At 33.0% G+C, this 56,206-nt stretch overlaps 1 protein-coding gene across 1 annotated transcript; it reads right to left on the bottom strand.

The window, feature by feature from the left end:
* Window positions 1-25,810: 25,810 nt before the first annotated feature.
* Window positions 25,811-54,349, bottom strand: LOC127735281 (serine palmitoyltransferase 1-like). The gene is made up of 15 exons (XM_052245408.1): window positions 54,225-54,349; window positions 52,648-52,752; window positions 52,137-52,240; window positions 50,527-50,620; window positions 50,143-50,215; window positions 49,590-49,722; window positions 46,315-46,444; window positions 43,644-43,733; window positions 43,122-43,229; window positions 33,603-33,698; window positions 31,187-31,283; window positions 30,836-30,890; window positions 26,973-27,090; window positions 26,464-26,537; window positions 25,811-25,906 (listed from the first exon to the last, which is right to left on the bottom strand). Exons 1-15 carry the CDS (start codon window positions 54,306-54,308, stop codon window positions 25,816-25,818), a joined length of 1,452 nt encoding a protein of 483 aa, XP_052101368.1. The 5' UTR covers window positions 54,309-54,349; the 3' UTR covers window positions 25,811-25,815.
* Window positions 54,350-56,206: the final 1,857 nt, after the last annotated feature.

Raw genomic sequence — 56,206 nt, 5'->3', positions numbered from 1 at the left:
TATGCAGATCATTCAAAAAGAAGGAAGAAGTTTGCCTGCATATTGTTTGAAAATCATTAGAGAAACAGATTCCACCACCAAAACTCGTGTAATACGATATTTATCCACTCTCGACAGTTAAATTTTAAATATTTAAAACGCTTGGCGAGCCTCGCGTTTTAAATTTGAAAATTTAACTGTCTCGAGTGGATAAATATCGTATCACACTCGATGCAGTGGTAGAATCTATATATATATATATATATATATATATATATAATTATCATGATAACACGCTTCTAATGCATATTTCTGGGTATAAAATGGAAGATTAAGTTTTTTTCCCCTACGATATAGGGTAAAATATTTGAGGTATGTCCAGTGCACGATGTAGTGACGATATCGCCGATATTGTCAACTTCGTTCATGATTTATACCTGCTCGCAACATTGTCTTACTTGTTGTCTACATCGTTGATATCGCCGACATCGTTCTTCTTGCTGTCTACATCATCCCCTTTCCTGTCTACATCGTTGACATTGTCGACATCGTGATGTTGACAACATCGTGACGACATCGTCTACATCGTCCCCCTTTCCTGTCTACATCGTTGACATCGCCGACATCGTGATGTTGACAACATCGTGACGACATCGTCTACATCGTTTTTCTTGCTGTCTACATCGTTGACATCGCCGATATCGCGATGTTAACAACATCATGACGACATCGTCTACATCGTCCCCCTTTCCTGTCTACATCGTAGACATCGCCTACATCGTTTTTTTAAATAAAGAAGTGTTTAGTTTATCAATTCCATTTTCAAATAATGTTTTTATATTACGCCTGTGTCGATGTTCTTAATAGTAGAACTTATTTTGACAGTTTTTTAATGTTTGCAAATCTCTATCCTCCTTCTCGTCCTCCTCCTCAACATCTTTGCGATGTTGACATTATAGATTACGTTGTAATACAGTGTTTTGACATTGTCTTTTTCGCGATGTCGGCAATGCCAACCATGCAGAGACAAGATGATGAAAGGATATCGACAAAGTAGTACAACACAATGTCGACATCGTTGTATTCAAAATTAACAATGTAAACACGAGTTATGTGTTAGCGATATCGGCAATGTCAACGATGTAGACAAGAGTATGAAACGATATCGACAACGTTGTACAACATCGTGTCGACATTGTCTACTTTGCGATATCGTCAAAGTCAACGATGTAGACAAGAGTATGAAACGATATCGACAACGTTGTACAATATCGTGTCGACATTGTCTACTTCGCGATATCGGCAATGTCAACGATGTAGATTAGAGTATGAAACGATATCGACAACGTTGAACAATATTGTGTCGACATTGCCTACTTTGCGATGTCGACAATATCGGTACTACTTTGTATACTAGACATGAATGCCCGTATTTGCTTAAAGGCGGTTATGATGAGCCTTAACCGTCGATTCTTTGTCTCGGCGACCGTATTGGATAATTTCCATTCTGAGGAAAAGGAGTCGCGATATTATTCTAGTTACATATTTTCGGAATCGGACCAGTCGTTTCTAATTGATCATCAGGAAGAACACATGACAAAATATTTGGCCCCATAACACCCACTTTTCTTTTCATAGAAGACTTCAGTAGCTCATAAAAGGTTATTAACAAAATTTAAGCAGATTCTAGATTTCTTTTCTTACGATTTGAGACCCAAATAATGTCAATGCTAAATATAAGGTAAATTAGGGATTTTGATGTGCATTTTTTTTCCAGTCTGCAGAAGATAGCAAAATAAACAAACACTTGAGTTTCATATGATATGGTCCACTCAGTTACACAGTTTACATCAACTTTTGTTTGCAGATATCTTTTGTCCATTTAAATCAATACATCTCACAACATTTATTATATGAGAGGAGTTTAGTTTATTTTGGCACCTTCTGCAGAAATGAACAAAATATGAATAGCAAAATCCAGTTAAATTTTTAATATTCTGAAACTTAAAATGCATTTAAATTTTATATATCTAGGTCCAGCCATGCTCTAAAACTTTTCCAGGTTCACAGGTTTGTCTATACCCAGAGTGAAATTTGTGCCCGTATTTGCTTAAATGCGGTTATGATGAGCCTTAACCGTCGATTCTTTGTCTCGGCGACCGTATTGGATAATTTCCATTCTGAGGAAAAGGAGTCGCGATATTATTCTAGTTACATATTTTCGGAATCGGACCAGTCGTTTCTAATTGATCATTTGGCAAAAAGGATCAGGAAGAACACATGACAATATAAAGAGGAAATTAAGGGTCACAAATCGAATGGGAAGACAGTAATAACCATATCTAAAAGAAAAGACGACATGCAAAAGTGAAACATCAAGCCCCAAATCTTAACTTAAGCAACATGACAACCTCTTTTAAAATCGAAACGAACTCAGTGCTCTCGAAGGAAATTCCTTCAATAAACGTGACACAAGTCTCGGCATATCATAAGGAGTTGGGATGATTGCTCACTGTTATCCTCGCTTTGAAAATTACAATTTTTTTCGTTTACTTTATATATATGCATATCGCTTTATTCATAGACAGAAACAGGATTCCAAGCAAAAGAAAAACAAACTGAAAATATAAAGTAAAATATATATATCCTCTCACAAAAGGTAACTATATAAAAGTAATAAGCACCATGGAAACCAAATATCCCACTAAAAAATAAGTGTAAAAAGACAATACAATACAAACTAACATTTTACTATGGAAATTTACCCAAGTGAACTTTCTGTCGGTACATTGCTTTTGTGCCAATTGGTACTTCATTTGCGCTAAAAAGATCTTTCATTTGCGCCACAAACCGTATTCCATTTGCGCCAAAAATACAGGTAATAGTAAATAGTACGGCAGGAATCCTTTTGCGCCAATTACTGTTTTTCGGGGGTATCATTTCCGCCAAATTTTGTATTCAAATGTATCAATTGCGCCAATATTCGGAACTCATTTGCGCCAATTTACCTGTACACATATCTATCATACATATTAATGATTAATATATATTTATTCTTATTTTTGGCTTATAATGTATCATTCATGAAATAATTGTTACACTAATGTCTTTACTGAAGGAATGTATTCAAACCAACAGATGGACACTTATTATTAAAAGTGTTCAGTGAAGAATATATATAAAATCAGTTTGAGATTACCAATAATGGAGCAGAAGCATTCCAAAAGAATTACAATTAACTGTTTTATGCATCCCATCCTTCAACACATGTGTTTTTTTTTTTTACAAAATAGTGAAGCTACAAGCTACTACATAATAAAATACAGTACCCGTGCAGCAGCAGTTAAAAGAGATTGTTTCTGTAAAGGAAATATTTGCCGTTCAAAAGTATCAAAATATGCAGGAGAACTCAGCCGCATAGACGTTGTGTGAGCAATGAGTTACAAATTCCAGTCTTTAGTGTATATATATGTTGTCCGACTGTAAAGTATTCTATTAAATGACTTAAAAAGAAGGAAGAAGGAAGTCATTTTCCTATTAATTGTCGCAATCGTATATTTTATTTTTGGCGCAAAGAATACTATGCAATTTTAAAACAAGTGGCGCAAACGTAGCATTAGAGAAAAAAGTTGTGGCGCAAAAGGATGCATTTTTGGCGCAAACGGATTTCTCCCAATAGTACGGTAAATGATATGGATCTATATTAAAAAAATACTTTTGATAATAATTTAGTTCTGTATTGAGTGCTACAATTCAGTTTTGTATTGAGTGCTACAATTCAGTTTTGTATTGAGTGATACAATTCAGTTCTGTATTGACTGAACTCATTTTAGTTCTGTATTGACTGACTTCAATTTAGTTCTGTATTGAGTGGCTACAATATAGTTCTGTATTGAGTGGCTACAATTTAGTTCTGTATTGACTGAATTCATTTTAGTTCTGTATTGAGTGACTACAATTTAGTTCTGTATTGAGTGACTACAATTTAGTTCTGTATTGACTGACTACAATTTAGTTCTGTATTGACTGACTACAATTAAGTTCTGTATTGACTGACTACAATTTAGTTCTGTATTGAGTGACTACAATTTAGTTCTGTATTGACTGACTACAATTTAGTTCTGTGTTGACTGACTACAATTTAGTTCTGTATTGACTGACTACAATTTAGTACTGTATTGAGTGCTACAATTTAGTTCTGTATTGACTGACTACAATTTAGTTCTGTATTGACTGACTACAATTTAGTTCTGTATTGACTGACTACAATTTAGTTCTGTATTGACTGACTACAATTTAGTTCTGTATTGAGTGACTACAATTTAGTTCTGTATTGACTGACTTCAATTTAGTTCTGCATTGATTGACTTCAATTTAGTTCTGTATTAAATGATACAATTTAGTTCTGTATTGAGTGGCTACAATTTAGTTCTGTACTGACAGACTACAATTTATTTCTGTATTGACTAACTTCAATTTAGTTCTGTATTAAATGATACAATATAGTTCTGTATTGACGGACTACACCGAATTTAGTATTGAGTGACTACAACAGTGCAGTAAGTTATTTACGGTTTAGTACTGTAGTTATTATCGACACTTCCGGAATGTACCAATTTACACAATTTTCCACTGAATAAAGTGACTGAAATGGATTTTATTTTGCACTGTTATTCCAGTTTTCTGAGTGACAACAGTTGAACTGTATAGACCAACTATAGCAGTCTATGGAAGATCGCCAGTCGTTGGTATTTCGTGCTAAGACAAATGTTTTCTGACAGTCATTTAGTTCTCTGACCAAAGTCAACGACTGGTCATTTAGTACTATGATAAGTGAGTTCGGATATTCATCTGGTTCAGTAGAGCAAATAATCGACCATTAAAAAGTTGCATGTCAATTTTATGTATAAAACCTCCTGAAAGATTTAATGTAGAGACGATTTACAAATTCAATATCGAAACTTTCACAGGTGAGACTAAATATTCAATTTACGATTAGTCAAATATCTGTCTTTACAAATAGGAGAAGTGTCACTTGTTGGATTGTAATACAAAATAGGATAATATATCGTGCATCTTGGCGTGTAAAATTCATTCAGAAAATTGTTTCATTATCTGCAAGATACCAAATACTAGAAGGAAAAGTCAGAGAAACTATGACAACACTAAAACTTCATTGTACATCGCCGAGTCGTAAAATTCTCACTTACAATATTATGAACTTCACACGTGCAGTATTTAGAGGGAAAATGAGGTTATAATTGATATTAAAGTCAACCTCATTATTCACTCCGTAACTTATAGAATATCAACTTATCCCGCTTTTGTTATCCATATTTGACAAATAAGTGATCTGAATTTTGAGTCGAAAAAGATGAAAGTGAATACAACGTGGGCTTCTGACAAGATAAATGACTGATTGACTAAATGGAAGAATAATCTTTATAGACGCACATAGCTGCATTTAAAATGTTTAAACCAGCCCTTAATCTTTTTAACTTGTATTATAAAATACCTGTTGAAAAGTAGAGAATGTAAAAGTGCACTCTATATTCCGTAAGCGTACCAGGTGCACTGTCTATATAAAATAGAAAATCTGATATTGAAGAAGGGATATGAAATATTAAAGTAGATATTAATATAGAATGTTAGAAGATCAGGTAAAAATTTGGTGAATTGTGAATGAATTTAAATGTATTACAAAATAACAAAATGATTTATGCATTTCCTGGTTTAGTTTATAAAGTGATTTAAACGCACAATTTCGCACATGATCTACAAAACTGATTCAAATATATTTTGTTCTGGCACCTGTCTGTGAGAACAAAATTTGTTTTAAAAAGACAAGTGGATCCCAGGAGTTTGAAATCACTCGCCGTAATAGCGCAACATTTAGAAAATAAAAAAGTCCATTTCCCACAGTTTGTACAGTAAGCTCTACTTTTTAGCCAAAAAAGATTACAACGAAGAAAAAAAAAAGCAAAAAAATAAAACAAATTTAATAAAAATAATCAAATCTCTGCGATTTTATTGCAAATCTCGGACACCAATGCATCTTGTTTGAAATTTACATGAATATATATGAAAAAAAAGTCCGACAACAGTATCAATATAAATAAAACAAATTTTCAGAATATTATATTATTTCCGTATCTGCGCAGTATCGCCTATTCTAGACTTATGACAATGCCATGGCAAAACAAGAGTGCTGAAATGTCTCGCCTGCTTTACTACCATTGATTTTATGTTAATAGCCCTAAATATAAAGTTTTACTACAAGTATCACATTAACTTATCATGATCCAAGAAAATGAGGTTAGGTCAGATAAACCATGCCAGAAATGCATGTATACCTTACAATCATTCCATACATTGAATATAGTTGACCTATTGCTTATAGTATACAAGAAACAGACCAAACCATGAAAACTTTATATTGACCAATGAACCATGAATATGAGGTCAAGGTTCGATGGAACTGTTTACAAAACTTTACATTTTTGAAATACTAAGGCTTTTCTACCTCAGGAATAGATTACTTTAGCTGTATTTGGCAAAACTTTTAGGAATTTTTGGTCCTCAATGCTCTTCAACTTCGTACTCTATTTGGCTTTTTTAACTTTTTTTTATTCTAGCGTCACTGACGAGTCTTTTGTAGACGAAACGCGCGTCTGGCGCAAATACAAAATTTCAATCCTGGTATATATGATGAGTTTATTATGAACCCTGCCAGACAGATATGTACACTTTACAATCATTCTATGGATCAAATATAGTTGACGTATCAAATATAGTATCTAAAAACAAACTTAACCACGAAAACTTATCATTGACCAAGGAACCATGAAAATGAGGTCAAGGTCAGATGATACCTTGCCAGACAGACATATAAACATTACAATCATTCCATAAACCAAACATAGTTGACCTATTTCTTATAGTTTAAGAAAAACAGGCCAAAACACAAAAACTTAACATTGGTTAATGAACCGTTAAAATGAGGTCAAGGTCAGACTAACATGTACATCATAAAATATTTCCATACATCAAATGTAGTTGACCTATTGCATACAATATTAGAAAAATAGACCAAAACACAAAAACTAAACTATGAAAATGAGATCCAGGTCAGATAACACCTGCCTGTTGGACATGTACACCTTACAGTCATTCCATACACCAAAAATAGAAGACATATTGCTTATAGTATCCGAGATATAGACTTGACCACGAAAACTTAACTTTGTTCACTGATCCATGAAATGAGGTCGAGGTCAAATGAAAACTGCCTGACAGGCATGAGGACTGTGCAAGGTATGCACATTCCAAATATACCTATTACTAATAAGAGAGAAATTAACATTACAAAAAAATTTTACTTTTTTTTTAAGTAGTCACTGAATCATGAAAATAAGATCAAGGACGAAGGACATATGACAGACTGAAACTTCATAACATAAGGCATCTATATACAAATATAAAGCATCCAGGTCTTCTACCTTCTGAAATATTAAGCTTTTAAGTAGTTAGTGAACAGAATTAAAAATAAATGTGGATAGTGTCCACATGTGGACACAGATGATGCCCCCGCTTGCATATCATATAGTTATAAAGGGACATAACTGAAGAACGGTAAAAGTGACGCTACCCAAATTTGAACTTGATCTGAGTTTTGTGGTAATAAGCATTGTGTGTAAGTCTCATAACATTTGGTTGAGGCTAACTTAAGTAGAGAACAGAAAAAGTAAAAATTCAGCAATTTTTCTATTTGTAAACACGCATAACTCTAGAACGGTTGTGTATAAGTTTTATAACATTTGGTTGAGACAAACTAAAGTTAGAGAACGGAAACGAAAAATTCAGCAATTTTTATGTTTATAAATGGACATAACTCAAGAATGGTAAAAGTGTCGCCACCAAATTTCGTACTTAATCTGTATTATGTAGTAATAAGCATTGTGTATAAGTTTCATAACATTTGGTTGAGGCAAACTAAAGTTAGATAACGGAAACAAAAACAATGTACTTGATCTTAGTTTTGTGGTAATGAATATTGTGTATAGGTTTCATAATGTTTGGTTGGGGCAAACTTAAGTTACAGAATGGAAACCAAAAATTTTGCAATCGTTCGATCTATAAAGGGGCATAACTCAATAATGGTTAAAGTGACACTACCCAAATTAAACTTGATCTGTGTTTTATCAGTGGAAGTCAAAATTAAACATTGCATTGTATAAAGTATTGATTGTAGTTGATTCAACTATAATCATGGACAAAGGAAGATAACTCCAATTTTAAAAATTACTTGATATATAGAAGAGAATAAATAGTATGCAATTTTTCCTTTTATAAAGGGACATAACTCTAGAACGGTTAAAGTGACGGCACCAAAATTCACACTTGATCTGTGTTTTGTGATAATAAGCATTGTATGTAAGTTTCATAACATTTGGTTGAGGCAAACTTAAGTTAGAGAACGAAAACTAAAACTTTTGCAATTTTTCCATTTATAAAGAGGCATAACTTTAGAATGGTTAAAGTGACGCCATCAAAATTCAAGCTTGGTCTATGTTTTGTGGTAATAAGCATTGTGTATAAGTTTCATAACATTTGGTTGAGGCAAACTCAAGTTAGAGAACGGAAACCAATTTCGGGACGTACAGACGGACAAGGGTAAAACTTAATGCCCAACGCTACGGCGGGGGCATAAAAATACAGCTTTCAGCTAGCGCTTTACAAGTGACGCAACAGCAAGATTCGAAACGTGCACTCTGCAATGATGATAATATACTCTTACCAGAAATAGACACATGCTACATGTAAAACGCATCACGGCACTTTTATTGGTTGTGTTTCGCCCCGATATTTCTTGGGAGGTCTTCAAATTCTTACATGGTTTTTTCATTGTGAAAGTGACAACCGTTGAAGTACTAACGGAAACATTTTCAGGCTGGTACAGGATTGGGGAAATAATGTCTTCATAATAAATGAAAACAGTATTTGGTTGAAGTTTTTATATAGAAATAGACATATGTATGAACTAACTGACATATACTATATATGTCGCTGGAATAAATGACACCTTTAAATATTTAAAATTCCCTGCTATTGAAAATCAATAAAAGTTAAAAAAGCAATAATAAAACTTTAGAACAACATACAAATTATTATTCTGTGCATGTTGATTAATGTATATTTTATTCTAATTTGTATCAAAGTCAATGAAACTCTGTACTAATTGGAGTACCACACGTATTAGGGAAAATGTCAACACACAACGATGTTTCAATTTTAGACGTTACCGGTTAAATATGAGGGTTTGAATGGGGGACTTCAAATATTTATTTTAATCCTTTTTATCCATAATATTCAATCACCATTTTAAATCTCTATTCTTTTAAGTTTAAAATAATTTCAGGGCATGTTTCTGTATTCTGTAAACCTCACCCAGACCCTCATATACTAGGAATTATTCTCACACAAAATTAATAATTTACCGGCTCGTGAAATGGATTATCATCTATTCTACTGATTTTGCTTAGGGTAGGATTAAAAATTGTCAGCTTCAATTGTGTCGATTTCTTTTGACTCCGACATATTTAGAAAATTACCGCAAAGGGGTTAATTTGGATTTCCGGAGGGAAATGTTTCCATAAGTCTTGCATAACTCCCAAAGGGTATGAATCAATAACGGCAATAAGACGACATACAGGTTGGTTTAGTAGCGAGTCTGCTGCATTTTGTGAAAAAAAAAACCAGTTTGTTATTTTTTTTAAAAGTATTTTTTACCGAGCCTCGGTTGCCTCAACGTAAGCTACGCTAATGAAATTGCTGTAGAGTAATAGTTATATTTCTTATTTCATTTGGTAGACCATTCACAGTTAGTTCTGTACATAAAATACTTTAAATCATAATTTGTTTGTTTTTACCCGAGGTATTTCGGGTGGTTTTTATGTATGAAATCAAGTATTTTCCTTTACATTTATTGATATATTGTCGGTTGCTTAGGGTAACCGACAGGAATATCTTCTCTTCGTCATACTAACAGTTCATACTTCCATGGGACACCAACACCCTACTGAACTGTCGGATAACGTTAGTCCAGAAGATTTGTCTAAAATTGTAGACGAACTTTCTTCCATCAGACCCGGATCGAATGAACCAGCGTCCGTTAACCATGGGGTTATTATGTGCGGCTATGAAGGTCCTGTGGAACAGAGTTATGTTGCTGATAATACGTAAATAGATAGGACGGTCCATATTCAAGTTGATTAAATTTCAGATCTATTTTGACTCGTTCACTCGTCGAAGTTATAAGCATAGCGATATTACAGATGTTAATCTAATTAGTTCGAAAATTTCCAAACTTGTGAGCTAGCATGTTCATAATCTAGCTAAGCATGTCGTTCCAGAATAACACAGATTTCATATCAATATTTGGACACTTGGCAGTCACCAATCAATAAATGTATGATTTAGGCAGCATACAGTGTGTATACACATGTTCATCAGGATGCATTAATATGCAGTGCAGACATTATAGATACAGTGCAGTTATTGTAGATACAGTGTTGCATTGTAGGTACAATTGCAATCATTGTAGATACAAGTTTAGACATGGAGAATTGCCTGTAGAAAAGTATCAAAACTAATCTGCATTTACAGCGTGGAAGCAGATCTATGCAAATATAAAAACTAGAAGATGTGGTATGCTTGCCAATGAGACAACTCTTCAACTGATACATGGCATATAAGTTAACAACTATGGGTCACCGGACGGCCTTCAACAATGAGCAAAACCCATTCCGCATAGTCAGCCATAAAAGGCAACGAAATGACAAATATCAAACAATTTAAACGAGAAAACTAACGGACTAATTTATGTACAAAACAATAAAAGAAAATCAAATATAATATATACAGCAACAAACGACAACCACTGAATTACAGGCTCCAGATTTTGGACAGACACATACAGAATGTGGCGGGGTAAAACTAGATTGCTGGCGTCAAACCATCCTCCTAACCTAGGACATTAGTGTAACATTACTGAATTGATATACACATTTATAAAAACTCCAAAGTAGTGCTGCAGCATACAGTGTTAATAGAAATCTCAATCAGTAATTATATGTATATCAAAGTACAATGTTGGAGCATTCAGTGTGGAAATAGGTACTGGCCAGTCTCAGCTCTTTTTTAAAAATACAATGAAGGGGTGTCCATCGTGGACACAAGTACTGACCAGTGTCAACACTTATATCAGAGTACAGTGTAGGAGCATTCAGTGTGGACACAAGTACTGATCAGTTTCTACACTTATATCAGAGTACAGTGTAGGAGCATTCAGTGTGGACACAAGTGCTGATCAGTTTCTACACTCATATCAGAGTACAGTGTAGGAGCATTCAGTGTGGACATAAGTACTGAGCAGTATCAACACTTATATCTATGAACAGTGTAGGAGGACATATACTAATCAGTGTCAACACTTATATAAATGTACAGTGTAGGAGCATTCAGTGTGGACACAAGTGCTGATCAGTTTCTACACTCATATCAGAGTACAGTGTAGGAGCATTCAGTGTGGACATAAGTACTGACCAGTATCAACACTGATATCAGAGTACAGTAAAGGAACATTCTGTGTGGACACTAGTTCTGAGCAGTATCAACGCTTATATCCGAGTACAGTGAAGGAGCATTCAGTGTGGACATAAGTACTGATCAGTTTCTACACTTATATCAGAGTACAGTGTAGGAGCATTCGGTGTGGACATAAGTACTGATCAGTTTCTACACTTATATCAGAATACAGTAAAGGAGCATTCAGTGTGGACATACGTACTGATCAGTATCAACACTTATATCAGAGTACAGTGAAGGAACATTCAGTGTGAACACAAGTACTGAGCAGTATCAACACTTATATCAGAGTACAGTGTAGGAGCATTCGGTGTGGACATAAGTACTGATCAGTTTCTACACTTATATCAGAGTACAGTAAAGGATCATTCAGTGTGGACATAAGTACTGATCAGTATCAACACTTATATCAGAGTACAGTAAAGGATCATTCAGTGTGGTCACAAGTACTGAGCAGTATCAACACTTATATCAGAGTACAGTAAAGGAACATTCAGTGTGGACACAAGTACTGACCAGTTTTTACACTTATATCAGAGTACAGTGTAGGAGCATTCAGTGTAGACATAAGTACTGAGCAGTATCAACACTTATATCAGAGTACAGTGAAGGAGCATTCAGTGTGGACACAAGTACTGAGCAGTTTCTACACTTATATCAGAGTACAGTAAAGGAGCATTCAGTGTGGACACAAACACTAAGCAGTATCAACACTTATATCAGAGTACAGTGAAGGAACATTCAGTGTGGACACAAGTACTGATCAGTATCAACACTTATATCAAGAGTACAGTAAAGGAGCATTCAGTGTGGACATAAGTACTGATCAGTATCAACACTTATATCAGAGTACAGTGAAGGAACATTCAGTGTGGACACAAGTACTGATCAGTATCAACACTTATATCAAGAGTACAGTAAAGGAGCATTCAGTGTGGACATACGTACTGATCAGTATCAACACTTATATCAGAGTACAGTGATGGAACATTCAGTGTGAACACAAGTACTGAGCAGTATCAACACTTATATCAGAGTACAGTGTAGTAGCATTCGGTGTGGACATAAGTACTGATCAGTTTCTACACTTATATCAGAGTACAGTAAAGGAACATTCAGTGTGGACATAAGTACTGACCAGTATCAACACTGATATCAGAGTACAGTAAAGGACCATTCAGTGTGGACACAAGTACTGACCAGTTTTTACACTTATATCAGAGTACAGTGTAGGAGCATTCAGTGTAGACATAAGTACTGAGCAGTATCAACACTTATATCTGAGTACAGTGAAGGAACATTCAGTGTGGACACAAGTACTGAGCAGTTTCTACACTTATATCAAAGTACAGTAAAGGAGCATTCAGTGTGTACACAAGTACTGAGCAGTATCAACACTCATGTCAGAGTACAGTAAAGGAGCATTCAGTGTGGACATAAGTACTGATCAGTATCAACACTTATATCAAGAGTACAGTGAAGGAACATTCAGTGTGGACACAAGTATCAAAACTTATATCAGAGTTCAGTGAAGGAACAATCTGTGTGGACACAAGTACTGAGCAGTATCAACACTTATATCAGAGTACAATGAAGGAGCATTCAGTTTGGACATAAATACTGAGCAGTATCAACACTTGTATCAGAGTACAGTAAAGGAGCATTCAGTGTGGACATAAGTGCTGAGCAGTATCAACACTTATATCAGAGTACAGTGAAGGAACATTCAGTATGGTCACAAGTACTGAGCAGTTTCAACACTTATATCAGAGTACAGTGAAGGAACATTGAGTGTGGTAGACACAAGTACTGAGCAGTATCAACACTTATATCAGAGTACAGTGTAGGAGCATTCTGTGTGGACATAAGTACTGATCAGTTTCTACACTTATATCAGAGTACAGTGTAGGAGCATTCGGTGTGGACATAAGTACTGATCAGTTTCTACACTTATATCAGAATACAGTAAAGGAGCATTCAGTATGGTCACACGTACTGATCAGTAACAACACTTATATCAGAGTACAGTGAAGGAACATTCAGTGTGAACACAAGTACTGAGCAGTATCAACACTTATATCAGAGTACAGTGTAGGAGCATTCGGTGTAGACATAAGTACTTATCAGTATCAACACTTATATCAGAGTACAGTGTAGGAGCATTCAGTGTAGACATAAGTACTGATCAGTATCAACACTTATATCAGAGTACAGTGTAGGAGCATTCAGTGTAGACATAAGTACTGATCAGTATCAACACTTATATCAGAGTACAGTGAAGGAACATTCAGTGTGAACACAAGTACTGAGCAGTTTCAACACTTATATCAGAGTACAGTGAAGGAACATTGAGTGTGGTAGACACAAGTACTGAGCAGTATCAACACTTATATCAGAGTACAGTGTAGGAGCATTCTGTGTGGACATAAGTACTGATCAGTTTCTACACTTATATCAGAGTACAGTGTAGGAGCATTCGGTATGGACATAAGTACTGATCAGTTTCTACACTTATATCAGAATGCAGTAAAGGAGCATTCAGTATGGTCACACGTACTGATCAGTATCAACACTTATATCAGAGTACAGTGAAGGAACATTCAGTGTGAACACAAGTACTGAGCAGTATCAACACTTATATCAGAGTACAGTGTAGGAGCATTCGGTGTAGACATAAGTACTGATCAGTATCAACACTTATATCAGAGTACAGTGTAGGAGCATTCAGTGGTGACATAAGTAATGATCAGTATCAACACTTATATCAGAGTACAGTGTAGGAGCATTCAGTGTAGACATAAGTACTGATCAGTATCAACACTTATATCAGAGTACAGTGAAGGAACATTCAGTGTGAACACAAGTACTGAGCAGTATCAACACTTATATCAGAGTACAGTAAAGGAATATTCAGTGTGGACACAAGTACTGACCAGTTTTTACACTTATATCAGAGTACAGTGTAGGAGCATTCAGTGTAGACATAAGTACTGAGCAGTATCAACACTTATATCAGAGTACAGTGAAGGAACATTCAGTGTGAACACAAGTACTGAGCAGTATCAACACTTATATCTGAGTACAGTGTAGTAGCATTCGGTGTGGACATAAGTACTGATCAGTTTCTACACTTATATCAGAGTACAGTAAAGGAACATTCAGTGTGGACATAAGTACTGACCAGTATCAACACTGATATCAGAGTACAGTAAAGGAGCATTCAGTGTGGACACAAGTACTGAGCAGTTTCTACACTTATATCAGAGTACAGTAAAGGAGCATTCAGTGTGGACACAAACACTAAGCAGTATCAACACTTATATCAGAGTACAGTGAAGGAACATTCAGTGTGGACACAAGTACTGATCAGTATCAACACTTATATCAAGAGTACAGTAAAGGAGCATTCAGTGTGGACATAAGTACTGATCAGTTTCTACACTTTTATCAGAATACAGTAAAGGAGCATTCAGTGTGGACATACGTACTGATCAGTATCAACACTTATATCAGAGTACAGTGAAGGAACATTCAGTGTGAACACAAGTACTGAGCAGTATCAACACTTATATCTAAGTACAGTGTAGTAGCATTCGGTGTGGACATAAGTACTGATCAGTTTCTACACTTATATCAGAGTACAGTAAAGGAACATTCAGTGTGGACATAAGTACTGACCAGTATCAACACTGATATCAGAGTACAGTAAAGGAACATTCAGTGTGGACACAAGTACTGACCAGTTTTTACACTTATATCAGAGTACAGTGTAGGAGCATTCAGTGTAGACATAAGTACTGAGCAGTATCAACACTTATATCAGAGTACAGTGAAGGAGCATTCAGTGTGGACACAAGTACTGAGCAGTTTCTACACTTATATCAGAGTACAGTAAAGGAGCATTCAGTGTGGACACAAGTACTGAGCAGTTTCTACACTTATATCAGAGTACAGTAAAGGAGCATTCAGTGTGGACATAAGTACTGATCAGTATCAACACTTATATCAAGAGTACAGTGAAGGAACATTCAGTGTGGACACAAGTATCAAAACTTATATCAGAGTTCAGTGAAGGAACAATCTGTGTGGACACAAGTACTGAGCAGTATCAACACTTATATCAGAGTACAATGAAGGAGCATTCAGTTTGGACATAAATACTGAGCAGTATCAACACTTATATCAGAGTACAGTAAAGGAGCATTCAGTGTGGACATAAGTGCTGAGCAGTATCAACACTTATATCAGAGTACAGTGAAGGAACATTCAGTATGGTCAAAAGTACTGAGCAGTTTCAACACTTATATCAGAGTACAGTGAAGGAACATTGAGTGTGGTAGACACAAGTACTGAGCAGTATCAACACTTATATCAGAGTACAGTGAAGGAGCATTCGGTGTGAACACAAGTACTGATCAGTATCAACACTTATATCAGAGTACAGTGAAGGAATATTCAGTATGGACACAAGTACTGAGCAGTTTCAACACTTATAATAGAGTACAGTGAAGGAACATTGAGTGTGGTAGACACAAGTACTGAGCAGTATCAACACTTATATCAGCGTTCAGTGAAGGAGCATTCAGTATGGTCACAAGTACTGAGCAGTATCAACACTTATATCAGAGTACAGTGAAGGAACATTCAGTATGGACACAAGTACTGAGCAGTATCAACACTTATATCAGAGTACAATGAAGGAGCATTCAGTTTGGACATAAATACTGAGCAGTATCAACACTTATATCAGAGTACAGTGAAGGAACATTCAGTATGGTCACAAGTACTGAGCAGTTTCAACACTTATATCAGAGTACAGTGAAGGAACATTGAGTGTGGTAGACACAAGTACTGAGAAGTATCAACACTTATATCAGAGTACAGTGAAGGAGCATTCGGTGTGAACACAAGTACTGATCAGTATCAACACTTATATCAGAGTACAGTGAAGGAATATTTAGTATGGACACAAGTACTGAGCAGTTTCAACACTTATAATAGAGTACAGTGAAGGAACATTGACTGTGGTAGACACAAGTACTGAGCAGTATCAACACTTATATCAGAGTTCAGTGAAGGAGCATTCAGTATGGTCACAAGTACTGAGCAGTATCAACACTTATATCAGAGTACAGTGAAGGAACGTTCAGTATGGACACAAGTACTGAGCAGTTTCAACACTTATATCAGAGTACAGTGAAGGAACATCGAGTGTGGTGGACACAAGTACTAAGCAGTATCAACACTTATATCAGAGTACAGTGAAGGAACATTCAGTATGGACACAAGTACTGAGCAGTTTCTACACTTATATCAGAGTACAGTGAAGGAGCATTCAGTGTGGACACAAGTACTGAGCAGTATCAACACTTATATCAGAGTACAGTGAAGAACATTCAGTGTGGACACAAGTACTGAGCAGTATCAACACTTATTTAAGAGTACAGACACCATTGCTGCAGAATTGATTCCTTATAAGCATCAGCATTTGTATCAAAATACAAGAGCCTACTGCTGCAGTATATTTTGTGGATACAATTTTGGATCTTTAAAAGTACTTGACATCAATTCTGCTGCATAAAAGCTGGATTCAAATTTGTTTCAGTACCAAAGCTTATATCAAAGCACTCAATTTAAATGTTCCAGCCTATAGTATGGAATTTAAGTGCTGAAACATGCAGTGATCTGAACCAATACTTAAATCAAAGCATCAGACCTAACTGCTACAGCATAAAATGGATACTTAATCCTTATCAACATATAAGGTAGAGCACCAAAGTTTAAGCATAGTATGAATTCTTTTAAATAACTATCAATACCAATACAACATGACCAGAGTTCAAGTTGCAGCATATGCTGTGGACACAAGTTCTGAGCAATACCAACAATTGCAAGTTATTAAAGAATCAAAGTAAACTATGCATTAATTCAAAGTTTTAGTATCACCAAAGGGAAAGACTACATACTTATAAGTGTGATGATAATGGATTGAGTACAAACTAGAGGCTCTCAAGAGCCTGTGTCGCTCACCTGTATTTACTGATGCTTTGGAAATCATGTAAAATAAGGTTAAAATCATAATTAATAGTATTAGATATTAGATATTATAATGATATCTAAGATAATAACAAAAAACTGCAAAATTTTTGTAAAATTACTAACTCAGGGGCAGCAACCAAACAACGGGTCGTCAGATTCGTCTGAAAATTTCAGGGCAGATAAATCTAAATCTGATGAACATTTTTGCCACCTGTCAAATTTGCTCTAAATGCTTCAGTTTCAGAGATATAAACCAAAAACTGCATTTTACCCCTATGTTCTATTTTTAGCCATGGCGGCCATGTTTGTCGATGGATCAAAACTTCGGATACAATTTATAAACTAGATACCCTAAGGAACATTTAGTTAAAGTTTGAAGGTATTTGGCCCAGTAGTTTCAGAGGAGAAGATTTTTGAAATAGTTTACTATTTTTAACCAAGTTGGCCATGATGGTTCGAAGGCGGGGTCATCGGACAAATTTATTGAACTAGATACCCTAATAATGATTATGGCCAAGGATGGTTAAATTTGTCTCAGTAGTTTCAGAGAAGAAGATTTTTGTAAAAGATTACAAAAATTTACAAAAAATTGTTAAAAATTGACTATTAAGGGCAATAACTCCTAAAGGGGTCGACTGACAATTTTGGTCATGACAACTTATTTGTAGATCTTACTTTGCTGAACATTATTGCTGTTTACAGTTTATCTCTATCTATAATAATATTCAAGATAATAACCAAAAACGGCAAAATTTCCTTAAAATTACCAATTCAGGGGCAGCAACCCAACAACATTTGTCTGAAAATTTCATGGCAGATAGATCTTGACCTGATAATCAGTTTTACCCTATGTCAGATTTACTCTAAATGCTTTGGTTTCAGAGATATAAGCCAAAATCTACATTTTACCCCTATGTTCTATTTTTAGCCATGGTGGCCATCTTGGTTAGTTGGCGGTGTCATCGGACACATTTTTTAAACTAGATACCCTAATGATGATTGTGGCCAAGTTTGGTTAAATTTGGCCCAGTGGTTTCAGAGGAGAAGATTTTTGTAAAAAGCTAACGACGACGGACGACGGACGCCAAGTGATGAGAAAAGCTCACTTGGCCCTTTCGGGCCAGGTGAGCTAATAAAACTACTTTAAACCTGTCACTTGTTTATTGCATTTCCAAAGTTAGAAGTCTATTTGCTGTTTGTTTTTTTATTTATTTATCTGAATTGAAAATCTATTGTTGATGTAAAATATTTGATCATCTTTTCAGAAATCCCTTCACAGCTCAAGGCAATTTAAGGCATGCCACCATTTGATATGAGTTCTTGTCATTTGTTGAAGCCTGAAGGCTCATGTTGTTCAACATCTGATATGGCTCATATTTTATAAGGTGTTTTTGAAATTTTGTCGTCTTTTACAACTAGATAAACCCAATGTTTCTGAACAGCATTGTACAATACAAAACAGCAGTGATGTAATTGCATTGATATATCAATAAGAGTTTCTGACAAACAAACTTGATGCAAAACTTACGCCACTTAAACATGTAATGTAGATCATACTGCCCCAAATATGTCTGAAAAGTGATGCCCTATACATGAAGACTTTATTAGGGAACTTTCATTGAATTATTATTATCATAGTTTTCTGATGAATGGATCCTTAATCATTAATTCCTTGATCATTAGCTGATAGTTTTCTTCAGATCTTTGAATTTTCTACAATTTACATATTTTACATAGACTAAGTTCCTAACCAGTGGCATTATTAGTTGCTAATCCACACCATAGTAGCACAATTCATTCAGTGACTTTTCTTCTTTATTCCACATTGGTCTCCATATTGACTGGTCATTTGGCATCATAGTATGGACACCTTGTACATATTCCAAAATGAACTTTTTTCATATTTGGTCTTAATTGGTTGAAGTATTCTTAGGAAGCATTTTCTTTTTTTACTTCCACAAGCTCAAGAACTAAACAACTGGTGGTCATAATGGTACAAAGATAGAGATTACAGTTATATCATTGAGTAAGTACATCACAAGGGCCATTTCAATTATATTTGGATTTAATTGGTTTAGAAATTTTCATGATTTTATTCACAAATTCCACAGGCTCCAACATAAAAATATCCCTCTGTAAGTGCTGTTCTCATGATCTTTGAAGTTTTTCAGTCAGAAAAATTCTATTTTATGGGGTTGCAATCATGGTTGGTATTCAATTGGAACCAGTTATTAACTTTTAGTAAAACCAGTCTATGATACAATTCTTTTTTTCTCATTTGCATTAGTATTAAGAAGTTGCAGGTGTTTCAATAAATTGATTGATTGGTGTTTAACCCACTTTCAGCACTATTGGCTATTTCTTGGTGGTCAGTTTTTATTGGTTTAGGAAGCCAGAGTGCCCAGAGAGAAGTACCGACCTATGGCAGGAAAACTGAAAATCCTTGTCAATTAAGTTTGGAGTTGAGCGCACCTGCCACGTGTGGGGTTGGAACTCACAACCTCAGTGTTGATAGGCTAGTGATACAGTAGTTGAACTACTTAGACCACTCAGCCACGGAGGACCTGTTTTCCCTAAACAGTGGATGACAAGTGATAACCTGAGGTAAGATTGAGGCTAAGAGGTTGAGTTCCATGTTATGAAAGATAACTTGATAACTAGAGGCTCTCAAGAGCCTGTGTCGCTTACCTGATTCAACTTTGGTTTTGGAAATCATGTAAAAATAGATTAAAATCATAACAGATACCCTAATAATGAGTGAGGCCAAATTTGGTTTAATATTGGTCCTGTAATTTAATAAAAAATCCTGGTGGCCATCTTGAACAGTAAATCCGCAACAAAGTAGCAACACTTAATCAGCACCTCATAAGAAACATTTATGCCATGTTTTGGTTTCATTCCATTCAGTGCACCTCTAGAAGAAGCATTTGTATGTATTTCCCATAGGGTCTTGTGTTAAAGGAAGTCCCCCCATTGGCGGCCATCATGGATGAAGGATCAGCTTCAAAGTAACAAAACTAAGTCAGCACCTCATAAGGAACATTCATGCCATGTTTGGTTTCAATCCATTCAGTATGTGGTTCTCTAAAAGAAGACATTTGTATGTATTGTCCATAGGGTCCTTTGTTAAACATTGTCCCAAACTGGCAGCCATCATGGATGAAGGATCAGCTTCATAGTAACAACACTTGGTCAGCACCTCAAAAGGAACATGCATGCCATGTTTGGTTTCATTCCATTCAATGGTTCTCTAAAAGAAAACATTTGTACGTATTTCTCATAGGGTCCTATGTTAAACTAAGTCCTCCGCTGGCGGCCATCTTAGATTATGGATCGGCTTCATAGTAACAACACTTGGTCAGCACCTCATAAGGAACATTCATGCCATGTTTGGTTTCATTCCATTCAGTGGTTCTCTAAAAGAAGACATTTGTATGTATTTCCCATAGGGTCCTATGTTAAACTAAGTCCCCCGCTGGCTGCCATCTTGGATGATGGATCAGCTTCAAAGTAACAACACTTGTTCAGCACCTCATAAGGAACATTCTTGCCATGTTTGGTTTCATTCCATTCAGTGGTTCTCTAAAAGAAGACGTTTGTATGTATTTCCCATAGGGTCCCATGTTAAACTAAGTCCCCTGCTGGCGGCCATCTTGGATTATGGATCGGCTTCAAAGTAACAACACACAGTCAGCACCTCATAAGGAACATTCATGCCATGTTTGGTTTCATTCCATTCAGTGGTTCTCTAAAAGAATACATTTGTATGTATTTCTCATAGGGTCCCATGTAAAACTAAGTCCCCTGCAGGCGGCCATCTTGGATTATGGATCGGCTTCAAAGTAACAACACTCGGTCAGCACCTCATAAGGAACATTCATACCATGTTTGGTTTCATTCCATTCAGTGGTTCTCTAAAAGAAGACATTTGTATGTATTTCCCATAGGGTCCTATGTTAAACTAAGTCCCCCGCTGGCGGCCATCTTGGGTTATGGATTGGCTTCAAAGTAACAACACTCGGTCAGCACCTCATAAGAAACATTCATGCCATGTTTGGTTTCATTCCATTCAGTGGTTCTCTAAAAGAAGACATTTGTATGTATTTCCCATAGGGTCCTATGTTAAACTAAGTCCCCCGCTGGCAGCCATCTTGGATGATGGATCCGCTACAAAGTAACAACACTTGGTCAGCACCTCATAAGGAACATTCATGCCATGTTTCATTCCATTCAGTGGTTCTCTAGAAGAAGTTCAAAATGTAAAAAGTTAATGCCGACGACAGACGACAAGTGATGAGAAAAGCTCACTTGGCCCTTTGGGCCAGGTGAGCTAAAAAGGTGATAATATCAACAACATAAACAGTACCAATTTTACTGCACCAGATCACATTTCACCAGTTAATCATGTTAATGTCAGTGGCCAAAATATTTGTAAATCCAAATGACATCTGTCCTTAAATCCACTTAATCCAGAATCTAGACAATAGTTTTATAAGACACACCAAGTATATAAATAGTTCACAAACTACAAAATAGTTTATCTTTAAAATCATTGTGTTCTAATGAAGAAAAAGCATAACATGATTTCTTTACATAACAAGGTTTTGATATTATACACAATTCAGTTATATGCCTAACTTCACACTTCACATACTGGTAAATGTAATTATCACAATTAACAGCAGTAACTAAATTCCAATTTCAATTCAACAATGATACAAAAGAAACATCATAATTGTTGAAGAAATAAATGCCCTTACAATAATGATGTTTTTTTTCAAATTTATCAAAATAAGGTCTGTGATGCCTAAAAGATTCTAGACTTCTAGACCATTTTGATTTTTAGCAACCAAGTTTGATAAAACGAGAACTTGTGTTTCCCAATCTAAGTTCTCTTGAACTTGATTTAAAATAATGTCATAATGGTTGAAACAGTACATTCAAAAGGTGTAAGATTCCAAATAAGGTATGACTTCCATTAAGAAATAATTCTTTCATGCCATGCTCTATGCTCATTTTCACATGAGTAGCCATTATATTTGTTAATATCTTTACACCAAGCATTGGCGTGGTGTAAAATGTTGACAAATATAATGCCTACTCATATTAAAATGAATATAGAGCATGGAATGATAGAATTATTTCGATTCTGATAGGAAGTTCAGGACTTTTGTACTTGAGGCGGATCTATAAGATATGTTTATAAGGCAGCCATTTTGATTTAATGAAGCTAAAGCGTTCTAGAAAACAATTCATTCCACGAATTAAAAAAAACCAGAGACATGTAAACTTACTTTTAGAATAATATTATTAACTTCCTATCAAGCAACACCAACAAAAATGTCCATTTCAATCTCTGAGGTTGTTCAAAATAAAACAGACATTGCAATTTTAATTGTGATGGCTCACAGGTGCACCCCATGTTCTATTGGAATTAGAACATGGCTTTATTTACAAAGTGAAAGAAGAGTGTCATATTAGAGTTGCTTAAATACCATAACTTATACCATTATGGATTTTCAGTCCATTTAGAGCAATTATATCATGGAAAAACAACCTGCCTTAGCTAGAACATAGAAGCGGTATGTCTAGAACACATGAACTGATTTTCATGATCCCTTAAGTGTTTAAAAATCACATTCCATTACTTTAAATTATACATATGTTACATCAGATATTCCCTACTCTACTGCAATTTCAAATAAATTTCTGTCTAGTTCTGAACTATAGATTTAAAATATTTAAAATGTTAAATTCATGATAATTTTTGTTAAAATCCATAAAACAACCCTTGGAATTCACTTTTTAATGATAATCATAGAATCATTTTTAATCCAAAGTTTAGATATTTTTTAAACAACAACAAATAAAAAATATTTCCTTCGTTTTAAATTCATAAAAGTATATTAACAAAAATTTCTGAGTGTAGATAATGATTGAGAGTTGAGAAAAAATTTGATTGAAAAAATAAACAAAATTACAAATCTATTCACTAACAAAACTACTTTACAGATATTGACAGAATAAATAGTGACAAATATTTACACTACTTGTAATATAAAAATGTATAAAAATATAAATGAACAGTTATGTAAAAAAAGTTGGAGTCACTAACTCCTATTGATTTCTTTGATATACAAGAAACCTCTGCTTAGAAGAACTGTACAATGAAATTTGATAAAAATAAGAAAGGAACAATGGACAACAATCAAAGAATTAAGTGCGTTTCAAATAGTTATTTCATTCATCAGATGGCGTTAAATTGAATGGAAAAAATTGAGCAAAGTTTATGTTACTGAATATATTTACATGTGAACAAGCATTTGAAGTGCACGAAAGTCACATACTATGAACATAAAATTCTTTCAAAAGAAATGGTCTACTTTTGTAAACAACTTAAGAGGAATTTAAACATTAGCTACTTTAAAGTATAATAACTTAAAAAACAATATTAAGCCATTCCATTATCAAAGGGAGGTAACCTTGTAGACACTGTGTAAATGAAGGGGTAAATTCAGTAAAAAATCTTCCATCGAGTTCTAAGCAAACCTATTACTGGAATTAAATTTATACTTGGTTTACCATAAGAAATCAGAATCTTTCATATATCATTCATTAAATACAAATGCAGACCCATCTTTTGCAACAATCAAAACATATGGTCATGCCACATTTTTGCACCATTCACATGGCCTTGTTTACAACCACTTTAGATTCACACTAAATTCCTACACTGGCCCCTATTTCTTTCAACCCTGTCATAAAATATCTATTACAAATATTATCTATCATTCAGTGGAGCACAAGACTTCAGTGTTATCCAGAAAGCTCTCCCCTAAATTGGCGGTATTTAATGACGTATATTTATTTACTGAATTTACCCCTGAAACCAATGACATAACACATATTTATCACAACAAATGGAGGTAAGCTTGTATACACAGAGTAAAGAAACCAATGACACAACACACATTTATCAATACAAATTTCAATCAACATTAAAACTAAATCAGTTTATGAACTCAGCAAAAATATTAAAATAAAAAAAATCACACTAAAGTCATTGAGAGAACTCTTCTTCCTATGACAATGCGTGATATAAAGTTACATGATTGTGAATTATAAAATGTCTCTAATGTAAATGGCCTATTTTGATCGATTAATAACAATATAGAATGACAGCATAGAATATGATGTTGAACAAATGAATGTATCTGCATAGAATACTGTAAAATAACACAAATGGATTAAAAAATCACACACTTATAAAAACAAATAAATAGTGGTTTTCAATAATTCTTAATAAGACTCATTTATCTTACACAATGAACCTTTAAAATGAGTTTTTTAACATGTGAGTGTGTTTATGAGTTATGCTTTGTTTCACAAAACTTCTTCAAAATGCAGTAATATTTATGGAAATAAGCACTTGTTCAATGCTTCACTCTCAGACCAATCATTCCAATCTAAAGTAATATGGCAATGTCTATACAAAATGTTTGTAGTTCTTGGTTTTTCATTCTGTTCCACTTTTTCTACAAAACAATAAAAAGTTTTAAACATACAGTTATGACAAAAAGCGTTTAAGTGTTTCTGACAAATTAAATAGTGTTTGTTTTCACAGGCATTGCCATCATCTATAACAAGGAAGAAAATAGTTTAGCTGATATGATGGATATAAATTTCACCTGATTAGAAGATGGCTTAAACAGCTATAATTGATCTATTTAAGAAAAGGTAAAAAACTTTCGAAGACTATGAAAACGATTTTTAAATGAACTTTCATCATGTGAGTTATGTCTTTTCACAGGTTTAAACATTTTCTATTTTAGGCCTCTCACATGTTGCAGAGGGGAGCTGAGGCTACTTCATTATCAGTTTACAAAATAAAGATGAGATAGTATAAAATAAACCCATATTTAGATGATAATGCACTTTTGTCAAGTTTGACAGCAATGTGTCTGGTTTTGTCTGAGTTTTGGTGTAGAAAAGATTAAATTTATTTCAACTAATAGCTAAATATAAAAATAAGATGATGTGGTATGATTGCCAATGAGACAACTCTCCACCAGAGAACAAATGACATAGAAGTTTAAAACTAAAGGTCACCGTACAGCCTTCAACAATGATCAAAAGTTTATCTTACCTCAATCATAAAACAGATCTGCATGCATTTGTGAAAACATCCACAACACGATTTATTTCATTTTCTGTTAGCTGACAATTCACAGAAATTCTAATACTGAAACAGATAACAAGGAACTCAAATTATTCAACTATTTCTCTTAGCTATCAGGTTACAGTAATTTGTATTATAAAAAAAACAATAAGTTTATCATCATATTCAATTTATTGAGCACTCACTTCTAAAAGATTTAAATCTAAAATAAGAAAAATTACTACTTATTTGAAAATAGATATTCCCTATATCAAAATTCTCTTAGCACCCAACAATAGAGCAAATGTATCATATCAGAATATACAATGAGATAAGATTCTGGTTTTCAATGACTGTCCTTTGCAATTAACACAGAAAAAGAGCTTGTACTTCTTTGAAATTATAAAACCTGACAAATCTCTTTTACTTCATAACACAAAGAAATTTCTTGGATTGAGAGGACATGTATTTAACTCCAAGCCTTTTATAAATGAAGTGTATGCAAAGCATACTTTGGGAGGAAAGTAGGACAGCAACCAATCAACTTCTGTTTTTTCATCATACTTATATCTGTACCTACGTATTCTCTTGTGTATAACCAGAATCATTAGACCACATAGCAATCATTGAATGTGACATACCTGGGTGGTGGTAATTTGTGTTCTTCCTTCTCTAAATATCTGGCTAAAACTATGGCAATACCATTCTCCATAGCCTGGTAATATAACAAACATATAATCTTTACAATATATATATCAACATTGAAAACTTTTAAGCAGTATAAGCTTCCTTTTAAAGGCAATCATTATTTTGTTAGCATTTTTCATGTTTTTTGTGTATAATAATCAAAAACATATTGACAATTTGGATCACCTTTTTAAGGACTTGGTAATTTTTAGGAGAAAACCTGAAAAAACAATCTGATCACAAAATAAAACAGGAGATGCAGAAACAATCAATCAATCAATCACAACTGCACAAACAACAATCAAACAATCAATCAATTATAACTGCACAATATATATAGTATTTAAGCCAAATTTCTTATAGTTCCTATCTTAACAGTAAAATAAATTTTCAGTGACAATCTTATGTAACAGACAGACAGTATAACATTCTGTCTCGCAAAATATAATGTAAAGAAACCAACCTGATCAGCAATCCTCTGTAAAGTTTTCATGTCTAACTCTCTGTTATCACTAATTTCTGATAATCTGACATGTTTTATAGGAGCTAATGGATCTCCCATCACTTGTACACCTGATATCCTGTAAGAAAAAGTTCAAAACAATTACTAATAGTATACCCTGTGTCAGTATCACCCTGTTAAGCTCTTCATTAAATTCAAAATAATGACATAAAAATGTTTTTGATATGTCCAGAATAACTTTAATTTGATTATAATGGTCAGTATTTTCACACTAATAGCTTGATCTCTATTTGTTGTTTTTGTTTTATATAAGATTATAAACTAGAGGCTCTAAAGAGCCTGTGTCCCTCACCTTGGTCTATGTGCATATTCAACAAAGGACACCCTCCAACATTGTAGAAGAGAATAGAATTCATGACAAAAATCTCTGTTTTGTTGATCTTGAAATGCTGATCATTTAGTCTTCATTAGTTTTTGCTCAAAGCACATAAAAGGGTAAAAAAGAAATATACTCATTTAAGGGCAATCACTCCTATAAAGAGTGATAGTCTACTAACTATATCAGCAAAATTTGACTTGTTAGTAGATCTTGCCTTGTTGATCAGTTTTGTGATTTAAAGTGTCTATTTATCTATTGTAATTTTTATCATATAAGGCAAAAAGCAAAAAAAAAAGGAAAAAATTGTCATTAAAGGGCAATAACTCCAATAAAGAGTCGTCAAGACGATATCCTCCATATTGTCTTAATTGTAGGTCTTGTCTTGCTGATCATTTTTGCTCATTTCAGTTTCTATCTATCTATTATAATTTTTATCATATAAGAAAAAAAATGGAAAAAAATTGTCATTAAAGGGCAATAACTCCAATAATGAGTCATCAGACGATATCCTCCATATTGTCTTAATTGTAGGTCTTGTCTTGCTGATCATTTTGCTTAATTCAGTTTTTATCTATCTATTAAAATTTGTTTCATATAAGAACAAAAAGCAAAAAAAAAATGGTAAAAATCATCATTAAAGGGCAATAACTCCAATAAGAGAGTCATCAGACGATATACTCCATATTGTCTTAATTGTAGGTCTTGTCTTGCTGATCATTTTGCTTAATTCAGTTTTTATCTATCTATTAAAATTTTTTTCATATAAGAACAAAAAGCAAAAAAAAATGGTAAACATCATCATTAAAGGGCAATAACTCCAATAAGAGAGTCCTCAGACGATATCCTCCATATTTGTCTTAATTGTAGGTCTTGTCTTGCTGATCATTTTTGCTTAATTCAGTTTCTATCTATCTATTATAATTTTTAAGATATAAGGCAAAAACCCAAAAATTGGAAAAAATTGTCATCAAAGGGCAATAATTCTGATAAGGAGTCGACTGACGATTTCTATCATTAGACTTAATTGAAGTATAAATTTTGCCCACCCGGTGCCCACTCCCATGGTGGGCCGGTGGACAAAGCAAAATCCACCCGAGCTGTAGTGTAGATAGAAACTTTAAATTGCAAAAATGATCAGCAAGACAAGTTCTTCAATTAAGTCTAATGATAGAAATCGTCAGTCGACTCCTTAAAAATATAAAAAAAAAAAAATCAGTTTGATGACTATTTCAAGGCCCTGCCCCTAGGTCATGGTCCAGTGATTTTCAATCAAATAACAATTTTCAATGTTAAGTTTTCTGATTAAGTTAGTTTGATGGGAACTAGTTACAATAGACAATATTTTCTATAAAGTTACATTGCTGTCTGAACATCTCAGTTTGTCAACTTTTTCGAGGCCCTACCCACTAGTTGGTCCAGCGACTTTGAATTAATTAGCAATGTTGCTGTCCATCAGATTGTCTTTTTCTGAACTTTATGCCAACAGGCGAGACATCTCTGTGTCAACAGTTTATTTTCAATTTTGCGTATTATCTTGAAAACTATAATAAACAGATTTATAGAAACTATTGTAACTAGTAACATTGAAAATTGTTATTTGATTGAAAATCACTGGACCATGACCTAGGGGCAGGGCCTTGAACGTATTGATAGTAATGCAACTTCATGCAAAATATCATTGATCTATCACAAGTAGTTCCTATCAATCTAAATTAAGCACAGAACTTAACCTTTAAAATCTTATTATTTCAAAGTCACTGGACCATAGCCTAGGGCCTCAAAATTGTCATCAAACTGATATGTATTGATAGTAATGCATCTTCATACAAAATATCAATGATCTATCACAAGTTCTTATCAAACTAACTTAAGCGTCACCGCAGCTGTCCCTGGAAAAGCAATCCCTATGTCTCGCTTTCCGTGACTTTCATCGCAGAGGAGACAAAAATGGTAAAATTTGTCATTTAAGGGCAATAACTCCTATAAGAAGTCGTCTGATAGTTTTGACATAAATGGACAAATGGCAGAGCTCAACATTCTGAACATTTGTGCCCTAGTCAGATTTTCCCATTTATAACAGTTTTCAAATAATAGACAAAACTTGCATTTTACCCCTATGTTATATTTTTAGCCATGTTAGCCATCTCAGTTGGCAGATGGGGTCTTCTGACACATTTTTTTAAACTAGATACCCTGATGATGACTGTGGCCAAATTTGGATAACTTTGGTCCAGTAGTTTCAGAGGAGAAGATTTTTGTAAAAGATACAAATGACGAGGGACGACAAACGCCAAGTGATGAGAAAAAGCTCACTTGGCCCTTTGGGCCAGGTGAGCTAATAAAAATCCACCCTTTTGAAGAGTGCAATTTTTCACTGATATAAGAAGAATGAATATTAGAGTAGAAGTAGATATAAGTAATATATTATATGATAACTGAAGGGACAAAATGATCCCCATTGATTGATGGAGGCTTAATGCCAGGTCAGCACACATGGAGTATGTTACAGTAAGAACAAATTTTGGTAAAAAAAACCACATTTAAACAATTAAAATAAAAGTGTGTGTTGATACAGGGGAGGCAATAACATTATAAATAGCTGACATAAAACACATAAACTGTTAACACAGAGATATGTCTCACCTTTTTGTAATTTTGATAATGCAAATGTTGAAATTAAATAGCAATACTTAAACATGTAAGTCATGCAAATATTCAAAGTCAATGAACCATGACTGAAGATATTCGGCTAAAAAATTTCCATGGAAATGAGATGTGCCAATGCTAATACAACTGCATACCAAATACCACTGACTTATCATAAGTCGTTCCCTTTAAATAAACTTAAACACAACCAAACATTAACTTGTAAACTATGTAAAAGTTTCAAAGTCCTTGACCCATGACGAGGGGGTGGGGCTATATAATCTCCATGGAAACGAGACTTGCAAATGCCAATACATTTGCATACCAAATTTCATTGACTTAACATTAGCGGGTCATCATAAACTAACCTAATCACAAACTAATACCCTGTAAACTAAGCAAAAGTTTCAAAGTCAATAGACCAAAATTGAGGGGGTGGGGCCAAATATTCTCCATGGAAATGAGATGTGCTAATGCTTATACAACTGCATACCAATTAACATTGGCCTACCACTAATGGTTCCCCTTGAACTGACCTAAACACAAACTAATACATGTAAACTAAGCAAAATTTTCAAAGTCAATAGACCATGACTGAGGGGGCTGGGCCAAATAATCTCCATGGAAATGAGATGTACCAATGCTAATACAACTGCATACCAAATATCATTGACCTACCACTAGTGGTTCACCATAAACTAGACCTAATCACAAACTAATACATTGTTGATGCAGCCGCCGCTGTTGCCAGAAACAGCATACCTATGTCTCCGTCAAGGCGAGACAAAAAATAAATGTTTGCATGTTATAATATTCAGTAATAAGCTGAAAGACTTACATCGATAAACCATCATACATCTTTCTACAATTTTCTCTCAGTTTTGATAAAATATCTGAAATAAAAAACATTGTTATATAAACACAATATAATTCTTTCTACACATTATTTATTTCGAATATCATTTCTAAGGTCTCACCAAGATTGGCTATTGATATCTTTGACTGATTTGTAAGAGAAACATTATTGTTAAAATTTCCTCTGTTATGCCAAATTTTTCATTTGCATCTTTCTTATTCAATAATCTAATCTGATCAAATACATCTTACAAAAAATTTATTCATCCTGTGAGTCAATATTATTTATTCTTTTTTCTAAATTAAAGTCTATATAAAGTTAAAGAAAACTTACTGGAATCATTCTGCATAATGTTGAGGGCCTCAATAGCAGCAGTAGCCAACATTGGAGGTAATGAAGCAGAGAAACAGTAACCTAAACCAGATAATCTCTAAAACAAAAACAATATATCATGTTACAACACAGACAGAATGGGGAGGTAATAAGACTGAGAAACAGTAACCTAAACCTAATAATCTCTAAAACAAGAAACAATATATTATGTTACAACACGGACAGAAAGGGGTAGGAATAAAGACTGAGAAACAGTAACCTAAACCTGATAATCTCTAAAACAAGAAACAATATATTATGTAATGACAGGGACAGAAAGGGGAGGTAATAAGGCCGAGAAACAGTAACCTAAACCTGATAATCTCTACAACAGAAACAATATATTATGTAATGACAGTGACAGAAAGGGGAGGTAATGAGGCAGAGAAACAGTAACCTAAACCAGATAATCTCTACAACAGAAACAATATATTACGTTACAACACGGACAGAAAGGGGAGGTAATAAGACTGAGAAACAGTTACCTAAACCTGATAAACTCTACAACAAAAACAAATATTATGTTAAAGGGGAGGTAATGAGACAGAGAAACAATAACCTAAACTAGATAATCTCTACAACAGAAACAATATATAATGTGATGACAGGGACAGAAAGGGGAGGTAATAAAACTGAGAACCAGTAACCTTTACCTGATCTCTACAACAATAACAATATATTATGACAACAGGGACAGAAAGGAGAGGTAATGAGGCAAAGAAACAGTAACCTAAACCAGATAATCTCTACAACAGAAACAATATATTACGTTACAACACGGACAGAAAGGGGAGGTAATAAGACTGAGAAACAATAACCTAAACTAGATAATCTCTACAACAGTAACAATATATTATGTAACAACACGGACAGAAAGGGGAGGTAATAAAACTGAGAACCAGTAACCTATACCTGATAATCTCTAAAATAGAAACAATATATTAATTTTGCTGAAATTTGACTAAGTTGACTCAAGTCTGGAAAAAAAAGGGGACAATTCCTCAAACAATTCCATAGTAGCAGGTGCACAACTTAATTTGTATGCAGGGGCCTCGGTGACTGAGTGGTCTAAGAAGTCAAGCTACTGTATCACTAGCCTGTCAACTCTGATGTTGTGAGTTCTCTCCAGCTTCTTCCACCAATAAAAACTGACCGCCACGAAATAGTACAATAGTGCTGAAAGTGGTGTTTAAAACCAATCAATCAATACATATGCAATCCACCTTTTGTTTGCTTAATTTACTGTAAAATTAGAAAAGATTTCCTTGGGAACCTTTTACAACAATTCCCTTATATAAGAAAACTAATAACATTGGAGGTACCAATTTAACTGCACCAGATGCCCATTTCAACAATTAATGTCTTCAGAGATGCTTGAAGCCAAAATATTGTTGAACATGTTAATTTAAACGAAGATTTCATACATTCATATTTGTCTCCTTCCAAGCAAATTACTTATCTAATGATGTTTTAGTTCTATATTTACACACATCAAAGAATAAAGTTGGATATATCGTATCCTTGTATTTCTTTGAGATTTATAAATGCGAATAAAATTGAGAATGGAAACAGGGAATGTGTCAAAGAGACAACAACCTGACCAAAGAGCAGAAAACAGCCCAAGGCCACCAATGGGTCTTCAACACAGCGAGAAAATCCCGCACCCGGAGGCAGGCTTTAGCTGGCCCCTAAATAAAAATGTGTAATAGTTCAGAGAAAATAGACGTCACACTAAACTCCGAAACATATAGATGAACCAAAATTAAAAAAAAAACATACAAGACTAACAAATGCCAGAGGTTCCTGACTTGGGACAGGCACAAATGTGGCGGGGTTAAACGTGTTTTGTGAGATCTCAACCCTCCCCCTATACCTTTAGCCAATGTAGAATAAACAAACACATAGAAATACGCACAGTAAAACTCAGTTAAAAGGAAGTCCTAGTCCGATGTTAGAATAGGTAACAGAAGAAACTAAGCAAAATGACAATGGTAACATAAATTAACAAAGGACTACTAGCAGTAACTGGCATGCCAGCTCCAGACCTCAATTAAACTGATAGAAAGTTTATGTCTTCATCATATGAAAATCAAGAACAATCCCTCCCGTTAGGGGTTTAGTATCATACCATCATAAAATATATGAGAAGAACATAACCCGTATCATGCCAACAACTGGTTTTAGAATAAATGTGTTTAATTCCGATGCAAAGACCCAATGAGTGAATCAATATTAATTCCAAAAAATGCCATCTTTAATGACCCAACAACAGTATTGTAACTATATCCCTTCTGAATAAGTGTGTTTAAAGGTTTGGTTAGCATGGGTCTTGTGATATAAAAGTAATTATAAATTTGTTATTATTTTTGATTCCTACCTGATGATCTATGACATATTTTTTACCACAACAGAACCCTCCTGTGCTGCCAATACTATTCTCCAATGAAGCTGCTATCAAATCTACTTCATCCACCTATAATACAAATCATCAGTATACACATTAGAGCTACTATCAAATCTACTTCATCCACCTATAATACAAATCAACAGTATACACATTAGAGCTGCCTGCTATCAAATCTACTTCATCCACCTATAATACAAATCAACAGTATACACATTAGAGCTGCCTGCTATCAAATCTACTTCATCTACTTATAATACAAATCAACAGTATACACATAAGAGCTGCTATCAGATCTACTTCATCCACCTATAATACAAATCAACAGTATACACATTAGAGCTACTATCAAATCTACTTCATCCACCTATAATACAAATCAACAGTATACACATTAGAGCTGCTATCAAATCTACTTCATCTACTTATAATACACATCAACAGTATACACATTAGAGCTGCTATCAGATCTACTTCATCCACCTATAATACAAATCAACAGTATACACATTAGAGCTGCTATCAAATCTACTTCATCCACCTATAATACAAATCATCAGTATACACATTAGAGCTACTATCAAATCTACTTCATCCACCTATAATACAAATCAACAGTATACACATTAGAGCTGCCTGCTATCAAATCTACTTCATCCACCTATAATACAAATCATCAGTATACACATAAGAGCTGCTATCAGATCTACTTCATCCACCTATAATACAAATCAACAGTATACACATTAGAGCTACTATCAAATCTACTTCATCCACCTATAATACAAATCAACAGTATACACATTAGAGCTGCTATCAAATCTACTTCATCTACTTATAATACACATCAACAGTATACACATTAGAGCTGCTATCAGATCTACTTCATCCACCTATAATACAAATCAACAGTATACACATTAGAGCTGCTATCAAATCTACTTCATCCACCTATAATACAAATCATCAGTATACACATTAGAGCTACTATCAAATCTACTTCATCCACCTATAATACAAATCAACAGTATACACATTAGAGCTGCCTGCTATCAAATCTACTTCATCCACCTATAATACAAATCATCAGTATACACATTAGAGCTGCTATCAGATCTACTTCATCCACCTATAATACAAATCAACAGTATGCACATTAGAGCTGCCTGCTATCAAATCTACTTCATCCACCTATAATACAAATCATCAGTATACACATTAGAGCTGCTATCAGATCTACTTCATCCACCTATAATACAAATCAACAGTATGCACATTAGAGCTGCCTGCTATCAAATCTACTTCATCCACCTATAATACAAATCATCAGTATACACATTAGAGCTGCTATCAGATCTACTTCATCCACCTATAATACAAATCAACAGAATACACATTAGAGCTGCTATCAAATCTACTTCATCCACCTATAATACAAATAAACAGTTTACACATTAGAGCTGCTATTAAATCTACTTCATCCACCTATAATACAAATCAACAGTTAACACATTTCTAGAGCAGCTCAAACTTTAGTGCATCGATAAACTTCGGTAAAAGTTACAATCTGTTTTTACAGATCCCAAAACTTGGTAACAAGAATCTGAATCATATTTGTGTGCTAGGCATACCTCTATCTATTTTTCAAAGTAACTGTGAACAGGAACTAGGTGACAGGTTAAAAAAGCTATTTATCTTTAAATTTAAATGATTATTAAATTAGTTAGATATTAATCCCTCATAGAAAATATATAAATGAATGATTTTCAATAATTTAATAATATGCTAGTTTAAAATTTGTAAAATCTTGCAGGTATTCTGCTGCAATTTTATTTCAAGCTGATCAATTCTTTTTAAAAGGTTCTTAAACTTAAATAAAATGCTTCGCTGGGGCGCAGCTTGATACGACCGCAGAGGTCGAACCCTGAACAGTTGGGGCAAGTATGGACACAACATTCAAGCTTGAAACAGCTCTGAATTTGGATTGTTATTAAATATTTGACACAGCATAGGTTTCTGACACAGAAAGAATGTGGTCTAAGAACTTGAATTTTTTTAATTTACCTATTATGGTCCAATGTCCAAAATCAAAATACATGGTTAGATTCAGCATATCAAAGAACCCCATATATTCAATTTTTGTTAAAATCAAACAAAGTTTAATTTTGGACCCCAACTTGGACAAACTTGAAAACTGGGCCCATAATCAAAAATCTAAACACATGTTTAGATTCAGCATATCAAAGAACCCCAAGAATTCAATTTTTGCTAAAATCAAACTAAGTTTAATTTTGGACCCTTTGGACCTTAATGTAGACCAATTTAAAAAACAGGACTTAAAATTAAAAATCTAAATACACGGTTAGATTTGGAATATCAAAGAACCCCAATAATTCAATTTTTGATGAAATCAAACAAAGTTTAATTTTGGACCCTTTTGACCTCAATATGAACCAATTTGATAGCGGGGCCCACAAATAAAAAATCTAAAGTCATGGTTAGATTCAGCATATCAAAGAACCCCATATATTCAATTTTTGTTGAAATCAAAAAAAGTTTAATTTTGGACCCCAACTTGGACCAACTTGAAAACTGGGCCCATAATCAAAAATCTAAACACATGTTTAGATTCAGCATATCAAAGAACCCCAAGAATTCAATTTTTGTTAAAATCAAACTAAGTTTAATTTTGGACCCTTTGGACCTCAATGAAGACCAATTTAAAAAACGGGACCCAAATTAAAAATACGGTTAGATTTGGCATATCAAAGAACCCCAATAATTCAATTTTCGATGAAATCAAACAAAGTTTAATTTTGGACCCTTTTGACCTCAATATGAACCAATTTGATAGCGGGGCCTACAAATAAAAAATCTAAATACATGGTTAGATTCAGCATATCAAAGAACCTCATATATTCAATTTTTGTTGAAATCAAACAAAGTTTAATTTTGGACCCCAATTTGGACCAACTTGAAAACTGGGCCCATAATCAAAAATCTAAATACATGTTTAGATTCAGCATATCAAAGAACCCCATATATTCAATTTTTGTTGAAATCAAACAAAGTTTAAATACTGGACCCTATCTTGGACCAACTTGAAAACTGGGCCCATAATCAAAAATCTAAACACATGTTTAGATTCAGCAAATCAAAGAACCCCAAGAATTCAATTTTTGTCAAAATCAAACTAAGTTTAATTTTGGACCCTTTGGACCTCAATGTAGACCAATTTAAAAAAAAGGACCCAAAATTAAAAACCTAAATACACGGTTAGATTTGGAATATCAAAGAACCCCAATAATTCAATTTAAGATGAAATCAAACAAAGTTTAATTTTGGACCCTTTTGACCTCAATATGAAGCAATTAGATAACGGGGTCCACAAATAAAAAATCTAAATACATGGTTAGATTCAGCATATCAAAGAACCCCATATATTCAATTTTTGTTGAAATCAAACAAAGTTTAAATACTGGACCCTATCTTGGACCAACTTGAAAACTGCGCCCATAATCAAAAATCTAAACACATGTTTAGATTCAGCAAATCAAAGAACCCCAAGAATTCAATTTTTGTCAAAATCAAACTAAGTTTAATTTTGGACCCTTTGGACCTCAATGTAGACCAATTTAAAAAAAAGGACCCAAAATTAAAAACCTAAATACACGGTTAGATTTGGAATATCAAAGAACCCCAATAATTCAATTTAAGATGAAATCAAACAAAGTTTAATTTTGGACCCTTTTGACCTCAATATGAACCAATTAGATAACGGGGTCCACAAATAAAAAATCTAAATACATGGTTAGATTCAGCATATCAAAGAACCCCATATATTCAATTTTTGTTGAAATCAAACAAAGTTTAATTTTGGACCCCAATTTGGACCAACTTGAAAACTGGGCCAAAAATCAAAAATCTAAATACATGTTTAGATTCAGCATATCAAAGAACCTCATATATTCAATTTTTGCTAAAATCAAACAAAGTTTAATTTTGGACCCTTTGGACATTAATGTAGACCAATTTGAAAACTGGACCCAAAATTAAAAATCTAAATACACTGTTAGATTCGGCATAACAAATAAATAAATGTGATCAAAGATTTTACAAATCTAATGCGCCATACTGTGCAATTAAAGATTACTTCTTGAAATTTTTCAATATTTGAAATTTGAAAAAAAAATAATATTTGAAGAATAATTCTTTTTAATTTCTGAAATCTGAAATGAGAAAAAATTGGCCCCCCACAATTTCTTTTTATCCCCCCCCCCCCCCCCCCCTTTTTCCCCCAAAAAAATTCTTTCCCTCAAGATATGGTCATAATCTCAATTCAAATTTCCAATGGAGTTGGCAACCATAATTACCCATTTAAATTTACCATAGTGCTAACTTAATCTATTTTATAATAGAATTAATAAAAATATAGTGTCAAATCTTTCATATGGATTTTTTTGTAAAAAAAAAAGATGAAAACATTTGCAGATATTTTTACTGGTCTTCCTTTATAAATATGCATTTCTTTAAACATAATTTAAAAGCAGTGTAAGGGAAGTAACCAAAACGTTGTATTTGGATTACCTCCCTTACACTGTTTTAGATTATCTTTATTGTTCATTAACCATTACTTTATACATAATTTAAAAGCAGTGTAAGGGAGATAATTTCAATGATGTATTTGATTTATCTCCCTTACACTGCTTTAAATTATGTTTTGTACTAAAGTATTTGTCCATTAACCAGGACAACCTTGTTTTTCCCCCTTTTTTGCCCCTAATTCCTAAACGGTTTGAGCCATAACCCCCCAAAGCAAATCCTAACCATCCCTTTGTGGTATGGAAACTTGTAGTATAATTTCAGAGAGATCCATACACCGTTCCACAGTTATTGTCTGGAAACTAGAAAATGCTCATTTTTGGCCCCTTTTTGGCCCCTAATTCCTTAACTGTTGGTACCATAACCCCCAAAATCAATCCCAACCTTCCTTTTGTGGTATTTAACCTTATGGTCAAATTTCAAAAAGATCCATTCACTTAAACTAAAGTTAGAGTGCGAAAACCAATATGTATTCGGATGACGACGCCGACGACGCCGCCAGACGACGACGACGACGACGACGCCAACGTCATACCAATATACGACCACAAAATTTTTTTGCGGTCGTATAAAAATTAGTATTCAAATGTATACTTTTTTTACAATAATTCAAAGAATTATAGAGGGAACAACATATTACAAGATGAAAAATTTCTCACTGAGATTATTTTGGTGGATATGCATTAATGTAAGTACTTGTCTCTAGTGATTTAATTACATTGGTTTACTGTGTATATCTAGTGGTACTTGTGATTTGTTTACATTGGTTTACCATGCATATTTAATGGTACTTGTGATTTGTTTACATTGGTTAACCATGCATATTTAATGGTACTTGTGATTTGTTTACATTGGTTTACCATGCATATTTAATGGTACTTGTGATTTGTTTACATTGGTTTACCATGCATATCTAGTGGTACTTGTGATTTGTTTACATTGGTTTACCATGCATATTAAATGGTACTTGTGATTTGTTTACATTGGTTTACCATGCATATTTAATGGTACTTGTGGTTTGTTTACATTGGTTTACCATGCATATTTAATGGTACTTGTGATTTGTTTACATTGGTTTACCATGCATATTAAATGGTACTTGTGATTTGTTTACATTGGTTTACCATGCATATTTAATGGTACTTGTGGTTTGTTTACATTGGTTTACCATGCATATTTAATGGTACTTGTGATTTGTTTACATTGGTTTACCATGCATATTTAGTGGTACTTGTGATTTGTTTACATTGGTTTACCATGCATATCTAGTGGTACTTGTGATTTGTTTACATTGGCTTACCATACATATTGAATAGTACTTGTGATTTGTTTACATTGGTTTACCATGCATATTTAGTGGTATTAGTCTTATCCCAATGCTAAAGGTATTATGTTAACCTGAAGATGTGTCTCCATTTTCATGTCCTAGAGTATAGCAGGGTTTCCGCTGGCAGTTGCCATTTTTCGCATTTTGAGAAAAAATAAATAAACTGCTTCGCTGAGCGCATCTAGATACGCCCGCAGAGGTCAAACCCTGAACAGTTGGGGGCAAAAATGGACACAATATTCAAGCTTGATTCAGGTCTGAATTTGGATTGTAATTAAATATTTGACATATTATAGGTTTCTGAATAAATGTAGTCAAAGATCTTGAAATTGGTTATATGAATTGAATTTATATTCAATTAAAGATTTCTTGCTGTTGTGCAATACACTGTGCTGTTGTGCAATACTTAGTAAATCTGTTGTCAGACTATAAACAAATAAAGTTCAATTAATTCTCAATGTCATATTAGAAATTTATGAAAATAAATAGGGAGCTTACATCAATAGATATAAACAATTCACCAAAGTTTCATGAGAATTGGTAACAGCATTTTTGAGTTATTGTCCGAAAACTGGAAAATCACCCCTTTTTTAATGAATAAAAGCCTGTAACTCAGAAATCTAATTTGTAAAATTTATAAAATTCTAAATGGAGCTTACATCAATAGATACAAACAATTCATCAAAGTTTCATAAGAATTGCTAAAAGCATTTTTGAGTTTTTGTCCGAAAACTGGAAAATCCCCCCTTTTTTTATGAATAAAACCCTGTAACTCAGAAACGTAAAATCTAAAATTTATAAAAATGGAAAGGGAGCTCATGTCAATAGATATAAACAATTCACCACAATTTCTTGCATGTTGGTGAAAGCATTCTTGACTTATTGTCCGAAAACTGGAAAATCCCCCTTTTTTAGTTTATTGTAACTAACTGTGTTTACCCTCTTTAAATAAAGAATTTATTATTATTACTATTATAATTAATTAAGGTGTTGATTGTATTATTTAATGAAATGGTGTGGTTAAATAGCTTCACATGTCACCTAAAGGAATTTTCTTTACAACTTTGATAGAAATGATTGTTTTGAATTGGTTACTCTCCAATCGTTTAAGAGACGCACATGTTTGAAGCTTAGTTCTAATTGTCAACTCTTTCTTTTAACGATGGCCCAGAAAAGAAAACTATTGTTATGAAGAAAAATATTTAAAAGTAAGAAAAATCTCTGACTTTAATTTTTTTCCTTCAACTAGTCGGGAAGTATCCGATAAACTTATAATATTGAAGATAATTAATCCTGTGTTCCCAGAAGTAAATAAATGGGGAATGTGTCCCCATGGACACAGATGATGCCCCCACTTGCATACAACTTTATAAAGGGACATAACTCAAGAACAGTATAATTGATGCTACCTAAATTTGTACTTGATCTGAGTTTTCTAGTAATAAGCATTGTGTATAGGTTTCATAACATTTGGTTGGGGCAAACTTAAGTAACAGAACAAAAAACGATAAATTCAGCAATTTTTCCATTTGTAAAGGGGCATAACTCTAGAACGATTAAAGTGACGCCACCAAAATTCAAACTCAATCTGTGGTATAAGCATTGTGAATAAGTTTCATAACATTTGCTTGAGGCAAACTAAAGTAAGAGAATGGAATCGAAAAATTCAGCAATTTTTCCATCTGTAAAGGGGCATAACTCTTAAATTCAAACTTGATCTGTGTTTTCTGGTAATAAGCATTATGTATAAGTTTCATAACATTTGGTTGAGGCAAACTAAAGTTAGAGAATGGAAACGAAAAATTCAGCAATTTTTCCATTTGTAAGGGGCATAACTTTAGAACGGTTAAAGTGACGCAACCGAAATTCAAACTTGATCTGTGTATTGTGGTAATACGCGTTATGTATAAGTTTCATAACATTTGGTTGAGGCAAACTAAAGTTAGAGAACAGAAATGAAAAATTCAGCAATTTTTCCATTTGTAAAGAGGCATAACTCTAGAACAGTAAAAGTGACGCCACCAAAATTTAAACTTGATCTGTATTTTGTGGTAATAAGCATTGTGTATAAGTTTCATAACATTTGGTTGAGGCAAACTAAAGTTAGAGAACGGTAACCAACTTTGGGACGTATGGACGGACAAGGGTAAAACTTAATGCCCCCTCGGCTACGACGGGGCATAAAAAAATATGATTTCATGATCATTTTGCAATTTTACAATATCTTTTAAAAAAAATGTTTGTTATAAATGAGTGTCTATCTATTTCAATGTAGATTACACAAGAGTGCACACGCTGAAATGGTGGCTTACTATACTGACCATTGATTTTATGTTGATAGTCCTAAATATAAAGTTTTACTACAAGTATAAACATTTGTGATCCAAGAAAATGAGGTCAAAGTCAGATAAACCAAGCCGTAAATACATGTACACCTTTAATACAATCATTCCATACAACGAATATAGATGACCTTTTGCTTATAGTATAAAAGAAACAGACCAAACCATGGAAATTTTATATTGACCAATGAACCATGAAAATGAGGTCAAGGTCAGATGATACCTGCCAGACATATACACCTTACAATCATTCCATACACCAAATATAGTTGACCTATTGCTTAAAGTTTAAGAAAAACAGACCAACAGAGCAATGAACCATGAAAATGAGGTCAAGGTCAAATAAAACCTGCCAGACTGACATGTACATCGTAAAATATTTCCATACACCAAATATAGTTGACTTAGTGCATACAGTATTAGAAAAACAGACCAAAACACAAAAACTTTACTTTTACCACTGAACCATGAAAATGAGGTCAAGGTCAGATGACAACTGCCAGTTGGACATGTACACCTTACAATCATTACATACACCAAATATAGTAGACCTATTGCTTATAGTATCTGAGATATGGACTTGACCACGAAAACTTAACCTTGTTCACTGATCCATGAAATGAGGTCGAGGTCAAGTGATAACTGTCTGACAGGCATGAGGACCTCGTAAGGTAAGCACATACCAAATATATATATCCTATTACTCATAATAAGAGAGAAATTAACATTACAAAAATTTTTTTTTCTTTGCAAGTAGTCACTGAACCATGAAAATGAGGTCAAGGACAATGGATATATGACAGACGGAAACTTTATATCATAAGGCATCTATATACAAAGTATGAAACATCCAAGTCTTCTACCTTCTGGAATATTAAGCTTTTAAGAAGTTAGTTAACGCCGCCACCGCCAGATCACTATCCCTATGTCGAGCTTTCTGCGATAGAAGTCGCAGGCTCAACAAAAGTAGATATGTAGAATTATAGACAACAATACAGCAAACTGAATTAGTTTTTGTTAGAAAGAAGGAAAATTTTAAACGAATGTTTATGTAATAATTGGCGAAATTTTTTTAAAGTGGCGAAAATATATTGTTTTTTGAGAAAGAGGTGGTGAAAAAGAAAATTGACCCAGGGGAAACCCCGAGTATAGTCTGTGGTAGATAGATGTCTCATTATTATAGGACATGTTTGTATGTCTGAGTGATGATATAATACTCACAGATATATTATAGTGCTCTGTAATTCCCCTTCCATTGGCCCCAAGAACACCAAATGAAAAACTTTCTTCTACAAACAGTCTCAATTTGTACTTCCACTTCAGTTCAACCTATTAAAATACCAGCTTCTTTTAAAATTTTATCCTATATTTGACTAACAGAATTACTTATATCTATACTGCATGATGTAAACTATCAAAACTGATCAACAAACTTATATTAGCACTTAATGTTTAAAATTAAATTTATTGCTATACTATCGTGTATAATTGTATCACTGCAATTTCACATTTTGAATTTTAATATAAAAACCTACTAAAGCTCAAAATAAGTTACTATCTGCAGAAATTTCACAATTTATTTATGTAATATGAGACTACAATTCAATAATTCTTCCCAACTCCTGGGTTATAATTGCTTTGAGGTAATGCCTTTTTATAAATGGTAAATAATTCACAATCTTTTTCCAAGAATATCTGTTAGAAATCATTGAGGTGAAGAAATGAAATAATCACTGTACTTACAATTTTAGGCAGTGGACAGATATCACCATGGTTAAAGTATAATCCTTCTACCACCAGAAATCTCCTTGTTACTTTGGCTTTTTTGGGATTCTGTGTAATATAAAGATGTTAATCAGGGATTTTTAAAATTTATTGCTTAAATCTATACAATTGCTGAAACATTTCTTCCCAGAAATTTTTGAAGGTGCAAAAACTTGTAGGGGGTTACCACTTTTTGCGGTAAACTACTATGACGCGAAACAAACACTCAAAATTCACAAATACAATATGAAATTTGAAGCTTTTGACAGGCTAGGTGTTTAGTTATGAACACTATTTATAAATTATCATAAAATGAAATACAATCATTTTGCACACATATAAAACACATTTATAGTCCATTTATAGAGTTAAAATTCAATTTAAGAGTCCAAATTTAGTAATTTCAAGAGAATATTCTCCTGTTCCTTCGAGCCTTTCAGTGCTGAACAGCTTTAGATATGTTCATGTCTGGTGCATCTGCTCCTTTCTAAAGATATTGTATTATTAAGCAGTTTGTAATTTTTGGAATATAATTTATTAAAACAAAAGAATTAAAATGAACAGCTGACCAACATCCGCATTTTGAAATGGCTTCCGTGTGTATTTGTCACAATCTTTTCTTTGTGAGGTAGAAACCTGACAAAGTCTTCAAAGTAAAGTTCAAGGAAATTATTAACTAGTGATATTATACACATGCTGCTGCGTTTCTGTATTGAACTATTGACAATGAATTGTAGTTTTCCGGTGCAAGGACCAATACAGGCATAACTGATTAATTTTTTTAAACATGACAATTAAAGAGAATTTTTTTTGCTAAGAACAAAATTTCACATTCTGACCCAAACTATCAATTCCCATTTTTTTTAATTTGATATTTAATTCATTAATTAATCATGTGTAACGTTTCATAGTTGTATTTCGATCTTTTCCCTAATCCTACCCCTGAAACACTGAAAAAAGTATCCAAGAAAAAATATTTATCTATTCAATGATAATCTATGTAATTAAGCAATCTGATAAGGCAAATACAGGTAATAGATAGATGGAGTCAATCAATAGTTGGGTAATTTGTTGTAATATTGATTTTTCTTCTCAGCAACTTAACAGTTCATAATTAAATATGAAAATTAACATGCTGCAAGATTATCTTTTAAGGCACAGCTTGCAAATGTAAGCAATGCAGGACAACAAAAATATTTAGAAGGCACTGCAGGACCACAGCATCATATCAGCATGGGGAGAACACTGCTGAAATCCCAAAACACCTGATGCAAACATAAGAGAGAGAACCTAAGATGGTTTTGATACCTTTGGCAAATAAACAAAGTACCTTCATATTTTCAGAAACCACATCACTCCTATAAAAAGTGCCCAAAACCAGAAAAGATTTTATATGACCTTCCAACTTCTGTTTAAAGTACTATGATTGTAATAATATTATTCTGTTGTACAAAAATAAAAAAATCTCAAGAAATATGCTTTACTCCAGGGCTTCCAAAACGGTCGTATTTTCCGGACATGACCGATAAATAATAAATATGACTTGTTGTGCCAAACCTGAAACGGACATTTAACGAAGTTTTGCCATTTTAACATAATTCAGAAAAAAATTGAAGTTTTTGCGATCTTTTTGAGCCAACCTTTTACCTTAAACAGCCACATTTCCGGTCATAAAAGTGACATGGTGAATAAGTACTATCAAAACAAATCCTACTTTAATACCCTCTCATTACAATCAAGGTTAATTAGTTGTCAGACAGTTGAAATTTACCTGTTCAGGTAACAGGTAAACTAATATGTACCGGACATTGATAGGTCTATTTGAAGTTATTTTTATAGATTTCAGCGGTTTGCATCTAATTAGTTTAATCAAAAAGATTTAAATTATCAAAAATATGTATATAAATATGATTTGATGAAAATTTTTAAAAGGTAGTTATAAATCTTTTAAGCGTCAGGACCATGTTGTTTGAACAAATTACAAAACGCATGCAAATGTGCGCAGTTGTGAGATTTAATTATGCATCCAAATTCTTCAAAAATACTAAAATTATCATTGATACCTTTATCTAACGTTCATTTCAAGTATTTTCTTGAAGAAATAACGTTGGAAGGAGCTACTTAAACTCCACTGTGCTTTTTAAACGTAAACAGATTTTTCGTATCGGTCTCTGGTCCGTGTTTTACCATTGTAAAGTCAACATCCGGTATGAGAAAATGTACCTTCAAAAACGAAAGTAAAGATTTTGACAGGGATGATTTTGACAACGTAATTTTGCAGAAATAAAGATTCTAAGGCAGATATTAGTACGCTAATGTTGCACACTTCCAATGATGCACTGTCAATTTAACAATTTACGTCAGTACAGCGAATTTGTAACAAAAGTCAAGTTTAATATCGTTTTTATGTCAATCATTCATTGTTTATATGATGCCCAACTGATTAGCATGATTGCCTTTTGTTACGTAGTCTTAAGGGATCAAAATCGGGATAAGACAAAAAATGTCCGGCTGGCACAAATATTTTTTGGAAGCCCTGCTTTACTCCCTTGATTTTTTGCTTTTAAATTACAAAACATTAATTGAGTCTGATGGTTGGACACATGGTAAACTGTTTGCTTTTTAAATAGTTTAAAGAACATCAGTCTACCTTTCTATCTTCATCCTGTTGAACCAGTAATAATCTTTCTAAATCTTCCATGTCATTGTGTTTAAACCATTTAATACTGCTTCTAGAGGCTACCAAACCTTTCTGTATAGAGAAACATACACCCTCATCACTGTAAAAATACAAATGACTAATTATATATAATACTGCTTCTAGAAGTCATAGTACCTCCATGCTTAAATAAACATATAACATCATCTGTGTAAAAACATTACATTCTAACTGTAAAAAAATGATTAAATAAACATATAGCATCACCTGCGTAAAAATATATAGCATAACCTGTGTAAAAATATAATATTCTAACTGTATAAAATGATTAAATAAACATATAGCATCACCTGTGTAAAAATATAACATTCTAACTGTATAAAGTGAATAAATAAACATTTTAAACCCGCTGCATTTTTATGCACCTGTCCTAAGTCAGGAGCCTGTTGTTCAGTGGTTGTTGTTTGTTGGTGTGGTTCTTACAATGTAGGTGTTTCTCATTTCTAGTTTTTTATATAGATTAGACCGTTGTTTTTTTCTGTTTGAATTCTTTTACACTAGTCATTTTGGAGCCCTTTATAGCTTGCTGTTTGGAGTGAGCCAAGGCTCTGTGTTGAAGGCCATACTTTGACCTATAATTGTTAACTTTTTATACATTGTGACTTGGATGGAGAGTTGTCTCATTGGCAGTCATACCACATCTTCTTATTTATATATAGCATCACCTGTGTAAAAATATAACATTATAACAGTATAAAATGATTAAATAAACATAGAGCGTCACCTGTGTAAAAACATATATAGCATCACCTGTGTAAAAATAAAACATTCTAACAGTATCAACTAGAGTACTTAACTCAGTAACTTCATACATGATATTTGAATAATGTCATAAAGGGAATGTTTCAAATGATGATTTAAGGATTTTATAACTGTTGGATATTTAGTACTTATTACATACCTTTTACTCATAATTTTATTTTCATTTATTATATAATTAGTAGTAACTACAAGTAAATTGTATGTGTAATACAATCAATGGCAATTGTGCTGCCAGCTGTGATGATATTGATATCTGTCACGGTTTCAAAGGGTTTATCAAACCCTGAATCATGTCAATACCCACATGAAAAACATCTACTTGAGGCATATATAATATAGTTTATTTAACCATAGATGTATACATCTATGATTTAACACAGCTTGTCAACCCTCAACCAATATAATCATTTTGACATATTTACACTTGTATGCAAATTAGTCTGCCATTACATAAAATCACACAGGTTCTTCACCATTTTAACAAATTGATGACATAATTAAAAAACTGCTTCGCTGAGCGCAGCTGGATACGCCCGCAGAGGTCCAACCCTGAACAGTTGGGGCAAAAATGGACACAATATTCAAGCTTGATACAGGTCTGAATTTGGATTGTAATTAAATATTTGACATATTATAGGTTTCTGAATAAATGTAGTCAAAGAACTTGAAATTGGTTATATGAATTGAATTTATATTCAATTAAAGATTTCTTGCTGTTGTGCAATACACTGTGCTGTTGCGCAATACTTAGTAAATCTGTTGTCTGACTATAAACAAATAAAGTTCAATTAAGTCTCAATGTCATATTAGAAATTTATGAAAATGTAAAAGGAGCTTACATCAATAGATATAAACAATTCACCAAAGTTTCATGAGAATTGCTGACAGCATTTTTGAGTTATTGTCTGAAAACTGGAAAATCTCCACTTTTTTAATGAATAAAACCCCATAACTCAGAAATGATAAATTAAAAATTTATAAAATTCTAAACGGAGCTTACATCAATAGATATAAACAATTCACCAAAGTTTCATAAGAACTGCTGAAGTTATTGTCCGAAAACTGGAAAATCCCCCCTTTTTTAATGAATAAAACCCCATAACTCAGAAATGATAAATTAAAAATTTATAAAATTCTAAACGGAGCTTACATCAAAAGATATAAACAATTCACCAAAGTTTCATAAGAACTGCTGAAGTTATTGTCCGAAAACTGGAAAATCACCCCTTTTTTAATGAATAAAACCCCATAACTCAGAAATGATAAATGAAAAATTTATAAAATTCTAAACAGAGCTAACATCAATAGATATAAACAATTCACCAAAGTTTCATACGAACTGCTGAAAGCATTTTTGATTTTTTGTCCGAAAACTGGAAAATCCCCCTTTTTTCTGAATAAAACCCTGTAACTCGGAAACGTAAAATCTAAAATATATAAAAATCAAAAGGGAGCTCATGTCAATAGATATAAACAATTCACCACAATGTCTTGCAAGTTGGTGAAAGCTTTCTTGAGTTATTGTTGGAAAACTGGAAAATCCCCCTTTTTTTAATGAATAAAAACCCATAACTCGGAAACGTAGAATCTAAAATTTATAAAAAACAAAAGGGAGCTCACGTCAATAGATATAAACAATTCACCAAAGTTTTATGTAAATTGGTTAAAGCGTTTTTGAGTTAATTTCCGACATGTTGACGACGGATGGACAGAGGTATACCATAATACGTCCCGTAAACGGGCGTATGAAAAACGATTGTTGCTTGCTGTCAGAATTTAATTTAGAGATAAAGTTCAGCTAAATACCAAAAGTGTAAATACATCTATTGGTGTCTCAGGTTGATACAGATATTATTTTTTTAAAAGACATATTATACTCTTTATATATTTCCTTAAAATATAAAATTGCTATTTTTTAACAAAGATATTAAATTACCTCTCTTAAGGTAGACATTAATGGTGATTAAAATACATGCATAATTTTTTTATAAATTGCACAAATGTAACAACTTCTTATGACACTGGTTATTTATGCAGCATATGTAGTGCATTACACAAATACAATATCAACTTCTGAGCAAAAACAGGGATGGCACTGTCTATATATGTAACATATTTGATACACTACATGTAAATTACATCTCCTTAGAGAAGTCAAGGATAATGGCAGATAATAAAACTGAAATTTAGGGAGAATCCTGCAATTCAAGCATCCCTCCTTTTATAGCATGTAAGCCTGAGGGTCACCTATTCAAGACTGTTTACATGATGAAGGTTTGTGCCTTATATCAAGATGCTATGAATTGCAGTAGCTCTGCAAAATATGATTAAAATTTCATATATGTGCACAAGATTTTCTAGTTTCAACAAACAGTAAGAAATGGCATAATGTGTGAATTTTTTTTCAAACCCTTGCCTATACACATATAAATTTAATACATTACACAAATATAACATCTCCTCTCTTGGAATAGGCAGGGATGGCACTGGCAATGGTTGCAAAACCATAGGAATATAAAGCTGCTTCTTCACAATACATAAACTTGGCAAATTTCTCTTCTAATTCTAAATGGACATCTGGAAAATATATCAAACATTTATAACACAACCATAGAGAATTAAATCAAAATCATCTAAAAATAGTCCTACATAAATAAGATAAACCTATGTCTTTTTACTCCTTATTTTAGAATCAAATTGGTGCCACTAAATCTGTGCATTATGAAATACTTATCTCAAAGCTCAGTTAAGATTCAAATTTAATACAAGACATAATATAAATAAAGCAGCATATATAAAATTGAATTACTGATAACTTTTTGTAAACTTTGGTACCTTGATGTTTTGATATTTTGATATTTCAAAATTTGTTAAATTCTAAGTACATGTAATGCATTTTTTTTTTTTGCTTTTAGAAGAACCTGTATCTATATGCTATTTAAGTTGAAAATTGTGTAACAGCTTCATTTAAATTCTTGATTAATCAGAAATAATTACCCATAGTTCCATAGAAACCTCTAGGGCCACACGATCCTACTCCATATTGTTTCAGTGTCTTAATGGCTGCAGACTGAAGAATAAACATAGAAAACTTTGAAACTACAAATGTAATATTATTGAGTATTTTATTTTATTCCTTCTGATCCAAACCAGAAACACTGAGTTGGTGAATTCACATATTTTCAACAATATTAAATTTCCATATGAGAGTCTATAAATAAATATTTTCACATTATCAGCTATTGTCATACAATCTTTTTCTTTCGTTTTTTTTTTATTTGAGAATTTTTGTTTGTTGGCTCATTGAAACTTGCCCATATTTATGTGATAAGTACAGTATTGTAAGTCTGTCTATGTTACCTTTACTATATTGAAACATACCTCAACTTCTGCATTTCCAGCCATTCCTAAAAAGTTCAGTGTTGCCATATTTAAGGAGGATTTGTCATTTATCATCACATATTTGTCTGGTTTGCTATGAATAAAACAGAAAATAAAAAAATAATTATAATGACTGACAAGCATGAAAATCTTAAGTGTTATACTCCAGTAAAACTTATTTAATTTAAAATTTATCCCCCCCTTAATATTGATTATGTTTGAGTTTTGGAGTGAGATCCTTTACATACATTACTGTTAAACTGTTGACACAGAGATGTGTATTGCTTTTCGTAATTTTGATAGTAAAATGGCAATATTTAAACATGTAAACTATACAAAACATTTAAAATCAATGAACCATGACTGAAGGTGCAGGGCCAAATGATCTTCATGGAAATGAGAAATATCAATGCTTATAAAACAGAATAGCAAATACCATTGACTTACATTGAATAATCTTTATATTACATAAGTGGTTCCCTTTAAATTAACCTAAACAATAGGTAAAAGTTTTAAAGTCGATGAACTATGATGAAACGGCAGGCCATGTAATCTCCATGGAAAAGAGACTTGCAAATGCTTATACAACTATCACTGACATAATATTAGTGGTTTATCTTAAACTGATCTTATCACAAACTTTAAAATGTAATCTAAGAAAAATATTCAAATTCAATAGACCATGACCTAGTGGGCAGGACCAAATAATCTCTATGGAAATAAGATGTGCCAATGCTACTAAAACTGCATACCAAATACCACTGACCTACCACTAATGGTTCCCTTAAACTGACCTTATCACAAACTTATAAATGTAAACTAAACAGAATTGACTCAGGTGATGGGGCCAAATAATCTCCATGGAAGTGAGATGTGCCAGTGCTAATACAACTGCATACCAAATATCATGTATTGGTTCCCAAAAAAATGACCTTATCACAAACTAATACATTGTTGACGCTTCCCCTGCTGGAAACAGCATGCCTAAGTCTGGCTTTTTCAACTCTGTAGAAGGGAGACAAAAATTATAACAACCAAAATTACCAATCTTTATAGGAAAGGGAATTTATTATGCCGTACAATTTGTATATGCGACAAATTATAACCACTAGAGCTAATGATCTTTTGCTATTAATACAGACTGATCTCCACTTCAGCAAAGGTCAATTGTTTAACAATTGAGTATCACTAAATAACTAAAAAGAAAAAAAAAGTTTTGTTTTCTAAAACTATTGTTCATGTCAAATGTACATATTTTCTAAAGAATAAATTAACACTCAATAACTAATAAGCAAAAAATGTATGTTTTCTTTCTTGTCAAATGGTTGTATAAAAATGCCTTTTAAGGATGTACAAGTGTTCTTTTAATTATTCATATAAATGCATTTTTAAGAATATGAATAAGTATATCCAATATATGTTTTGTGATTTCTGGACTTTAAATTTCCATGGAAAGTTTTGGAAACTGATTACCAAGGAACAGTAATACTTCCATCAAAATAAATTACTTATCTATCCTTGCTATTCCAACAAATCATCTGTCAGCAGATCATAGAAATTACAGGAGTGAAAACTAAAATAGCCGATAAATATTCTAAAAAGAAACAAACCCAGATATAATATTCTTCTCCATTGCTTGTAGTAATGGATGATTTTCATCAACATCAGGAACCAATGGATCTGGCTGCCATTCTTCAATTAATTCAGCTTTCTCCTACAACAAAGTAGCTTTCTTTTTCAAAAAGCTTGTCAAATAACTTCAAGATAAAATTCTTTACATTCTAAAATTTTCCAAGATGTCTCTGCACATAAAATTGTTAAATTCTAATTTAGTTTATTAGTTTCTAAGAAATGGCTAGGAACGCCCAAGTGTACTCCAATAGTCCCTCTTCAACATACTGAGACAAACTAAAAACAAACTATGACTGCTATGTAACATGTTAAATCACCACTTTTTAAGCTTATGTAAAATAGAGTTTAAATTCAAAAGCACAAAGTATGTTCATATCTTTTAACATCATTTTGGCCAAATTTACTCTCCTGCAATACCATGTTCTCTGGTTTACACATGTAAAACATTAAACAACATTTGTAACTATATGTATATCGATTCATTCTTACCTTTTCAGTCAGAACAGATTCTGGACGATATTCTGTGGAAAAGAATATCAGCTTGAAAATCCATATTATTAACAAAGCTTCAAATATCAGGTGGTATGTGGGAGCCTGAAAACAGAAAATAAGTGATGGCAGATGAAATATTTTATTTTTTGAGGAATCGCCAGTTTCACATACATGTACCGGTAGTACCAGTACATAAAGTGCAGTCATTTTTGTAATATTAAGAAATATCATGGGGCAAGAAGAGATCTGTGATAAAAAAAAAATAAACATGTATACATGGATATAAGTTGAACTGTGCTTACTTCCAAAATAATAAGACTAAAAGCTGTCAATTTTTACTATTCAAGTTGAGAATTTTTCTGTGTACTTGTAAAATTTTCTTAAACGGATATTTTGGCTAAACATTAGCTTTAAATACAATGAAATGTTAACATTATTGTTCTAATTCAAAACTTGATTAAATTTTCGCATGAAAAGCCAAATCTAATAAGTTTCTGGTATTTTCATTGATCACAATGAAATAAATACATAAAACATATACAATATGTGATACACATTATTTTATTTATTTTAAAGAAAACTCTAAATAAGTTCCTGAAAATAAGTTTATCCAATAGTCAATTTGCTAATACCGTTATTGATCCTTTAATTAGAGAATATTTTTTTAGTTGCATGCACAATTTTCATTAACATAAAGACCAAATTTATCTGTCCATATTGTGTGTGTAATCTTTGTAATTAAGTTTTTCACATCTTTTCATTCTATTTAATCTTTTGTTATACTAAAAACTTTTGACATCAATATTCATTATTTTTATCAAAAATTGGTTAAAACGCCTTTTCATCACTTTCAACTCATCATGCTTAGCATGGAAAGCAGCCAATTTTGTCTGGTATAAAACCAGTCTAGAATACATGATCTGCCAATTGATGCTTTTTCCAGGAAAAATTGATGTCACAAATCAAATAGCTTTATATCAAAATGTCCTACAACACTTTTTCTACAAATAAGCCAAGGTCATCAGGGGCATTTCATTCATAAAATTGTAATCAGAATCTTGTGTATTGGCAATTGCAAAGGGAAAAAAACTGTGATAAAAGTGTGTAAATTATAACAGAATCAAATCTGTAATCATGGTAATTGGAAAACAAACTATAGTCACACATATTTTGAGACAAGAAGAAGTTAATGTTATGGGTCTATAATTTTTAGATTCCTCTTGTCTATTTTGTTTTTTACTTTATTTGAAGAGGGTGGCTCAATTAGCAAACAAAACAAGTAAATGATACATAGTTACAATTTTTGAACGCACAATACAACATTCACGCCCAGATCAGTCAATCAAGAATAAATCTTTTACTTTTCATTTGCATTACATACTGGTCAAAGTAAACATGATTTATGTGACAAAATTACATAACCGTTTTGTCATAACATCTGAAAAAAATATGATATTAGAAAATAAAGGTTAAACCTGGGAACAGTATATATATGTTCCTGGTTAAACAGGTGGTTGACATATAAGTATCAAATCATTTGTACTGGCTTTAAAACAACTTCCTCAGTGTATTACCTGTAAAAAAGACTCTATCAGTTCGTACATATCACTAGATTTCGGTAAAAAGGAGTTGTTCGTGGCCATGATAATGTTCATCATGTTGTCATGTACGGTATGCCAATTATGCTGTAAACTATGGAAAGTCTCGAGGTCTTACGAATCTTAGAATCCCGATAATACCCGAATAAAACTAAGAAGTTTATCTGATAACCAAAACAGGATTGTTATATAAATAGCACAATTACGAACAATATTAGAAAGTAGTAAATCGATTTAGGCATAAATTATACACAGATTTATTCTATACCATCCAACTTAAGACACAAGGGTTTACATGGTGCTGCTTTTATAACTATTTATTTGCATGCTGCTTTTATAACTATTTATTTGCATGCTGCTTTTATAACCTATTTATTTGCATGCTGCTTTTATAACTTTTTCAGTATTTGCATGCTGCTTTTATAACTATTTATTTGCATGCTGCTTTTATAACTATTTATTTGCATGCTGCTTTTATAACTATTTATTTGCATGCTGCATGTTTTATTTCTTTGTTTTATTTGTTAGGCAATTGTAGGATATATATTTTTTTATATTCGGTGAAAAGCGTTTAAATTGTTTGTCAATATGCCGAATCAAAATACTTACTTACTTAGACAGATGTCTTGCTGGTATTTTATTCAACATTTGTTTCTACACAATAAAATTGCTAAAAATTCATACAAATAAAAAGATGGCCCCAGAAAGACTATTCATTGGTAGATGGTAAGAACTTGACAATAAGAGATACGACACTATTTCGAATGAAAAAAAACCATGCACACAAAAAAGCTGCTAAAATGATAATTCATGAAATTTTGTCATGCATTAAAACCTGAAAAACACTGGGACATAATATATTACTATAATAGTCCCAGCAAACCCGACTGAACTTGACCATGAAAATGAGATTAAGGTCAGATTTACTCTGTCAAATGAACACGTACACTATACACTCATTCCATGCACCAAATGCATGACCTATTGCCTAAATGTCGAAAAAATAGACTTAACCATTGTTACTTAACTTTGACCAATGAATCATGTAAATGGTCAAGTTCAGAAAGTTGACTTATTGATTTAAGTGCACGAAAACAGACCTAATCACAAAAAACTTAACCAATGAAGCATGATATCGATGTCAGGTGAAACCGGCATGCCGGACAAGTACACATTACAATTATTTCAAACACAGCTAACCTACTGCTTATAGTTTCAGAGAAACAGGTGTAATCACGAAACTTTTAACCTTCATCACTGATTCATGAAATGAGGTCGAGGTCGGGTGAACCATGTCTGATGAACATTGGTCACTGGTCGATATTTTTTCATTGGCAATCATAACACATCTCCTTATTTTATATTGTTGGCCTATCAAGGATCTCACATACATGCCGAGTAATTTAAATTATAAATTCAAAAATTTTCAAAGTTATTTGAGGAGATGAAATTTGTTTGGATTCTTTTCATCTGAAGATTTGTTTACTTCAAACTAATCTAAATTATTGCACTCGCTTTTTGAAGAATGTAGTTTGAAAAATATAAAAATTAAAAATCGATCAGTTGTTGTCTCCCATAGGCCTGGTCTATAAATTGATTACGAAAACGTATTTTCTCCAGGTCACAGTGGTTTCCAAAAAACTTTATGTTTTGTCAAAAGATATTGTTTATATGTTACTTTGTTTAAATGTGTATACATGTGTTTGTTTAAATGTTCTTTAATCACTCTAATCATTCTAATCATTTACTGTGCTTTATTTTGTAATAATTCATTTGATTGTATTTTGGCACCATGATTGGTTAATAAAAATACCTTATCTTATCTTAACACATCTTAACCTATTACTCAAAATGAGTGAGAAATGCACATGATACCAATAGCACGCCTGGATCTATGAGGATCTTCAACAGTGGCCACACTCCAAAATATGATTCATGACTAATATCTATTTTTTATT

This window comes from Mytilus californianus, unplaced genomic scaffold (assembly GCF_021869535.1).
Source record: "Mytilus californianus isolate M0D057914Y unplaced genomic scaffold, xbMytCali1.0.p SCAF_1, whole genome shotgun sequence".
NCBI lineage: Eukaryota > Metazoa > Mollusca > Bivalvia > Mytilida > Mytilidae > Mytilus > Mytilus californianus.
Note: the sequence above shows the minus strand (reverse complement) of the source record. Positions and strands in the feature narration are given on the sequence as shown.

Excerpts from the sequence above, each read along its gene's own strand:
- LOC127735281 (XM_052245408.1), bottom strand. The coding sequence starts at position 54,308 with ATGATGAACATTATCATGGCCACGAACAACTCCTTTTTACCGAAATCT. Across the intron at positions 50,216-50,526 it reads CTGGAAATGCAGAAGTTGAG|TCTGCAGCCATTAAGACACT; the intron begins GTATGTTTCAAT and ends TTTATTCTTCAG. Across the intron at positions 27,091-30,835 it reads ATGTATGATGGTTTATCGAT|GATATCAGGTGTACAAGTGA; the intron begins GTAAGTCTTTCA and ends TTTTTCTTACAG.